At 38.7% G+C, this 72,089-nt stretch overlaps 4 protein-coding genes across 4 annotated transcripts; 3 read left to right on the top strand and 1 right to left on the bottom strand.

Moving 5' to 3' along the window:
* Positions 1 to 11,249: 11,249 nt before the first annotated feature.
* LOC104243452 (psbP domain-containing protein 6, chloroplastic) lies at positions 11,250 to 14,635 on the top strand. The gene is made up of 3 exons (XM_009798640.2): positions 11,250 to 11,639; positions 13,086 to 13,402; positions 14,310 to 14,635. Exons 1-3 carry the CDS (start codon positions 11,267 to 11,269, stop codon positions 14,478 to 14,480), a joined length of 861 nt encoding a protein of 286 aa, XP_009796942.1. The 5' UTR covers positions 11,250 to 11,266; the 3' UTR covers positions 14,481 to 14,635.
* Positions 14,636 to 14,677: 42 nt separating this feature from the next.
* LOC104243453 (F-box protein CPR1-like) lies at positions 14,678 to 15,850 on the bottom strand. The gene has a single exon (XM_009798641.2). The coding sequence runs from the start codon at positions 15,848 to 15,850 to the stop codon at positions 14,678 to 14,680; it is 1,173 nt and encodes a 390-aa protein (XP_009796943.1).
* A 5,033-nt stretch (positions 15,851 to 20,883) lies between these two features.
* LOC104243454 (protein-tyrosine-phosphatase PTP1-like) lies at positions 20,884 to 25,973 on the top strand. The gene is made up of 8 exons (XM_009798642.2): positions 20,884 to 21,228; positions 22,366 to 22,462; positions 22,553 to 22,635; positions 22,766 to 22,900; positions 24,324 to 24,458; positions 24,569 to 24,717; positions 24,806 to 24,947; positions 25,653 to 25,973. The coding sequence occupies exons 1-8, from the start codon at positions 21,040 to 21,042 to the stop codon at positions 25,734 to 25,736; spliced, it is 1,014 nt and encodes a 337-aa protein (XP_009796944.1). The 5' UTR covers positions 20,884 to 21,039; the 3' UTR covers positions 25,737 to 25,973.
* Positions 25,974 to 35,591: 9,618 nt separating this feature from the next.
* LOC138871696 (uncharacterized) lies at positions 35,592 to 43,737 on the top strand. The gene is made up of 9 exons (XM_070149592.1): positions 35,592 to 35,884; positions 35,947 to 36,142; positions 37,857 to 38,527; positions 38,591 to 39,802; positions 40,177 to 40,480; positions 40,579 to 40,768; positions 40,813 to 41,009; positions 41,058 to 41,199; positions 42,788 to 43,737. The coding sequence occupies exons 1-9, from the start codon at positions 35,592 to 35,594 to the stop codon at positions 43,735 to 43,737; spliced, it is 4,155 nt and encodes a 1,384-aa protein (XP_070005693.1).
* Positions 43,738 to 72,089: the final 28,352 nt, after the last annotated feature.

Genomic DNA, 72,089 nt, shown 5'->3' with positions numbered 1-72,089 from the left:
GTCAGGCATATTCATCTTCTGGAAGAAAGCCTCTGCCTCTTCAGTGGTTACGGGCTTCTTGGGTGGGAAGCGCTTCCGTGTGGCATTGTTCACTTCTTGAATGTCTGAATATTTTCCAGCAGAAATATTTTCTGGAAGTTCCCCCGTGATTTCTTTACCTTTGTATGTAACCAATGTTTGTTGTAATTCCATGGTACTGTAGACGGGTCTGTCATTGGCTTCTGTGGCACGCGTCCGATAACCACTAGCTCATTCAGCCGAGGCGGTTTAATCGTCCCCCGGACCACATAGGCCCCTTTCGACACGTACATCGGTATTCCCCTTTTCATTTTGAATCTCTGTGGCTTCTCTGATCGACCTCGTGGAATATAGAGAACCTCATTCTTCGAAGGCACCATCGTCTCTGTCTTTGTCTCAGCCTTCTTTTCGAGCTCAACCTTGACAGTATTAGTCTTCTTTTCCCCTTTCTATTGCTTCAAGGCTATTTTAGGCTTTCTCTCTGCATCGACAATGGCGATTATAGCTTTCAGGGCAGGATCAAACTCCTTGTCCTCACAGATCATCCCAATCAACGACCCATTATTGTGAGTGGGCAACGGATTGTTGGTCACATTTGGGACCTCCTCATCCCTTAATACTATCTTTCCCTGTTCTATTAAGTTCTCTACCGCCCTTTTTAAAGTCTAACAATCATTGGTATCATGCCCTTCTGCTCCCGAATGATAAGCACACCTGACACCGGCTTTGTAAGCAGGTGATGCTGGATTTTGCCTTGTCTAAGGGACTGGTTGCAGGAAACCCATCGGGACCAGTTTTGGGAATATGGTAGAATACAGTTCACCAATAGGTGTGAAAGTTTGTCTTCTGGGTGGTTCTTGAGGACGGAAGTTATTCTGGGGTAGTTGTGGATTATAGTGGTTTCGGTAAGGAGGCTGATTTCTGGGAGGTAGAGCTTGATTTCTGTTGGCTTATTGTTGTGGCCGGACATAAGGCTGAGTATTCATGACCGAGTATGGCTGAGGAGTATAGGCCAAATCTTGGTGAGGGTAATAATGCTGCGGGGTGCTCTATGAGAAAAGGGATCTGGGAGTATAGTTTCTCTTTGTACCCGACGCTGCCATGAATGTTTCTTCCCTTTTCTTTCCCTTTGCTATTCCTCCAGACCCACCCTGAATGGCTTGCGAGGTAGCTCTGATAGCAGATTGGCTTAGAATTTGACCCGTTTTTAGCCCATTTTCTACCATCTCCCCGATCTTAATCGCTTCTACGAAAGGTTTTCCTATGGCCGACATCATGTTTTGGAAGTAATCTGATTCTTGAGCCTGGAGGAAAGTAGTGACCATTTCTATTTCATCCATGGGAGGTTTTACCCTTGATGCTTGCTCGCGCCATTTAATAGCGTATTCTCTGAAGCTTTTTGAGGGTTTCTTCTTCAAGTTTGGCAAAGAATTCCTATCTGGTGCGATGTCAATATTATATTGAAACTGCCTTACAAAATCTTTGGCAAGATCGTCCCAAATGTGCCATCGAGATATGTCCTGATCCATATACCACTCTGAGGCTATGCCCACCAAGCTTTCTCCGAAGTATGCCATCAACAATTCTTCTTTGCCGCCAGCCCCACGCAATTGGTTGCAATACTTTTTGAGGTGAGCAATGGGATCGCCATGCCCATCATATTTCTCAAACTTCGGTGTTTTGAACCCTACGGGCAGGTGCACGTGAGGGAACATGCATAGATCAGTATAGGAGAGACACTCTTCTGTCCGCTTAAACCTTACATATTTTTTAAGCTCTGCTCGAGGCTCCTCATTCTTCTCGCCATTTCATCTTGTTCAGGAGCTTTGGGATTTCGGTCTTTCCTAGGTGTAAGCTCGTATTGAGGTTGCTGAGGGTGAGCGCTGGTGGTAAACCGAGTTGGTTCCAGCGAGAAGGATGGTGCTTGAAATGTGAAGGAAGATGAATCAAAGTTAGGCCGGGGTATAGCGGGTTGTGCCGCAATTGGACAAGGCAGTGCAGTGAATATGTTTGTAGCCACATCTATCATTGACACCCGGGGATAAGAATCGGAGGGTGATCTAGCGGAGTGGGCTGAAATGGTAGGATACCCGAATGGGGTAGTTGGATAACTTATGGGGGCGTTGGAAGTCCCACTTGTCCTAGAGAACAGCTCGGGGAATCCAGGGATTACACTCGGCGGCTCTTTTCCATTGTTCCAGTCATCCAACATTTCCAACATGCGAAGCCGCAAGATTCAGTTTTCTTCAGCAGTTGCTGATTCGGAAGTTGGGATGGCCGAGATTGAACTCTCTTCGGAAATAGGAATCGTCGGCAAAGGAATTTATGAAGACATCTCTACACTTCCCTTCGATCTCGTGAAGTAAGTGTGAATACTTCCTCTCGACTTAGTGACGGGCAGCTGAACACTTCTTTTCGACCTCGTAAAGTATGAATGTGAGGCCAGACCTCCACAAAACCAAACCACCTTTCTAAAAACCTGGACTTAGCAGCAAGCAAACGGTTAGTTTGAAACAAATAACAGACAGGTAATCTCACATTGGGGTGTGATGCACCTATACAGTTAAGTGAATTTCTACATGTTTGCGTCGATGGCATACGTCATTCCGGCTTCTCTTTATGCTCACCTTTATTTATATTTTTTTATTATTATTATTTTGGTTTTACAACCTTTCTTCTTATTTAAGGTTCCAGTCGAATCTTACGAAGATTGCCTACGTATCACGGCCCCGCGTGAATCAGAACAAGCGTAGTTCGGGACAAACAAATGCAAACATAAAGAAACACATTTTTTTTTTATTTTTTTATTACTAAACATTCTATTATAAACTAAACATTTTTTGAAAAAGGGAGAATAACAGACTTGAAATAAATACAAACTCAAAAACTACTGATACACCCTGATGCAAAAAGACAAACAAAAGATGCCAAGACGGAAAATACCGACTCGACCTATAAATACATTAAAGTTTTAAAAATTGGCGCCCGCGGGGCATCATTCGGCCTCGCCGTGGGCTTAGGTGCGAGGTCCCTTTCAAGTTGTTCCAGCTCATACATGGTTCGCTTGACATAAATCATCACTGCCGAGATGAAGGTAGTGTTGGTCATATCTTCGCACCGTAGACACCTCCTAATGATGGAATGGGCGATGGTCTTAATCTTATCCCTGGTTTGCCCCTTTTCTATGAGTAGGCGCTCTATTTGATCATTACGGGCTTTCAAAACCCGAGAATCCTGGAGATGTTGATTCTGCCACTGCTGAATTTCTACTTCCATCTGGGCCAGTAAATCATAGCAATGTCTATTTTCAGCTTCAAAGGTTCGGGCTTGCTTAGCCGCTTTGTACTCAAGAGTGACCACCTTTCTCTTCAAATTGGCAATGGTTTGCTCGTGATCCCTTTTCAACTGCTGCAGGTACCGATTGCGCTCCTCTGTTCTTTTTGCCAAGTGTGCCTTGAGTCCTGCTATGGTATTCTCAAAATTTTCCAACTCACTCCGGCACTCACTAATTTCCATTTTTAAAACTTTTATCAGTCGCTCATCCGACCGGCTCCTTTGTTGGTTATCGGCGGCTATCCTTATTTGCTGGATTTGGGCCCTAAGCGCCTCGTTTTCCTGGGCCAACCTGTTCTTTTCTCCCAGAACAGTTGCAACTTGCACATTGTTCTCAAATTTTAGACCTTCAATTTGTTGTTTCAACTTGGTGATTTCAGCCCGATAGCCTTTTTCTTTTACTACCCAATCCCATTTCTCCTGTGATGACTCGACAAAATTCAGGATATGGGGTCTTTTAGCCGACCTTTTATGCTCAAGTTCTCTTTTGTACCACACAAGGTACCCTGGTTCTACTTCACCTTTGGCCCGATCCTCTACGCAAGTATCTGCTTTTAAACATTGGCATTCATTCCAGATCTGGCGGACTTTGCTTCAGAAAATTGTCCGTCAGGGCTAATCTCAATTGCTTGAGCACTAAGATCTTCCTCGTGTGGCACTATCTGGCATCTCCCGAGTTGTCTCAAAACTCGATAGGGCGCGTAAGGCTGAATGCTCTTAAGTCCCATCAATAGAAAGTGGGTCCTAGCGGCCGGCATATATATGACATCATCAACAAACAACCATCCCAGTGTCCACTGTATTTGGCTAGTTGTGAGGGTTCGAAAGAATGACATCCATGCCATAACTCCCTCGGGTAGACTGACCTCCTTGATTCTCGGGTAAAACTCTTCTATGCAAGTCTTCTTCGAGGAACCATAACTCAAAAGCTCGGAACAGTGGCAGAGATGTTCAGTCATCCATATTTGTAGCAGCAAATTACACCCCTCGAAAAAATTCCCTCTGGCTTTGCAGGCTGTGAGAGCTCGAAAGATATCAGATACTACCATAGGCGCGAAAGTGCTTTCATTTTGAGTGAGCAAAGTACTGACGACCCCGGATATTTTCAGATCAATGTTTCCGTCTTTCCTTGGAAACACCAAAAGGCCCAAAAATGTAATCATGAAAGCCACTCATCTATGCTCATCCCACTTCTGACGGTTACCTTTGCTGCATAACTTGTTACCCGGATTGTTGAATCCTCCTACATGACCATATCTGTCGTATATGAAGCACGGATTATAGAAACCTGCAGCCAAATCTGGGTTATGGACCGTCTTGGGTATCTTTAATGAATCTAGAAACCGATGCACAGTGACAGCTCTTGGGGCAACCAGGTATTTTTGCCTTAATTGAACTTCAGCATTTCCGATGTACCCGGCTATTTCCTCCAAAGTCGGGGTGAATTCAAAATTGGAGAAGTGGAAGACATTGTGTGCCGGGTCCCAGTAGGTGACCAAAGCTCTTATGATATCTCCCCGAGGCTAGATTTCCAATAAACCCGTGAGACCTTTTAGATATTTCTTGACCTCATCTTGCCCTTCACCACCTAGATCATCCCACCATAGCCGCAACTTGACAGGGACTTTAGTCATTATCGAAAAGTGTTCATTTTGCATTGTGCTCATCCTGCACATTTATTAAGGTGATTTAAGCAAAAATTATTTGACTCAAAAATGATTTGACTATATTTTAGAAAGAAAGATCCGATTTCCCGAACACGGCCTTTCAGCACTTCGGGGATGAAGATTTTAAGACTATGAGGGTCAACCGATCAAAACTCTAAAGGATGATCGAAAGTGGCCGTTTATGCAAAGTCAATCTTCCGCCGTCCCTTTCGGGAATATTCGGCTACATTTGACAAAAGCGGCATCACCCGACTCATTTATGATGAAATTAAAATTCTGACATTTTGGCTATTTCTGAAAAAGGGGAGGTTGGACCCGATGAGGGTTGCCTACTCACACCTTGTGAGAATCAAACCGGCGTAGTTCGGGCCGATAAAACAAACTTTTTTTTTTGAAAACAAGACTCTGTTTTTTCAAATTCTCAAAAATTCGGCAGAGTTCCGACACTGCTAGTTTTTCAAAGCGGGTGATTTAACTTTTTTTTAACCCTCGTACTTCTGTCTCTCTTTTCATAAAATATTCAAAAGCCGGTCAGCATGCAAGTCCGAAGCAAATAAATGCACAAGTAGAAGCAAGTAAGATGCATCAGGATGGTCTTTTGTCATTTTGGTACACCTGTCCTAGACAGACCCAACCCCTATGTTGAGCCTCCAAAGTCAAATGCACGTGATGCAAACAAACGTTCCTATTAGGAATCCGACATGAATCTGAGTTATTCTAGGTTCATAACCTGGGTATTTGTTCTAGACTGTGCACCCGAGCGGACAACTCGAGTCGAGGAGGGGGCTACGTACCGGGGACCCGCGGGATCGTCCGACTTTGTAACTGGTCTGGCCTCTTTCTTATTTCAGGTATTGACACTGACAGAATAGGGAGTCTCGACCAGCGAGCTCCTCCCCGGAGGTAAGAAGAGAAGGGTTTCAGCACAGTTTATATACAGTTCAGATAGTATCAAAGCGGAAAAAGCAGCATTTAGCACCTTAGGCCCAAACATATAAAAATCAGATAATAAACAAAGCCAAATATAACAATTCATTTAAGCTCGAATTCTAAACCCTGAACCAGAGATTCTGGCTTCGTTTCCCCAGCAGAGTCGTCAAAGCTGTCACACCTCCTTTTTGCACGCCTACCCCGAAGGATAAATGCGTGAGGGAGTTTTTCCAATTTAAGTGACAATATTCAAAATGAGATTATTTATTTAATTCAGAGTCTCCACTTGGGAAAGGTTTGGCTTTTGGTGTCCCAAGTCACCGGTTTATCTTGAATCCCAATTCGAGGAAAATATTCGACTTTCCAAATAAAGTCTGCGAACCAGAAATTCTAAGTAAGGAATTCTGTTGACCCGAGGGAAGGTGTTAGGCACCCCCGAATCCCGTGATTCTAGCACGGTCGCTTAAATTGTTGTAATGGCTAAATATCTGATTTTTATACATGTTATGACCTGTGTGCTTTTATTAAGTTTAAACCGCTTTTATTATTATTTTTTAATAGAATTGCAGCGTCGTGAAAACGTATCTCGAACCTCGTCACAATCAATGTACCCGTGGTCATAGACACGTTTCGACTCTGTTGAGATTTGGATTTGGGTTGCACAAATGCACACCCATACTTAGGGAAGTGATTTTATTAAAGACGCGCCCTAAGCGATTGGCGTATCGTTATTTTGGGCAAGGCCGTGAAACTTTGCTAAATGGCCCGTCCCGGAGTCTAACCAACTTTACAAACACGTATAGAGGGCCCCGCAGCTTGTGCATTTTTTTGGCGAGGCTCGTCTCATTTGTTATTTTGTTTCAAAAGAATTGCAATGTCATGGAAACGCATTTCGAACCACGTCACAATCGATGTACCCGTGATTGGTCGACGTATTTCGACTTCGTTGGGATTTGGATTTGGGTTACATAAATGCACACCAATATTTAAGAAGGTAAGATTAATTAAGGGGCGTCCTAAAGAGACTAACATATTGTTATTTTAGGAAAAGGCCGTGAAAATTCGCTAAACGGCCAACTCCGAAGTCCAACCAATTATTGTATACGTTTATTGAGGGCCCCGCGATTTGTAATTTATTTGGCGAGGCTCATCTCATCTTTATTTAAGGCCAAATCCTAAAAGACTATGATTTTCTGTTTATTCTTGTCTCAAAATAAAGAAAAGGCCTGAACTAACTAGCATGCTCAGGTATCATCATTTCAATTAATATGTCAAGGGCAAATAAGCCCTCAAATCATTGGGCCTTAACTGGATTTCCATCCAAAAGGGACTGCGCCAGCTTATAGTCGACATATTTATTCACAAAAATAAGCTTGTATGTGCATAACCAGGCTAAACTTTGGTATTTACATGAGCATGTACACATGGAGATTTGGTGTTTCTGATTGTATAAAATTAGCCCATCCTTTTACGTTTCTTTGCAGCGAAGATTGGGACAAACAAAAGTAATCTACGTGTGATTTTTACCTTTTAAAAAAACCTACAATTTATGTAAATGGGTTCAGTATCAGACTATGAAGCCTGGAATCAATACAGTTTCTCGTTAATTCACAGAATTAAAGTTAAGGTCTCATTCAATGTTTATGCTTGATCAGACGTTAGTTCAACTAAAGTTTACACAATCAGAGCCAACCATACTGAATCTGTTATCATTACATATTACACTACATCAATAATGTCCCAAAGGTCCCAAAACAGTCTAACAAAAGTCCAAATTAGACAGTCAGGGTTTGTTTGCACATGAATTGGAATCGAATTATATTAGACTCTAGTATCTATTTAGCTATTACTACATAACAATCCAAACAAACACATTTCAGGAATCAAATATGCGAGCATCTCTCATTTCATCTTCACTTCAAAGTTACATCAAAAACCTTAATTTGAGTGTGTACCTGGATGTTGAAACACAAGAAGAAGAAGAAGAAGATCAGCAACAACAATATGGCAACAGTAACACAACAAATAACAACAACAACAACAACAGTATCAACCAAGCAGAATAAATCCCAGTGAACGAAACAGAAATAAATCAATGAAACAGTACCAATATCCAACCAAAACAGACTCGGGAGACTCAGTTGAGACCCGGAAATACCAATGTTAATCATAGGCAGAAATAGGAGAAGCCGAAACAATAGTGGAACAATAGTTTCTGATTTTCGAACAATCAAAGAAAGAAGCTTGAAGCTTCAATGGAACAATATCAGTTAGTGCTGATTTCAAATAGTGAAAGAAAACAGAATTTTCCCAGCTTCAATGGAACAACAGAAGTTTTTCTTTTGCCCTTTTTTTTGCTTATTGTCTATCTAGGATTGAAGTCAAGAAATGAGCTGCCTGGTTCCAAAAATAGACCTCTCTTTTGTTCTAACCCCCCTTTCTTGCCCGAAATCCAGTCTGTTTAAAGACTAGAGCTGGCCATTTTTTATTCAAACATTTCACTTTTAGCCTATTTTATTCCCTCCTCATGTGCATTTCTACCTTTTTATCATTGAACCCATGCTGTTCCTAATTTCCCACCAGTAAAATCACTAAGCCAACTCAAATAGTACCCTTTTTCACTAGTTAATTCAAAAAATCTGTCAGTCTTTTAACTGGCCATTTCTATTTTAAAATTAAACCCCATGCTCTTTCTGATTTCCAGCCACTAAAGGCACTTAACAACATTATCACTCCCACTATTGATCCCTATTTTATTCATTAGCTTAGTGGTATATTAGCATTAAACTGACAGACCATTAAAACTTGAACAATTTGCAGGTTTCTAACATCCCAACTAATTGACGACATTTATCCAATCGACTATATGAATTACAACATACAAGTCAATAGCTAATGATCAGAATCGAACAGTATACATAGGTGATTCAAGTTGTACTGACAAAACAAAGAATTACCCTGGAAACTAATTAATCGATCAAACTCATTCCAATCGATTATATAGTTTAAACAAATACACTTATCAATGAACAGACGAAAATTTCGACCAAATAAAAGGTCTGATTTGGAGAAGAAAAAGAACAAAGCAAAGAAATTGGAAATAAAATCATTCTAAACAACAAACGAACAACAGAACAAACAAACAAAAATAGATCAAACGGAAAGGGAGAAAGAATACCTCAAGTAACTAGGTGAACCAGGTCCGAACTCAGACTCGACCTTTTTGAGGTCGAATGGACCTTAATCAAGTGTTCTCAACGGAGAACACTTCGACTAAGGTTTATTAGACCCTCAAACCTTTGCTAATTTGGACAAATTCCTAGTTTTTGGATTTATAGGATTCTTGGGGCTCAGATTAGGGGTTCGAGCTTTTCTGGTTCGATTCGAACCAAACCAGGCTTGGTTTGGTCACGAGGGAGGTCAGGGGAGTAACTGGTGTGCATTTGGGATCGGTTAGTATAAGTTGAGGTTTGGCTCGAATCTTCAGATGAAGATTCGAGACGATGTAGGTTGATTCGAACCAAACGGTTTGCAGATTCGTGTCCAAGGGGTCGAGGTGCACTAGGGGTGTTAATTTGGTGGTCACCGGCATCGTTGCCGCCGGGTTTATGGTGAGGGGATGGAAGGGCGGCGCTAGGGTTTGTAAGGGGGAGTTCGTCTCTGAGTTCAGAGAGACGAGAATGAGAGAGGGGGGGGTCTGGCTTAGGGGGGCATGGGGTAAGGGATTGGGGTTATATAGTTAGGGGGAAATTTGATCTGGGCCGTTAGATCATTCAATATCAATGGCCTGGATTGATCAACTTAATGGAAACGACGTCGTATGGGTTAAGTGAGACCGGTGGGTCTCTGGGTGAGACGGGTCGAGTTAAGGCGTGGGTATGGAGACGTGATCTTGGCCATTGATCAATCTGAGATCAACGGCCCAGATCAAGTATGATCAAAACGACGCCGTTTGGACGTCTCTGAGATTGGCTGATCTGGACCGGGCAAAAAACAGTGCTTTGGGCCTGATTTTGGGTCCAATTTAAATGGCCCGATTCCGATTTGTCCAATTTTAACTCATTTCTTTTCTTCTTTTAATTCCTTTTCTAAATACTAATCTACCAAAAATCCTAAAATAAGTTGTAAAACTACAATTATATTAAAAAGACATTAATTGACTCACACAAGATCAAACATTAATTAAACAAAATCACACCATTAAACAATAAAATGACAAAATTACCAAAAATAATATTTTTGTGATTTTCATTCATTTAAAAACCAAATACGATTTAATTAATTCCTAATAGTAGAATAAGATCCTAAATTTACACGCAACATATTATTTTGTATTTTTAATTAATAAAAATAAACAATCACAGATAAAAACTACAAATAACTATCCAAAAATGCCACACAAATTCTCAAAATTATACACAAAGACAATTTGTTTTATTTTTCGATTTCTTTTGGAGTAATTGTCGTGGAAGCAAAATCACGTGCTCACAAGTAACAGATTAACAATCCCATATTTATCTCTTTTCTCCTATTTATGTGTGGAAATACCAGTATATGTTTACAACAAAAGGATATGTCACTGGTTGATACTATTAACGATTACTCAAAGTTTCTTGATGACTTTGTTGTTGGTGGAAAATGTTCTATAAATATACACTAATATTTGAACAACTTAGATTCGTATTTTCTTATATAAATTGAATAGCCCAAAAAACAATTTGAAAAAATCTAACCGAAAAGGAAAAAACCCAATCAAGCCAAATTTATTTTGGTTCGAGTTGGACGTCATATTTTCAAAACCGAAGAAAATAATGCAAAAACAAACTGAAAGTCAAATGCGCTTCCATCACACGTCTCTATAGTAGCCACCATTTATAGTAACAGTTCAATGTAACTGACAAGTTTTCTTTAGAATCGAATTTTTATGTTATATTTTATCTTTCTATACCAACATTTTGACCGATAACAACATTATTCATCATTATAATAGTATATTCCTTGTAAAATTACCTCTACAAAAAAGTCATATATTTATTATTACGTATATAATAACCGAAAAATAATCGATAACTTAAAAAACTCTTGTTAACTTGGAACCGGAGAAATAAAAAATGTCTTGTATTAGCTTTATAAAAACTTTAATTAGTTGAATACGAATATCATTTGATATTTTAAAATTAAATAATTTTATTATTTTTTATAACATAAAAATTTTGAAAAAATGAGTTTCTTGAGTATTTCTGTTCTTGTTTTTGACAACAATATAAAATGGCCGAAAAGCACAAAGATACACGCGGCCGAGTCAGACCTCATCCCAAATGGATAAAAGCGGGAACCCCAACCACCTAATAACCACTCCCCCAGGCGTTTCTCCACACACTCACACACACACACAAATGGCGCTTTCTTCAGTGAAGCCATTCTCCTCCATCTTCTCAAATTCAAATCCACCATTATTCACATCTGCTAAAACCCAGCAAAGTTTGAAGAAAAACAACATAGACCTATACCTATCAAGAAGAGATTTGATGAATGTTGGACTTTGTGTAATGCCACTGGTCTTATCCCCTCCTCCTCCGCCTTCCATTGCTCGAGAAGTTGCAGTTGGTTCTTACCTGCCTCCTTCTCCTACTGATACTTCTTTTGTTCTCTTCAAAGCCACTCCAAAAGACACTCCTGCTCTTCGTGCCGGTATTATGTAGACTCTTCAAATTTTATTTTATTTTTTTGGTAATTTCGTATTGTCTTAATTTGTCCTCAACTATGTGTTTGGACTAACGGTACCACTTTCTTTCTGAATTTTGGGCAAGAATTGTCACTCCAGGGTCAGGAAAAGGTTCATAGTTTTGATTAATCTTTTTACTACTCCCTCTGTCCCAGTTTATGTGATGTAAGTCTGTTCGAGAAGGAATGATACATTTCTATATTTACAAACAATTTAACCATTTTACTCATGATTTATAGCAACGCAAACATTTATGTGGTTTGAGATGCAAGCTCATAAATATATGTTAGTATCACTTTATCCTAAGAAACTTGTATTTGTAAAACTATTGGCTTTTTATATCCATATTTATCTAAGGCAAATTTGCTCAATACAGAAGCAAAGTATTTGGCTATTTCTATTGTGGATGAACTACCTCTATCCTCTAAAATGCTCAATTTCAGCATGTTCAAGTTCAGCACTTCAGCATATACAGGACTTGTATTTCAGCTGTTGTTTTTAATAGTTTTGCACCTGAAGATATAAGCAAAGCATTTTGAAGTAATTTGTGACATATCGCCTGCTATTTTGCTCGAAGCTTCTGCAAGCAATATCCTGATAACAAGCTCATTAATCTTTAAGAATATTGATTGTATTAGAACTAGAAGCTTAGGCAGAGTTAAGTGGATCCGGAAGACAAGTTTCTAATTCTTTGATAGACTTTAGGTGCCTAGTTACCCGTATTCTGGAACTTGCCTAAGTTAAAGCCCAAGCCTAAAATGATTTAATACTCGTATCTAAAATACAAGTCACAAGATCCATTGAGAAAATAGAGTGTAGTCAGAAAGAAAAATTAATCTCTACTTGGTTTAGGATTCAGATCTAAAACAGGCAAGCAACATATGTTTGCGAGAACTTGTGTAAAACCTAAACTATGACAATGGATTGACACTGTGGAGCTATGATATAATGCATTATCTAGTATAATGCATGATCTAGTATAATACATTATTTGGTCAAAAGGATCCCAGTCCATGTAACCTTGCATTTTGTTGCTGCTCAAATTATTGTCTTAAAGTATTCTGCCATATGATGTTTTTGTAGTTTTTTGGACAAATAAATGGTGTTGGCAGTAACGTTGTATCTCTTTTGTGGTGCGGACCGCGCCCTTGCTGAGAAATGAGCAATTTCAGATATGATAGTGCAATCAGAGTGTTTTCTATATTAGCATTTCATTTCGTATCTGCGTGTGGCCTATGCCAATTTCTTTATTATTACATCATTTCTAGTACTTTTTTCTTTCTTCTGTTTAGTTTATCTCATTTCTTCTTGATATGCTTATGAAGCTTATTATTTACCTAAAATTGTCCTTTTCTTTTTCTACATTTATTTCTTGTAGATGCTTATGATGCTTTATATTTAGTTGGTTGCAGGAAATGTGCAGCCTTACACGTTTATTCTTCCTCCAACCTGGAAACAAACTCGTGTAGCTAACATATTATCTGGAAATTATTGCCAACCCAAATGTGCAGAGCCGTGGGTGGAGGTGAAGTTTGAAGATGAAAAACAGGGTAAAGTTCAAGTGGTGGCTTCTCCTTTGATCCGTCTCACAAACAAACCTAATGCAACTATTGAAGACATTGGGACCCCTGAGAAAGTCATTGCTTCTCTTGGTCCTTTTGTCACAGGAAACACATTGGATCCAGATGAACTCCTTGAGACTTCTATAGAGAAACGTGGTGATCTAACGGTGACAGTCCTTTTCTTTTCTCAACCATTTATCATATTGAAAAAGTAATCTTTTCCCCCTTATCTTCCTCCCTTATTTCCAGCACATAAGAGGACTGACATGGCACGCGACCTTGTCTCTGATAGTTTAGTCAAAGCTATTACCGAAAAATGGAAGGAAATGAGTCCTTACTAAGGTGCTTAGAATTTAGATGGTACTTCAAAATCTCAGCGGTTAAAATGGCATGAAGAAAATTATCCACAGATTGTATCTGCTGCCCCGACAATAAGCAACAGCCTGATTTAGCAAATGTTTTCTTTATAGCTTGTATTGTTATTACTTGCTATCAATGCTTCTTTCATCTTTTCTTTGAGGGTATGTCGGAAACAACCTCTTTGCCCTCTGCCCTTCCAGGGTAGAGGTAAGGCTGCATACATCCTCCCCTCCCCAAACCCCACTTGTGGAAATCCACTGGGGGATTGTTGTTGGTTGTTTTTGTAGAGCATATATGTATTTCCTAAAAAGAAAATCAAAATCTAGGCCCAAGATAATGATTTCTCTGTGTGTTCTTAACCATGTGATTTTATGGGGAACATGATTGTTAGATCTGCCAAAAAAGTATGGTACTCGAGACTCCTATTTGTTTTGGGCAAAATATAAAATTGGCCGGTCAGCCAAAACTAATTGCATTCTCTAACCAAAAAGTATATAAATGTATATTATATGTATATAATACACATATATACAAAAAATATATATATTGCCGGCTATTATTTTTGGGAGTGGCTAAAAATATACATTTTTCATTCTATTTTCTAAGTATTCCATAGATTAATGTATTTCTATGCATTTGGTCTTCCTGTTATCTGCAACAGTTGCTGTTTAAACCTCCTGATGAAGAGAATACTTGTGTCTTTTGTGCTTGCAGTATTACAAGTACGTTCTTGAAACTCCATATGCCCTTACTGGATCGCACAACCTAGCAAAGGCAACGGCTAAGGGAAATACTGTCGTCCTCTTTGTGGTCAGTGCCAATGACAAACAGTGGTCTTCATCACAGAAAACTCTAGAGGCTATTCTTGATTCCTTTGAAGTGTAGTTCATTCTCCTCTTGTCTTAATCTAGATGAACTGTCTTCAATTTCACTGTGTTTCCATACATACAGTGCCATGGGGTGAATGGCTTGAAAATGATTTTTGTAATGCAATAAACAAGAATTGTTTCTATTGAACCCAGATTATATCCTTCTTTTTACTGTATCCTCCCCCCCCCCCCAATTGTTCTACCAAAGTTGCTTTACAAAGTGTGGACAACTTCCGTGCCAAAATTCTTGAGTGAAAGTAAGTTTGAGATGTGAGTAGAGGCCCAGAAATTACAGAAGTTACCTCTAAAATACTCTATTTTGGTCAAAGTTTTCTTCTCAGGATGATATGTAAACAAGACATCTTCCCACCACTGAAACAAGATCTCTCCATCTTGGAAAACTTTCAAGACTTGTATCATTTGGTAGCAAATCCAATTCCATTCTGGGGTTATGTTTATGACAATTTCTTTGCTCCAAGAACTTGTCACTCCATATTCCTTCATCACCCATACATCAAGATGACTTTCTGCGTTATTGTCACATATGCAAAGATGATTTCCCAATACTCCAAGATTTAGAAGATTAGGGCAGTTTTCTTTGCTAAATCCAGGAGCAGTGGAAAAGGTGTGAGATGACTCATCCTGCATATCAATGAAACATATTGACTCATTTCCATCAACATCTCCAACCAACCAATGAAGCTTTCCATTCAAATATACCCCAAAATAACGACATCCAAAACATAGCTTGACATTGCCTATACTTCTCCAAGATCCTGTCCCAAGAGTGTACACTTGAACTTCCGACGTGTAATATGATCTTTTTTCAGGATCACGAGTTTCTACTTGATAAATTCTTACCACTTTGTATTCCATTCTCACTGGATCTAACCCAAAGCCATAAGTGACTAAATTTGGGTACTTTCTGAGACCTTTAACCTCAGGAAGAGTGATATACTCTCGAGTAGTTGGATTGAAAATATAAACATCGTCAAGACCACTGTCACAGTGCATATGAAATAGGCAAACAAAACCATGGATTGAGCCAACTAAAGAGAAACCAGCATCTGGAAAGTTGGGTTTCATGTCGAGGTCAAGATTTGGTTCATAAATGAGATTATGATAATGAGGTGTATCATCAAAATTTATAAACTTGAAAACACTTGTTGAGGGAAGTTCACTCCAGGAACTCTGAGAAAAGTAGATAAAGAGATTATCAGGGGATTTTGAGAGATGAAGTTTGGAAAATTCAGGGAGTGAAATTAGGTTTAACCAAGACTTGCAAACACTCCTGCAAATGAAAACTGTTTTTGGTGATAGGTTTGAGAGAATATTTTCCAAGATTGAGAGTGGTAGATTCAGAATGGTTGTTGTTTGATCACTCATTTTCCTCTCTTCTCTTGTGCAGATATTGCTATTGTTGAATATGTTGTTTATTGGATTTGCATGGTTTTTTGGTGTATATACAGGGCATTGGTCATGCGTGTTGGACAAGTTCTACGCTTGAATAGTATTCTTTGACCCTATCATGTAGAATAATAGTCCAACCTGCAGTTTCCACGCAATCTACAAGTTCTTCTCACATGAAAAGTAAGTACTACTTATCCAAACCTAATTTAGGCACCAAATTAAATGGAGAAATATGTACTTTTAGTCGCTTCCAAAAATAATAGCGGATAAAATATATATTTTTGTATATTTGTGTATTGTATGTATATATATTTTATACACTTTGTGGCTAGCGAATGTCATTATTCGGTCGATCCACCGACCGGCCAGCCAATTTTATATTTTGTCCAATTAAATACATAACATCAGTTAACCATGGTAAGTGATAGTATATATTTTTACCTCGTTTATTAATCCATCATGCTAAATAACATAATTGGTGCATGGACGGATTCAGGTAATTTTTTTCCCAAACCCCGTTTATGGGATTGCACTGAGTTTGTTATTGTTGTTGTCTCACACGTAGTGAGGGAGCCGAAAATTTTTGCAAGAGGATTCAAAAAAATACAAGCTTACACTTAAACTATCAAAGAAGGTTCAACAATTTATAAAAAATTATTTTCTCTCTATTTATACAATGTAATTTTTCGACGAAGGAGATTCAATTAATTAACTCCTTAAACGCACTTAGCTCTGCCACAGCTCGCACATGCAGCATTCTAGCTGTCTAGAAAAGAACTTGTTGTCTGGTGCGTATATAATTTAATTAAGGTGTCCTAAGAAATCAAACTAGTCCATACTTATTACTTATTACTTTGGCATAAAATTATAATTGTTACATTAGCAGAACCAAATTGCACATATATTATTTCATGCTACAACTCAAAAGGGAACCAGAAAAAGGAGATCAGGAAAGCTTTTTGATCTACTGTTTAAGACATGCATGCGATAATAATATCTATCTTAACTCGTACTATAGTATATATGAAGAACCATTGGATCCGAAAAGAATTGTTAGAATCTCACAACAAAGGACTGAAACTATGTTGGCTAGGCCCACCCTAAAATTGCGGAAAATGGGTATAAGGACTAAGGAGTCATTAACACATGGTACACAAACATAATTTTAGTTTGAGTTAGAATTAGAAGATTAATTCTTTAGCTTAAGGGTTAACAAACACAACTGATTTTGTAAAACTTGAAGTTCTTTTATGGGATAATGCATAAAATCACACCTTACCTTTGCGTGAGTCCTATTACCCCCCTCCAAAAAAAAAAAAATTTCCGTAATTCTTTGCACCTTTATTACTGACGTGGAGCACTGCGTAAGGACTACTCCTTCAAGAAAACTTTAAAAAAGCACTTGAATTTCAACTTTAAAACTTCAACGACGTTCGAATATACTCAACACCTCTAATAATTTTTCAAATTCATACAAAAATAATTGTCCTTTTCATTTTCTAAATACAAAATAATATTTCCATTACATTTTGAATTAAAAAGAGAAGAAAAAAGAAGAAAATGAAATTAATTTTAAAAAATAAAATAAAATAAACAAATTATATGTGGCAGCACATGTATTTCACCGCTTGCCAAATGTTTGTGTCGTAGCAACTTCGGATATAGTTTAGGGAGGATTTTATGCATTATCCTATTCTTTTATCGCTTCAAAATGCAAGTCTTTCAAGCAGATTTAATTCGAATTTCTTTATCTTTGAGCGGAACTCATCTTATGGCACAAACAACAACTGGTAAAGTATAAAAGGAAGCAGTCGGATGACGAAAAATTAGTGGGCATTTGGAAAAAGTAAAAAAAAAAAATTCAAGTGAAAATGATATTTGAAAGTTAGAATAGTGTTTGGACGTAAATATAATTTGGGTTGTTTTTGAATTTTTGTGAGTGATTTAAAGTGAAAAATAGCCTTTTGAAGTTTTTCAAATTTTCGAAATTGTGAAAGTTAAAGATTTAATGGCCAAACGGTGATTTCGAAAAAAAAGTGTTGTCTTTTTTTTTCGAAAAAAATGAAAAATTTTGTATGGCCAAATGACCCGTTAATAGACCATGTTGGAACAAATATAGCATAACCCATCTATCTTCTATCTATATAGAATAGGAGAAGCAAAAGCACTACATTAAGACAAGTGTCTTAACCACAAAAAGCCAAATGGTATTATTAAGACAAAATAAACTAGTATTCTAACAATTTTTTTTTGAATTTTAAATTTTAAATTAATTGGTTACACTACTTGAATTAATAAATAAAGATAGCTTATACTTATCAATAAAAAACGAAAACACAAAAAAACATTCTACTCAATCAAATTGGAGTTTTAAAATTATTTTACAATCTTGTATCTATTTAGAATAGGAGAAGCAAAAGCACTATATTAAGACAAGTGTCTTAACCACAAAAAGCCAAGTGGTATTGTTAAGACAAAATAAACTAGTATTCTAACTATTATTTTTTGAATTTTAAATTTTAAATTAATTGGTTACACTACTTGAATTAATAAATAAAGATAGCTTATATTTATCAATAAAAAACGAAAACACAAAAAAATATTCTACTCAATCAAATTGGAGTTTTAAAATTATTTTACAATTTTCTATCTATATAGAATAGGAGAAGCAAAAGCACTACATTAAGACAAGTGTCTTAACCACAAAAAGCCAAGTGGTATTGTTAATACAAAATAAACTAGTATTCTAACTAATATTTTTTTGAATTTTAAATTTTGAATTAATTGGTTACCCTACTTGAATTAATAAATAAAGATAGCTTATACTTATCAATAAAAAACAAAAATACAAAAAAATATTCTACTCAATCAAATTGGAGTTTTAAAATTATTTTACAATCTTCTTCTATATAGAACATGAGAAGCAAAAGCACTACATTAAGACAAGTGTCTTAACCACAAAAAACCAAGTGGTATTGTTAAGACAAAATAAACTAGTATTCTAACTAATTTTTTTTTTGAATTTTAAATTTTGAATTAATTGGTTACACTGCTTTAATTAATAAATAAAGATAGCTTATACTTATCAATAAAAAACGAAAACACAAAAAAATGTTCTACTTAATCAAATTGGAGTTCTAAAATTATTTTACAATCTTCTATCTATACAGAATAGGAGAAGAAAAAGCACTACATTAAGACAAATGTCTTAACCACAAAAAGCCAAATGGCATTGTTAAGACAAAATAAACTACTTCTCTAAATTTGAATTTTAAATTTTGAATAATTGGTTACGCTACTTGAATTAATAAATATAGATATCTTATAATTCTCAATAAAGAACTAAAATACAAAAAAAATATTTTACTTATTCAAATTGGAGTTTTAAAATTATTTTGCAATAAAAAAACAAAAATAACAAAAAATCAAAAACTACCAATTCAAATTGGAAAGTAATTTTTTTCTACTATAGTAGTAGTAGTAGTGTGTGTATATATATATATATACATTTATTTATTTTACTATATATATATATATTATTATACTAAACTGGTAATTTATTAATAATTCATACGTCAATTTAACAATAAATGGATAATACAATTAGATAACCAAAAAACAAATATATATAAATAGTTAGAATTATTATGAGAAAAGTCATACATATACACATAATTAAAATCATAATAATAAAATATTCATAAATGAAGAATACTAAAAAATATTTATTGATAATTCATACGTCAATTTAACAATATTAAGTAATGGATAATACAATTAGATAACCAAAAAACAAATATATATAAATAGTTAGAATTATTATGAGAAAAGTCATACATATACACATAATTAAAATCATAATAAAAAAATATTCATAAATGAAGAATACTAAAAAAAATCAAATGATATTGTAAAAATACTTATACTAATTAAATTGCTCATATAGGAAAATTTAATTAGTAAATAGAACACATAACTTCATAATGAAAAGTATAAAAATATAAAGAAACTATTAGGATATTATACATAAGATAATATTATATATAAAGCACATTTTATTAATTACTAAAAATATTAGTACGCTTTTATAAAAATAATAAAAGGCTTATCTCTTTATACTTTTGATGAATTCAAAATTATAATTTAGTAAACAAATTATATTATTTAAATTTTCAGTAAATATAAAATGAGAAAACTAATCAAATATTATAGTAGAAATGAGTGTACGAAAAGAGGTGAATAAAGATAATTAATAATATTTATATTTTGAATTAATTAATAAACAAAAAAAAATATAAATAACACTCAAAAAAATTATTGATAAATTTAGAATTTAAACAGTACAACATAAGTATAAAAATATATATTTTCAGAATAAGAAAATATATACGTATGTTCTACTAGAAGAGAAGTAGTATCAAAATATTAAGCCAATTAACAAGTTAATAAAGCAATCATATTAGTAAATGTATATTACTAAGTACTTGCTAATTTAATAAAGAATAAACAAGGAATAAACAAATTATTTGATCACTATAATACTTTATATCCTTTGATTTTGAATAGATTTTATTATATTTATGTATGCTATATTAAATAATAAAATAGTAATTAATATTTATTAAAATAATATGATATATTAGATCATAATTTTATAAGATTAATATTCCGTCAAATAGCCCGTAAATCATACCTTTGTAATAACCTACAAACCACACAGCCTTTGTCCTTCGGGCGAGCATTCTGTGCGCACTGGGTAATCAACTGTGCCACACAACCTTTGTAATAACCTACAAACCACACAACCTCTGTTCTTCGAGTAAGCATTCTGTGCGCAATGAGTAAACCTCACACTGTCTAATAGCCCGTAAATCATACCCTACATCCCACTAGGCAAGCCTGTGTTAAATATAAAGTTTAATTTTAATGTTGGATATCCAAAATTTAACTAACATGGGAACGCAAATAGTAATTCAAAATATTAACCAAAAATCTGAAAATGGGATTTCAATTTGAGACTTTTGAGTACATATTTGATTCTGTCGAAAGCAGAACTCTGCTCAACTCCCAAATAGAAGAAGACAAAGCAAAATAAATAAATAAAAGGCGAATCCGGAGCCAAAGGTAGCGTACTTTTCATTCAGAATCGAAGCCGGAGATCGGTGATGGATACCGCCGGTAAACCCCTGTCGCCGTCGGCCTCTAAGCCTTTTGATTTCTGCGACGATTCGGTTCCGAAGAGAGTGGTTCTATCGCCTGATCAGCAGCGTTATTGCTTGGAAGCACTCAAAGTCTTTAAGGACAAGCGGTTTTCTGCTCCCGAAAAAATCCGCCAAGAGTTCATGATTTTGCAGGTCCTTTTTTTTTTCTCTGTTTCTAAATTATGCTACATTTTTCTCAATTTTATTGTTATTTTATAGTAGGTGATATTATCATGAATGCTCTAGACATAAAGTCGTTGTGACATGTGAACCGAGCTCAAATCAATTGATACTGAGCCGACCACAGCTAGTCTGTGATCGAGAACTAGACGAAAAGTAGTTTACTGATCGATTGATTGAAGTTTTGGGAGATTATTTGAGGTTTAGTTGGATATTTCCGGTCATATTTTTGGAAAAGGGATGTATTTTTCTTATGGTGAGAATAAACATTCCTTTTATTGGAAGCAATTACTGGAATTTAATGACAAGAATCGTATTTTTTTTACTTTGGCTTGGTTCCTAAGTGATGGCTTCTGGGTTCTACTTGATTATTTAGCTCTAGAAGATGTTGTCTGTGGACTGCAACATATTACATATACACCTCATTGATAGGACTTTACCTTCCTTACTGTTCTTATTGCATTAACAATGGCCTTTATAGTGATAGGTGCATACCGTGCTCTATCCCCCTCCTCCTTTGCATCTTCAGTCTAGAAATGAGTTGGAGCTACTCTATCTAACATGGTAAAGAATTCTAGAGGGATTGAAAGAATAGTAAATTGTGGAAGAAGAAAAACAACTCCTACGAGAAGAGATGGAATTATATGGGAGTTAGGTGGTCTTAAATGTCTATTTGAAGAAAACAAAAAGACCTTCCAATAGTTTTAGGTAAATATTGAGAATCTCCTTTGGTGATTGGGTTCATTTATGTAGTGTTTCCAGCTCTCATTTATATCTAATTATCCACAAAAAAATCCAAGAATCCATTTTATGATGTTTCTAGTAGTGGCTCCAGTTAAAAGGATGTAGACAGATAAATGAACTAATATCATTATTAATGAAATAAGTGAGGATTCATATCATCGACGTCAACTTATTTGGGACTGAGGCGTAGGTATTGTTGTTGTTTTAAAATTATTAAAAGTTAAGATTTGTTGAGCTAATTTATGTCAAAGGACATCTCTCTTATATCTTGAGAAAATTATTGTTTTTGCTTCTTTGTTACTATTAGCTTGTGATCATGTCACTCTGCAAGTAGCATTAATTTCATGAACATCTCTGATGACTCAGGCAACTAGGATGAGAGCTTCAGAAATGAAGACTAGATGCTCAGTGGCTTTGGATAGCGTAAACATTAGTAAAAATCGATACACTGATGTTTTGCCATGTATGCAGTTCAGTTTGTTAATCTTTCTCATGACTTTGGAGTTGTGCATTTTAACTTGTGAATAATTATATCAAGCTTCATTCTTCTCAGTTGACAATAACAGGGTTGTTTTGGACCCATGTAAAGACTATAGGCCATCAGCTAGTGGATATATAAATGCAAGCTTCATTAAGGTAGACTTCTACATCCTTCATTTGGAATTAGTTAACTATGCCTTCTTTTTCTCCACGCTCTCTTGGAAAATGTCAAGCTCTCTTCCACCAGTCTGCTTCATGATTATTATAATGCTCCTTTTTGTTGTAGATATCTGAAAACTTGTCTCAGTTTATTGCAACACAAGGGCCGCTACCGCTCACTTTTGAAGACTTCTGGGAAATGATAATCCAGCATCGCTGTCCTGTGATTGTGATGCTTACCCAATTGGTTGATAATTACAAGGTACTAAACTGTACAAGTTACCGGTAATCATTGTAATATTAACAAGACAAGATGTCCTTGTTGTGTGACAGAAGGAAAATTTGAGATTATGTGACAATGGTTCTGATCTAAAATTTGCTTCATAGTAGGTAAAATACCAACTTCTCTGCCGTTTTCATCTTTTGATCTGCATCATCCGTTGTAATTAGATCTAGCATTTTTTATACTGTCAGAAAGGTGGAAGTATCTTTGATACAGTTTTTGCATATTTGCTTGAGATATTTTGTCGTCTTTCTGTGTACTCTTCTATCTTTTGAGTGGTGAGATAGGGTGAGGGGAAAGAAACAGTAGAGAAAAACTCTTAGCCTTTCTTCTTGTTTGGCTACCTATGTTTCACTCCGCTTTGTGTATAATAACGTATACAGAAAGGAACAAACTGGTTGATAATACAGATTAGTTTCTCTACCTGCATTCTTTCACATCATCCTTTTGGGCCCCAACTTAAGCCAGAGGTGGTGGGTTTAAGGTCTATTGGACTTTGAAAATAGTCATCACTGTCAATCTTTCTCAGGAGCATATTTTCTCGTCTTAACTATTTGAGAGTTTGGGCATCTTTCGATGGAGTTGGTTTTAAGTAGGCTTTGAGTATGATATTAAGGATATTATGTGGTCACTAGCTTGTGACTTAGTGAGGAATATCGAGCTTGGAGATGAATAACTTTTGCTATAGAATCAGGTTCTGTTGTGAAAGGTTCCAAATGCAGTTCCTATTCGTTCACTGGAAAAAGCTCGAGATATCCCTCCTAATAAGCTTGGGAGATTGTTTGTTTGTTTGTTTATTTATTTATTCTTCTTCTTTCTCCAGTTTCAAAATTGTTATACTTGGATTTTGTTGGTTGTGCTCATTTTTGTTTAGGAAGAGCCAATCTCAATTTAAGAGGCTTGTCGCCTGAATCCAAGAAGTTTTTTGGACTTTCAGAGGAATGTCAGTGGAATTATGGTTTTCCTGGGGTTTGTGCAGGTGGCATAGAATTCCATGAGTGTGTTCTCAGGTTATTTGAACTGCAGAAGGATTAGCAAAGTCTAACATGCAAAGGCTTGGCTGCCTTTCTAGAATTGGAATTTAGACTTAATAAGTTCTTCTTTCCCTTCCCTCTTCCTAACCTGAGTAGCTGAGAAACAATTTCCTGTGCCAAATGAAAAGGAAAGATAGAAACCTTCTTGTTTCATGATCTGTATTCTGGATTATATTTATCACACAAATAGAGACACTACTTGTCCTTTTGATTCAATCGCTTTATAAAACCTGTTAACCTCTGAATAAATTTAAGCCTTTTATTCTAGTAGGTTTTTACTTTATTTATAAGGTGATTAAGCTGGTCTTTATTGGATTGCATCTTTTTCCTGATCTCATCCTTTCCTCTGTATGAAAAATGCAATGCAGACGGTGAAGTGTGGGGATTATTTTCAGGCAGATGGTGGTCCTAGAAGATTTGGCAATATATGTATTGTCACGAAGTGGATAAAGACGAGTCAGACTTCATTGATTTTGCGATGTCTGGAGGTGAATCATATTGAGGTTAGTAAATTATTCTCTGTCCGTGTTGTACTCAAGGAAAACAAATTCTTGCACATATTATGAGAGAGATGACAAGAAATGCGTGATCTTTTCTCCTTGCTATGTGCCAGTCAAAAGAACCACCTTTGTGTGTTTTACACATTCAATATCCCGACTGGCCCGACCATGGAGTTCCAAAGGACACTCTTGCTGTTCGTGAAATACTGAAACAAACATCTAGTGTCCCACCCAGTCTTGGACCAATTGTAGTCCACTGCAGGTATCTGTCATCACCCTCCCTGTAATGTGCCTATAAAGATTCTGTAATTGATCCTTTCTAAAGCCTGACATCTCATTCTCTTGCTCAGTGCAGGTATTGGTAGGACTGGTACGTACTGTGCTATCCATAACACCATCCAAAGAATAATGGTTGGAGATATGTCTGCTCTAGATCTTGTTAATACGATAACTGTTTTTAGGTCTCAGCGAATTGGGATGGTGCAGACCATGGTACAACATCTTATCCTAATAATTGAAATTCTTTAATGGCTGTATGTACCTTTTTTTTATTGATAATACAGCCAATATTACATAAGCGGATGACTGCAGATGCAATAATTTCTATGTAGTTAGTTAAAGTAGCAGGTGCTATGTTTGTTTCCCTGAGAAATTTAGCCAATTTTTTGTTTTATCACTTAGTGCAACCACATTAATTAAACAGTATTGATGAAACATTTTGTAAAAGATAAGCTATTTTTGTTACCAGTGCAGTTTACCCCCATAGAGCAGGTCCCCAAAATATTTTTATCTTTGGTGTATTTTTCTCTGTTAGCGCCTGAAAATACAACAAAAAAAACTAGATGTGTAATGTCTGACAATCAATTTTAGAAAGTATTTAGAACGCACACAACTTGAGTAGTTTCCAGTGTCCTTTTGTTCTTGTTTGTTCATCTTCTATCCATGATATATGCATCTGTATGTTTAAAGTCTTTCATTGGCCTTTTCAACCGCTCAGATTATTGGAAAGGAAATGTCTTACAATTTGCTCTACTCAAGCTGGACATCTTGCATTTTTTCAGCTATTATTCTCTTTTACGCTTTTGGTATTCCTTACCCTCAGTATATATGCTACTGTGTTTCAGTATTCTTAATTAATCTTTGCTCTTTGGATTTTAAGTACTTATACGCTGAATGTCTTACTACTGTATATTTCAGGAGCAATACCTCTTTTGCTATGATGCCATTATTGATGAACTTGAAGACCTCATTTCAGATACTAATGCAGAAGAGAGTTCATAACTGTAACTTTCAGTTAGCAGGAAGTTCAATTGGTTATTGAAGCAAATACTCGCACCTATTTGATTTTCTTCAGCTGGATTTAACCCGTTAACTTCTCCTAAAGTAGTTTCCTGGCCATTCAAGGTGTTGTATTCGAACAAAGTCCATGTAGCTGTTTCTTCCTTTCTGCTACAAATGAGAAATGCAACAATAATTTGTGCTTAAGAAGCAAATCAGTTGGATCCGTTGTTTCCACTAGCTGACGAAGAAGAGAATTGATTTGGCATCATCCATTTTTTGAAAAGATTTTTAGTAATTTTACTACTAAAGTAATTATATTCTAGATTATTTTTAAAAGAAAGGTTATTAAAAAGTAATGTTAGTGATTGTACGCCTGGCTTTCTTTGGAAAAGGTTGACTTTGCATGCCTACCGAATATATGAAATGGCCAATCCTTGTATGGTATTCTTCCTTGGATAATTAGTTTGTAAACCAAAACAGCCCATTAATGTCTTAAATAAAAAGAAATATAATTTTTTGCAGTAATATTATCATTTCGCATTCATACACTGTTACAAAGTAATGTTACCTGGGTAGTGAAATTGTCAAGAGGACACATGTACTTAACAATACACATTATACAAAGCTTAAAAGCCAATTCGTTATCTTCTCTAATTTAATGTAGTTCAATTAACTAGTAAGTTAAGGATTTAATTTCCCAGTAATGTAAGCACAAGCGTAAAAATCTAACAAGAAGAGAGAAAAGCCAGAGCTTCTCTCTAATTTTATTTACATTTCTTCTCCAAATCTCAAAGCCAAGAACCTCTAAGCTTTTCTCGAACAACACTCGAATTATAGGCCATGCGGTTGTAATTAGTTTCATGTAATAATTAATATCATCATAATAAGTTTACAATCACTAGAACTGCAGGCTTGAGTATTAGGACATTTCGCTTAATTAAGCATAATTGACGAGTTCGGAAAAATCATTGAACTACGTAACTACCACTGGCTCAACATTAGGAAAAAAAAAAATTCAGTTATGTTTCAGGTGAACCCTTTCATTTGGACTCAAAAAAGAGCCTCTAAAATTTAAAAATTCCATAAAATAAGCATTTCTCTAGTTCTTAAATCTTTTAATTTTTTTCTTTTAAAATCAAAAACTTGGGTCTTGATAGGAATTTTGAATTGAGATCAAATTTAATTTTATAATTTCTTTTTTATGAAAACATAATAATTTGTGCTATTCTATGATTGTTAAATACTCTCTTTACTATTTTAAACTATGATGAATATGTCGCAAGCATTGCCTAGAAAAATATGAGATTTGTGATTTTAATTTTTGGGATCTTATAGTTTATCTAATTCTGCATATACTCATGTGGTATCACTACAAGAGAACAAACCATTAGCTAGAAACCAAAATCCTAGCTAACTTACCGAGACTCCTAGCTAACATCGCTTTAGCTAGGAAAATGACCTTAGCTAAATTTTGTAGCTAATATGCTCTTAGCAAAATTTTATTAGCTAGAAAAATATGTTATCCGTTGCTAATATAGCTAGGGATATTTGCTTGGCACTAATCCCTCGCAATCATTAGCTAGAACATGTGATAGCTAAATTCCAAGCAAACTTTGTTCGGTCAATGTTGACTTTGTTGACACGTAGCTAGGGACTTATTCCATGCTAATATTTGCTACGATATTGATTTCATTAAAACATAGCTAGGGATATCCTTAGTTAAACTTAAAAAGGTTCTAGCCTTTTTCAATGTTTGCCTAGAATGTTTCCCTAGCTAATTACTAGTAGAATTTTTGTCAAGGACATTCTATAGCTAATTTGGTAGCTAATTTGATAAATATCCTAATGTCATGGCCTGCCCCATCATCATGCCATGTAGGTGGCATTTGACATATATTTTTGCCATATGGAAAGCTTACATATGAAATTGACTAGCACATGAGGGAAAGTTCTAGAGAATATGGAGATTTCTCATGGAAGAACTTAGAACCTATGGATTTGCTAGGAGTCCTTTGAAGATTCTAGTTATGTAGAGAATTCTAGAGAGGGGTCTTACTTGTAAATATCAAAGACTTGTATAACAATTAATATTTACATACTAGCCCTAGGAGACTAGTATATAAAAAAGGATATTCATTTGTAACTCACCAAGCAAAATAATCAAGTTCCCTATGATAAAAAGCTTCCTTTGGCAAGTTTCTCTTACCTTTCTTATCTAACATTCCCTTAGCGATCTTGAGTGTAGTAATTTAGGCTGAATTAGCATAGCAAGATCGTGAGCAAGTTGTGCAAGATCGGGAGTAAGTTGTCAAGTGCCGCACGTGTGCTTAGTAAAAGACTAAGGACAAGACAACGTGGTATCAGAGCAAATATTATGACTAAAGGAATGTTAGAAAGAATACAAGAAATTGCTGGAAGGAAGCTTTGTAGGGAACCATGGTCGGGATTATCAAGGGCGCGGTACTTGAAAAAGGGACAAATATGAAGGGTCATAAACAAAAAGAGTATGGTGGTGCACGAGACGCACACGGGGTGGACGACTTACTTCGGAGGATGGACAAGTACTTTGAGGTAGTCAAGGAGGATGGTGAAGTTGTTAAGGTATGCAACGCCTCAATGTACTTAACCGAGGTTGTCGTGCTGGGGTAGCGTCGGAAGTGTGTCAACATGGAAAAAAGGGCTATGCAAGATTGAGATATGGGAGCAGCTCAAAAAGGAGTTGAAGAAGAAATTCTGCCCGATGAATACGGTGTACGAGGCTAGGCGGAAGCTAAGGGAGATCCAATAGATAGCCACAATTCGGGAGTATGTGTGCGAGTTCACTAGCTTAATGTTACAAATCCCGTCGTTGTCCGAGGAAGAATCCCTCTTCTACTTCATGGATGGGTTGCAAAATTGAGAAAATCAGGAGTTAAGAAGACATCAAGTAACTAACATGAACGAGGCCATAGTGGTAGCCGAGTTGTTCGTTGACTTCAAGATGGAGCCTGACAAGTCTAAAGAAGGCAACACCGAGAGGTGTGGGGGAGATCATCACAAGAACAATGGGAAACGCATAGCCGAGGTATACAAGAGCAATGGCAAAGGGCCATCCCATAATAGATAGGGGTCCAAGAGCAACGATAATGGGCCGAAAAGTGGTAGCGAGTACGTGCCTAAGGGAGGGTGCTACTTCTGTAAAGGATCACATCAGACAAGTAAATGCCTAGAGTTGGGAAAGCTTGCAACAATGATCGAGAACTTTACTTAGGCACACGAGGGTGATACAGGAGGGACCGCCTACATTGGGGGGATGCGCTTGGAATCTAAGTCATAAGTAGGGGATTCCAAAGCATATCTTAGCAACATGCAAATAGAGCATGGTGGCATCGAGAAAAGTTGGGCGGACATAGTTGAAGATGATGGCGAGTTATAAAGTGATGGCACACTATCGAACTTAGACGATACACCAATCAGAGGGGTCAAGTTTGCTATCAAGGCTGGTGTGAGCATTTGATTTTTGCCCTATATGAATTACTCCTATAAAATCCAAGAAAATAGATTTTTTTAATTATTTGCCATTTTGTAGGATTTTCGTAGGATTTTATTAATTGTTTGCATTTTTGTGCACGTTTAATTCTTATTAAAATTATGAAAATACCAAAATACCATGCATTGCATTTAGATTTTGTTTTTATACTTTTTAGGATTAATTAGCTAATTAATTATTGTATTAAAAATAAAAATCACAAAATAGCTCATTTTACATTTTTTACCTTTTAATGTTTAGATTAGTGATCTTTCTCCTTTGATGTAGGATTAGTTAATTTTTATAATTATTGTAATTAGGTAATTAGTTTAATTTTGCAATTTAGATTAATTTAGGGTTTTAAATTTAGTATTTTTTGTTAAAAAAAAGAGAAGAAGAAAAAAGAAAAGAAAAAGCAAATAAGGATTTAATTGAAAATGGGGTTTTTAAATTCAGAATTTGGGCCATTTAAAGCCAAAAACCTGTCCCTAACCCAGGCCCAACTCAACCTTACCTGGTCCACCCCTTTTACACCCAAAACGACGTCGCATCATCATTGTTTGATCCAAGCCGTTGATCACTTTGAATCTAACGGCTGAGAACTAACCAGCCTTTTACAATATTAGTGTCCGAAAACCCTTTCCCCCATTTCGGAACCCCTTCAGTTCATCTCCTTCAACCAAGCCTAAAGAAACCCTAGCCGCCTTCACTCTCTCACCGTCTCCGCCGCCAACCGCCACCAGAAATCGCCTCACAGTGGTTTCGGTGTTCCAAATGGCCCCAAATCAACACCCCAGAACCCCCATCATCTCATCCTTCCAAATATCTAACCCATTTCTTTCAAATCATCACCAAACATCTTGAATTTCAAATCCGAGTTTCAATCCCAAAAACCCTAAACTCTCCAAATCAACCCAAAACTTCACCATGCAAGCCCCTCCTCCTCCTCTTCCTAAATATCCCCTTGGTTCCCCTCGAATCACCCCCAATCCTGTCGAATCTTGAATCTAAGATTCAGCAAAAAAACCCTAGTTTTTCTTCTTCTTTTCTTGGTCAGTTTTTGGAATTGTGAACCCAAACGTCCATTAATTGATTGTTTTTGTTAAGAACAACCAATTAATGGCTGTATAAATTCACGAATGTTTCATTCAGAGTAGTTCATCAACTGGTCTGGTCCAAAGCAGCTTTAGGTAATTCTTTTTCCATTTTTTGTTTTCTTTCTTTCTTTTCTTCTTTCTATACTACCTCTTTTCTTCCACTTGTTTCTTCCTTTTTACTATATATGATTTAGATAGTGACAGTGTTCCATTTAATTGGTATTGTCAACTTGTTTATAAAGCATGCTGAATCTTACAATTCATCTGAAAGTTAATTTTGCATAGGTTTAGGCCTAATTAGGGTTTTGATGAATCGATTATTCTGCCTTTGCTTTGTTTAGATGTTCCTCTCCCGTGTTCTGTAATTAGATTTCACGTTATTTGAGTTAACTAATCTGTTTTGATTCATATACATGATTAGCTAAGCTTCTAGGATTTCTTTGTGGTTTTCTGATAAATGTTAGTTTGATTACTATAGTTAATTAGATAAAGCAACCTTTTATTAGTAATTAGGTTAATTTTAGTTCAAATTGCATCATCTCTTTTATTTTATTTCTATTGACATGTTTTGCATTTTTTGATTTGTTGATAGACTTCTGATTGTGTTTGCTATGATTTGTAAATAAATAGAAACTTATAGGGACCTAATTGAACTAAAAGAATTTAGGACAAAACTGAAATAGTCAGTAATTAGAAGGGTAAAAATTGGACTTTTACATAGGCTAATATCATAATGTTCTAGATTTTGCACAACTGTCCCTATCCTTAACATAAAACTGTTCGTATTGGATAAGGAAAAGGACAGATAACTGTAAAAGATGCTGTACTATTCTGATTTTCAGAAAAATTAGGTCAGAATATTCCTTTTTTGATGCTTTTTGTGTACTCTATAAAAGGGAAACATTCCCTCACTCACACACACATTCAACATTATTTTACTGCACAAAAATTCTCTCTTCTTTTATGAAAAAAGATCAGATTTCAGAAACTCTAGAAAACATTCAAAACTTCTTATTTCTGGTTTTTACAAGCTGAAAAACATGGTTTGAAATAGAGGATTTTCTTGGGTTCTTTAGTTGCAATTTCTGGTTTCAGAGTTGATTTTTGTTTAAAATTCTGGTTTATTTGGGGCTGCTGCTGCTGTGTGGTTTCTGTCTTTGCAAGCTTCAGCCATCTTCTTTTCTTTCTCCTGTTGTTTGCTGGCTTTATTGTTGCTGTCTATGTATTTAACCTCAACTACTTTATGTAATGCTATGAATGGTTTGTCAAAATGATATAAAGTTAGATGTATAAATTGTATTTGTAGAAGTGAATATTTTTTAAGCTAGTAAGTTAGCTTATAATGATATGAATGTGATTAAGTTTTGACTATGTGAGTTTTAAAGTTTGAGCATGAATAAACTAACTGATACTCGAATGCCTTGTTTCTTTTATGAAATTTTAGTCATTAAGGCTGATTATGAAATTTTAAAATCATTTTTCTTTCCTTTATCTGAGTAGACAACTTTCACCTTATTTAAAGCCATTTATTTTCTCTTTTGTCTGTTTGGCTGTAAGCTACTGCCTGCAGAATTGGCTACTAGTTGGCCAAATCAGCAGGTTCAAAAGCTAGAAAATGGAATTATGCTGTTTTGACAAAAAGAGGCCGAGCTCTAATGGACAAATCATGTCCAAAAGAGGCAGGAATTCTTCATGATGTCAGTCAGGCAGATTTGTAATAGTTATCTCTTAATATGGTTAGTTTATGTAATAAGACTTAATGTAAGGCATTTGATTTTGAAAAGCTGTTTGGTTTACTTAAAGATTGTAATGTAGTAGGATCTAATGTCATGTACTAAGACACGTTAGGAACTTAATTGTATGTTTTGATGTATTTTACAAAAAGTAGTAATGATGTAAAGGAGCTAGGTTTGAGCCCACTCTACAGAACCAAAAGGCTTCCCATTCGATGGAAAAAGGGGTTGGATTTCTAGCCCAAGTGAAAGACTGACCTCAGATGATTTAGGCCTAGTCTATCAGCCCAAACTTTAAGTCAGTCTAGAAGCCTTTTTATCATGGACCATTTTATGTTCAATTGACTAATTTCAGTATAGAAGTATGTTTAATCTTTACATTCTGTTCCTGTTTAAATATATAATCTGAAAATTATTTTATCATAAGTGTGTATGTATGGTTAATTGTAGAGGTAAATAGGCCCAAGCATTAGACAATTACAACTAGGCCAGCCTATGGCCCAATGTGGGCAAAGACTCGTTCGAATTCCAACGGGGAAAGAGCCCTGGAATTCTTTTCAGCTGGGCCAAACATTGAGTCCAAATACAGTTTTTCAAAGCTGAATGTTCCTGACTTAATCAAGTGATGCACGCCCAGCACTTGCCCCTTCAAAATTTTGGGGACCTTTTGCCTTTGTCCTCATTGTTGGGCCTAACGTAGAGCCCAACTTCCGTTGTTCTCCTTTACAAGATCTCTAAATAATATGAGGCCTAGTGATGACACATAATTCCTTTAAATAAATAAGTGCCTAATATATTAACCGAAGCATGCTTAAAACTAGTAGGGTTAGATTGAGCTTTAATTGTTCTAAGCCCCAACGTCTTTAGGCCTAATTAAGTATTAATTCTTAAAAAAATGGATCGAGGTGTGCTATACACAAACAAAAATTTATAAGCTATGGCCCTCACATTAGTATTAACTTAGATGTTAAATAATCATAATACTTGTAGTTTGCCTTAGGCTCGACTTAGACTATTATTGTAATTATGCATACGTTCGCATAACATAATTGCAAATTTAATTCTAAAAAGAGACTCGAAGGATGCGTTCGTGCAACTTCAACTAAACTTTCTTAATAAAGAAACAAAGCATTATTAATTGTGGACATGTTCGCGTGACATGATTTTTGACGCGCCAAAGGAAAAGAGTATACGTACGCGTAACTCAATTCTTTAATTACGAATAATCAAGCAATTAAAATCGGTAAAAGATAAATGCACATAGGTCCTAAAAATAAGTAGTTAAATAATTTAAGCCAAGTATAAATCGCTAAGAGACCGTGCTAGAACCACGGAACCCAAGAATTCCTAACACTTTCTCCCGGGTTAACAGAATTCCTTACTTAGAATTTTTGGTTCGCAGACTTTTAAATAAAATCGAAAACTTCCTCGATTTGGGATTTAAAAATAAACCGGTGACTTGGGACACCAAATAAACTATTCCAAGTGGCGACTATGGTAAATTAAATTAAATAATCTCATTTCGAATAATGTCACTTTAATTGGAAAAACTCCCATATACCCCTCGGGTGTAAAAAAAGGAGGTATGACAGCTCTGGCGACTCTGTTGGGGACAAGAACCCCAAACTTCTGGTTCAAGGTTCAAGAATTCGAGCTTATTAATGTGATTTCTTATTTGACTTTATTATCGATATTACTGTATTTTGTGGACTTAATGTGCTAATTGCCATTTATTTATCGCTTTGATATTATTTGAACTGTATTTAAATGTCTTCTTACGCCTCCCTTCTGAGTCTTCTAAAAAACGGTGCACACGTTCGCATGAACCACTTTTTCTGTTAGAAGTTATACCAAATAGAACGGGGTTGGGCACGCAACAAGGCCGTGCAGACTTTCGTGCACCTGGTACGTTGCCCCCTCCTCCACTCGAGTTTGTCCACTTGGGTAAGCCAGGTCTAGAACACAATTCCAAGGTTTAAACTTAAAATAACATAACCTCATGCCGGATCCCTAGTAGAAACGTTTGTTTGCATCACGTGCATTTGACCTTGGAGACTCAACACAGGGGTTGGGTCCGTCTAGGACAGGTGAACCCAAAATAACAGACCATCGTGATGCATCCTACGTGCTATATGAATATTTATTTATTTCGGCTTGCATGTTGACCGGCTAGGAAAAGAAAATCAAGAGAACAATAAAGAGTGAGGTAGGATAGAGAATTTACCCGATTCTAAAAAATCCCGGTATTTGAAAATGTCTCAAAACTCTGCCAAAATTTTTGAAAAAAAGGAAAAAAAGGAAAATGTATTTCAAAAAAGAGTGAGTCAAATATCATGTTTTTCCAATTATGTCAAAACTGACCGAACTACGCAGTTCTGATTTTCACCGGATGTGGGATACGTAGGCAGTCCACATAAGGTTTAGCCTCATTTTTTACAAAAAATAATCAAGTAAAGTTTAGGGCTTTGGTAAAAAAAATAAACCGACCCAGCTTCCACTACTAAAAAAGTCAGGGTTTAGCGACGGACAAATTCTGTAGTTAAAACAGAAAAATTCGTCGCTAATCTAATTTAGCGACATATTATCAAAATATTCTGCTAGCTACGAGCGTTTTAGCGACAGATTAGCGACGACGTTCGTAGCTAATTCCAGTTTTTTTGTAGTGTTCGGTTGTGATTTAAGTCGTTCTTGCCGGAATAGCCTTAGATTATCTTTCAATTGTCGTAATGCTATTTTCGTGAAGAACGGGCAAGTCTGTCAGTAAGGTGTCTTTTTCCATAAAATACCTTTCCCCCGACCTCAAAATTTGTTTAGAATCATGAAGGGGCCACATTTACAAAAACGACCATTTTTGCTAAAGTAGCATAAATGGGGTCATTGTCCGTTGATTTTCTTTTAGAAATTGAAAACTTGTTTTGCAAAAAAGTCCACAAGAGTAAACCCTAACCTTAACCCAGCACAGGTACAAATGAATACTGTCCAGAACCCGTCACAAATGAATGCTGCCCAGAATCCATCACAATTGGTCATAGAACAGGCTCAGTTGCAGCTTCGCATGTAGTGGAATGATTTAGATAAAGATGGCCAGTATTGGGTAAAAAAGCAGTTGGGTTCCCTTATATACATCATGAACATCGAACCCCGGGAGGATTTAATCAATGCTTTGGTAACCTTTTGGGATCCTGTCCACAACATGTTCCGTTTCTCGGACTTCGAGCTCACCCCTACTCTGGAGGAAATGGGCGGATACATTGAATTTGGCCAGGACTTGAAGAAACAATAACTTATATTCCCGAGGGCTACCTTTGTGCACAAGTTCTTTGATCTTCTGAATATAAGTAAGCAAATGAAGAAGGCCCATGTAAACAACGGATGTTGTTCTTTCTACTTCCTTTACTTTAGGTTCGGGCACTCAGCTGGGTTTGAAACGCATGAAAAGGGATTAAACAACAAACAAGATAAAAGTACACGGCAGATTCATCGTCAGTTCGCTTTCATTGAGGCATTTTTGGGAATCATGGTCTTTCCGAATGCAAAAGGGACAATAGATACTAGCATGGCCAGAATTGCACAAATCCTCACTACCAAGAAAGATCACACACTTGTTCCGTTAGTGCTGGCAGACATTTATCGGGCATTGACCTTGTGTAAATCCGGGGTTCAATTCTTTGAGGGTTGCAACATTCTTCTCCAAATGTGGTTGATCGAAGATCTCTGCCGTCACCCCAAGTTCATGAGTTATGGTTCAGACGGGAACAACTTCATCAAGAATTATGAGGAAAGGGTGGAAGAATACAAATCTCCTGAAAGGTTTGAGGCCTGGGTATCCCATTTAATAACTCTAAAAGCAATTCAAATTGAATGGACCATAGGATGCTTCCGCTAATGGAAGTCATATACATGACAGCTTTAAAAGGCTACTTGATGATGATGGGCCTGAGGAGTATCCAACCATATGCACCAGAAAGAGGTACCCAAGTCATTGAGCTGCACCTAGAAGCAACACTACCTGAGGCTTTAGTCCAACGAGATTGGAATGGTTGCCAATATCTGAAAAGTGACACCCAGGTACCAGATCTTGCGAGAGGAGAAGTGGATCCAAATTATGCTGCGTAGTTTGAGAGAAGGTTTTGTGCGAATGATGAGCCAGAGCCCGAGCCTGAGCCTGAAAAGCCCGCCAAAAGACCTCATGTTCAAGCTTTTGATGATAAAATCCGGGAAAGGTTGGCCTGGGGGAGAAGGAGAAAAAATATCAAGCCACCATTCACGCTTTGCAAGAAGAATTGAGGAACGTCGTATTCAATATGATCTATAGGCACAAGAAGCTGAAGGTGAAAGAAGAAGGTTGGCCTAAGAAAATGAAGCTCTACGGGCCCAAGTTCCAAAGATGAGAATAGCAGCTGAGAACCCGGGCAGAAGTAGAAAAGACGAAATGCTCATCTATAGCCTTACGCAAAAAGTATGTGACTATGAGGATGATTTGCAAAAGACTTAGGTTGAGCTAGAAAATGCTCGAACAAAGTTGGCTAGAAATGCGGAAGAACAGACAACCTTCGTTCGACAGCTGAAGGAAAGATATGACAGAGGGGTCATGGGTTGGAAAAAAGAGCTTAACACCCTTGAGGGTGAAATGACTAAACAAGCCAATAGCTTCAAAGATGAGAGAGAACATTGTTACGCTTTGATGGCACAGCTAGAGGGGGACCTACATCATTTATAAGAGCAGAATCATACGGCCACCCAGGTTTAGAGGCCAGATCTCAGCAGATTGGGCGGTTGTTGCAAGAAAAGGGTGTCATCAGGGAAAGGGTTAGAAGAATCGACGACTACATTGTGATGAAGTGCAACGAGTGCGATGACATGACCAAGTCCATGTTCTTCGTCACAGTAATGATCGTTGTTTGCCAGATAATGGATAATCTTTATCGCCTCTAGGACGACATGGCACGTAGGCCTGTGACAAGACCGGCTGGTGTCCCTAGGGCAGGATTGGAGGCACTTATGTACTCCTAATTGTTTTCCTTTCTCTTTTCAAGTCTGTATTTTCATTCCTAGAGTCTGTTTCGAGTCTGTTTTAGTTTTTCAATTCTCAAGTATGTAGGATCGAGTCTTTGTAATAAAGAAAAAATAGAAGTTGTGTTTTAATGAAAATTTGAAAAACCTAAAAGGTATTTATTTATTTCACATTTATCTTTGAACTACGTGATGATCTAATTCACGTGGTGTCGTGATATGTAGGAAATCCCCATCAGATCCGATCATGGTTTTTAAATAACTCAAATAAAAGAGAAAGTGACAAAAAGAGAAAACCAAAAGGAAAAGTAAAAGAGAAAAGAGAGGAAATAAGAAAAGAGAGAAAACAAGAAAAGAAAACAAAAACGAGAGAGAAAACAGTGAGAGAGTGCAAAAGAAAGCAAGAGAAAGATCGGGGAAAGGCCGGGAGGAGACACACAATCGTTACAAAACATGTAGAAACACATTTAACTGTATAGGTGCATCACACCCCCAATGTGCGATTCCCTATGTGTTAATTGCTTCGAACTAACCTGTTTGTTGTGTCAACTGTTGAGTATAGGTTCTGTTCTAAGGTGGTTGGTTTTGTGGTAACCTGGCTTCGCACCCATACTTTACAAGTTCCAAGGAAAGTGTCGAAGTGTCATCAGAAAGTTATCTACCAACAATTCCCATCCTAGAGGATAGCCCGCTATCGGTTATACCAACCTCAGAGTCAGCGACTGCTAAAGAAAATAGGGCACTGTGCCTCCGCATGTTGGAAATGTAGGATGCTTGGTCCAACGGTAGAGAGCCGCCGAGTGCCATACCTGGTTTCCCCGAGCTACTTTCCAGAGCAAGTGGAACTTCCAACATCCCAATAAGTTACCCGAACACCCCACTTGGATACCCCACCATGTCGGCCCACTTCGCCGGAATGCCTTCTGAGGTTTGCCCCCAGGCATTGATTTTGGGAGTGGCTTCTAATATATTCACTGCACCACCAGCTTCGGCTACGGCACAACCAGTGTTGCCCAGGCCAAATTTTGATCCATCTTCCTTTACTTTCCAAGTACCATCTTTTTCACCAGACACTACCCATTTCACCACCAATTTTTACCCGCAACAACCCCGGCATGAGTTTACCGCGGGGCAAGAAAGAGCTACAAAGAATTCCGAGCAAGAGGAAATCACTCGGAAAATGAGAAGCATGGAACAAAGCCTTAAGAATATACAAAGTTTAAGTGGCCAAAAGAGCGTATCCTACGCTGATTTATTTATGTTCCCGCATGTTCATTTGCCCATCGGTTTAAAGACCCCTAAGTTTGAAAAGTATGATGGGCACGGGGACCCCATAACCTACCTCAAGAGGTATTGCAATCAGTTGAGAGGGGCAGGCGGAAAAGAAGAGCTCCTCATGGCTTATTTCAGAGAGAGTCTGGTTGGCATTGCATCCGAATGGTACATGGATCAAGACAAATCTTGCTGGAACATATAGGATGATTTGGCTTGAGATTTCGTCAGGCAATTCCAGTACAACATAGACATATACCTAGACAGAAATTCCCTATCTAATCTCAAAAAGAAGTCTTCAGAAAGTTTCCGAGAATATGCTGTTAAGTGGCGCGAACAAGTGGCCAGGGTGAAGCCCCCGATGGATGAGACTAAGATGGTCAGTATTTTTCTACAAGCCAAAGGGGCTGACTATTTCCAGAATATGATGTCTGCAATGGGAAAGCCGTTTGCTGAGGTTATCAAAATTGGAGAGATGGTTGAAAATCGTCTGAAGACAGGCTGCATATTGAGCCAGTCTGCTATAAGAGCTACGTCCCAAGCAATCAAGAGAGGGTTAGGAGGTGTAGAAAACAGAAAGAATAAAGAAGAAGTAGTGATGGTGGCTTCAAGTCTGAGGAACCCCCGTCAACCCCGAGGTTACTTCCTGCCAAACACCCCGCAACATTATTATCCTCACCAGGATGTGGCTTATGCCATGGCTCCTCAGCCTTATGCGGTGATGAATGCCCAGCCATACGCTCGGCCACAACAATATTTTAACCAAAACCGAGCTCCACTTCCTAGAAATAACCCTCCTTACCAAGCTCCATATAATCCCATTCCCCCACAAAATAATTTTCCATACAATGCCCGTGCCCGGGAGCCACCCAGAAGAACCAACTTCACGCCTATTGGTGAATCATACTCTAGCCTTTTCCCTAAACTGGTCCAAATGGGTTTGTTGCAACCCGTACCCCAAACTAGGAAAACCCTAGAGTCGCCTTCCTACCGACACGGTGCTCGATGTGCTTATCATTCAGGAGTGGAAGGGTATGACACTGAAAACTGTTGGACTCTCAAAAAGGAAATCGAAAACCTAATAGAGCAAAAGAGGGTAGTGCTGAAAGATGAAGAGATCCCCAATGTGACCAATAACCCATTGCCGGCTCACAACAACAGGCTAGTTATTGGGATGATTTGTGAAGATAAAGAGTTTGACCCGGCTCTGAAAGCCATCATTGCCATCGCCGATGTGGAAAAGAAGCCAAGGGCAGCTGCAAAGCAAGACAAGGGGGAGAAGAAAAGTAACTCCACCCCTCAAAGTGTAGAAAAAATGGTGGAAACCAAAACAGGGGCAATACCCCCTAAAGACGCCATTCTTTATATTCCCCGGGCTCACAGGAAAGAACAATTGGTGTTGAGTCCTCCTAAAAGGTTCGAGCTGAACAAGGGACCCAAAATGTATGTACCCAAAGGGACTTACATAGTGCGGGGACTAGTAATTCCACCCAGGCTGAACGAGCCCATGATCATAGCTGCGCACCACAAAGGCCCATGAAAGACCCTACTACAGTCTCCTGAAGCTACAACAGAGCAATTATGACATACAGGGGGAAATAAATCATAGGGGAAGTAAATGAAACCAACCCATCTGGGAAGTACCTCAATCTGGAAGAAGTGAAAAAAGCCAAGCAGAAGCGTTTTCCGCTTAAAAAGCCAGTCAGTGCCGAAGAAGTAGAGGAGTTCTTCTAAAAAATGAAAACTACGGACTACGAGGTAATTGGCCAACTCCGGAAGTTTCCCTCTCAGGTCTTGCTCTTGTCTCTACTGATAAGCTCGATTGAGCATCAGAAAGTGTTGATAAAGACCCTCAATGAAGCATACGTTCCGATTGAAACCATTATTGAGCAATTGGAAAGGATGGCGGAACGATTCTTCGAAGTCAACCAGATTTCATTTAGCAGAAATGACTTGCCCGCGGAAGGGGCTGCCCACAACAAAGCTCTTCATCGAAGAGTTAAGTGTGAAGGGTACTATGTGAAAAGAGTCATGGTGGATAGCGGATCTTGGGTCGACATATGCCATCTCTCAACCTTGCAAATAATGGAAATTGGGACTGAGAGAATCGGGCCTAACAATGTTTGTGTGCGTGCTTTTGATGGCATCAAGAGAGACACAATAGGGAGATTGATTTGATCTTGACCATCGGTCCTGTGGATTTCGAAGTGACATTTCAGGTCTTGGACATAGATACCTCCTATAATTTTCTCTTAGGAAGGCCTTGGATCCATGCTGCAGGGGCTGTACCTTATACTCTCTACCAAATGGTGAAATTTAAACACGAAGATAAGGAAATCGTGGTCCATGGAGAGGATGAGCAATCAATTTACAGGGACCTGCTAGTCCCATGTCTTGAGGCTAGGGAAGGTAGCGACACATAGTCTATCAAACTTTTGAGGTTGTGGTCGTAGATGAATGTGAGGAAGGGAGCACGTGTCCTCAATCGTTTCTATCAAATGTGCCAATCATGGTCGCTACTGAAATGATCAAGCAGGGGTATAAGCCCGGGAAGGGGATTGGGGTATCTTTGCAAGGTATCACAGAACCTATCCCTTTGGCTGCCAACAAGAAGTTCTTTGGTGTGGGTTTTCACGCTACAGAAGCTGATGTGACATAGGCAAATGAATGAAAGAGTAATGGTTGGTTGTTGCCTCAGCCGGTCCCGCATCTCTCCAAAACATTCGTCAAGCCAAAGTACATAGAAGAAGAAGAAGATGAGGCCTTCACGGCCAAGGAAATTGAGGACATATGTGGAGCCATGAGGCAAATGTTATATGAAGCTAATATGGTCCACACAGGTGAAGGCTCGAGCACTACTGAGGTGAAATTTATGGGGCCCGATGCCAAGCTGTAAAATTGGAAGGCTACTCCGTTCCCAGTCAGACGGGAATCCCGGTAGTCCAGTCTTGCCAACCTTTCTGCATTCCGAGTTATTCTAGGGTGTAACTCGAATGTTTCTTTTAGTTTATTCTCTTTAAAATTCCAATGTAAAATCTTCTATCTTCAAATTCTATGAAATGAAATTAATATTTCATCGTCTCTGAATCTCTTTCTTTATTCTTTCTGATTTTGTTATTTTTCTTATTTCTTCTTTTGGTTCTAATAATGTGGACTTAAATAGCATGACATGCTTGCAGACTTCATGCCCAGATCATAGCACGCTATCTAACCGTAAAATAATGAATCAAGAACCGGAATATGATGAAGATGAGGTTTTTAGGGAAATAACTCGAGAACTGGAACAATTCGAGAATAAACCTAAGCCAAACTTAAATGAAACCGAGCCAGTTAATTTGGGTAGTTCAGAAGAGTTCTAAGAAACGATGATAAGCATTCACACGGATAAAAGAACTAGGGATGCATTGATCCAACTTTTGTTCGAATTCAAAGATGTGTTTTCTTGGTCCTATGATGATAATCCAAGACTAAATGTTGACTTAGTGGTACACAAATTGCCAACTTACCCCGATCATCCCCCTGTCCAACAAAAACAAAGGAAGTTCAAAACTGACATCAATGACAAGATCAAAGAAGAGGTCACCAAACAGTTAAAAACGGGGGTGATCCGAGTGGTCCGATACACCACATGGTTGGCTAATGTGGTTCTAGTTCCAAAGAAAGATGGAAAAACTCGAGTGTGTGTTGACTATCGGGATCTGAACAAAGCAAGTCCCAAAGACAACTTCCCTTTGCCAAATATCCATATCCTTGTTGACAACTGTGCCAAACATGAGATACAGTCTTTCGTGGATTGTTACGCTGGATATCATCAAGTCTTGATGGATGAAGAAGACGTAGAAAAGACAGTCTTCACCACACCCTGGGACACTTATTGTTACTGGTTCATGCCTTTTGGTTTGAAGAACGCCGGGGCAACTTACATGAGAGCTATGACTGCCATCTTTCATGACATGATGCACCAAGAAATTGAGGTGTATGTGGATGATGTAATCATTAAATCAAGAATGTAGGATGACCATATTCGGGATTTGAGAAAGTTCTTTGAGCATCTGCGTAAGTATGACTTGAAGTTAAATCTAGCCAAATGTGCATTTGGAGTTCCGTCTGGGAAACTCTTGGGATTCATAGTCAGTCGGAGGGGCATCGAGCTAGATCGAACAAAGATAAAGTGTATTCGGGATTTGCCTCCTCCGAGAACCAAGAAATAGGTTATGAGTCTGTTGGGAAGGTTGAATTACATCAGCCAATTCATTGCTTAGTTGACTTACACATGTGAGCCCATATTTAAGCTATTGAAGAAAGATGCAGCAATTAAATAGACAGATGAGTGTCAAGAAGCCTTAGACAAAATCAAAGAATATCTGTCGAATCCTCTAGTCTTGGTCCCACCCGAATCTGAGAGGCCTTTGTTTTTGTATTTGACAGTGCTGGGGAATTCCTTTGGGTGCGTTCTCGAGCAACATGATGTGACCGGGAAGAAAGAACATGCAATATACTATTTGAGCAAGAAGTTCACTAGTTACGAAGCCAAATACACTTTGTTGGAAAGGACTTGCTGTGCCCTAATTTGGGTCGCTCAGAAGCTTAGGCATTACCTGTTGGCCTACACCACCTATCTCATCACCAGGTTGGATCCTTTGAAGTACATATTCCAAAAGCCGATGCCCACAGAGAGGTTAGAAAAATGGCAAATCCTTCTCACCGAGTTTGACATAGTCTATGTCACCCGCACGACAATAAAAGCTCAAACTTTAGCGGATCACTTAGCAGAAAATCCTGTTGATGATGAATATCAGCCTTTGAGCACTTATTTTACGGACGAGGAAGTAAATTCAGCTGAGGTAATTTTAGAAGACACCAACGCTTGGAAAATGTTCTTCGATGGAGCTGTGAACGGAAAAGGTGTCGAGATTGGGGCAATCCTGATCTCACCCACTAGTCAGCACTATCCAGCCACAATCCGACTTCGGTTTTTCTGGACCAACAACACTGCCGAGTATGAAGCATGCATTATAGGTATAATCATGACAATCGACCAAGATGTGGAAGAATTGTTAATCATGGGAGATTCAGACTTGATTATCCGACAAGCTCAAGGTGAATGGGAAACTCGGGATGTCAAGCTTATTCCATACAGGCAACATGTGGAAGATCTTAGCAAGCGGTTAAAGTCAGTCGAGTTCAGGTACATTCCTCATTTTTACAATGAGTTAGCTGATGCACTCGCTTTACTTTGGCCTCGATGTTGCCATATCCATGCAATGTCCACATTGACCCGTTGGAAATCCAAATCCGAGAAAGGCATGGTTATTGCAATACGGTTAAGGTGGAACCAAATGTTCAGCCATGGTATCATGATATCAAGAGATTTTTGAAAACACAGGAATATCCCGAGAAAGCCAATAGAAACCAAAAGAGAACCATAAGAAGGCTCGCCAGTGGTTTCTTCTTGAGCGGAGAGGTCTTGTACAAAAGGACTCTAGATCTGAACCTTCTAAGATGTGTGGATTCCCAAGAGGCTAGAAGAATCATGAATGAAGTGCACGCAAGAGGGTGTGGTCCCCATATGAATGGATATGTACTTGCAAAGAAAATCCTTCGAGCATGCTATTACTGGATGACTATGGAAAATGATTGCTTCAGTTTGTCCGGAAATGTCATCAGTGTCAGGTGCACGGTGACCTGATTCATGCACCACCTTCAAAACTGCATCCTATGTCAGCACCGTGGCTGTTCGCTGCTTGGGGGTATGGATATCATTGGGCCAATCGAGCCAAAAGCTTCAAATGGTCATAGATTCATATTGGTTGCCATTGACTACTTCACAAAATGGGTTGAAGCAGTCACTCTCAAAGCCGTCACCAAGAAAGCAGTGGTAGACTTCATGCACTCCAACATCATCTACCGTTTTGGTATTCCTATAACTATTATTACGGACAATGCTGCAAACTTGAATAGTCACTTGATGAGGGAGATATGTGAACAATTTAAGATCATGCATCTGAATTCTACCCCTTATCGGCCCAAAGCTAATGGTGCCGTCGAAGTAGTAAGAACATCAAGAAGATTCTTAGGAAGATGATCCAAAGTTCTAGACAATGGCATGAAAAGTTGCCATTTGCATTGTTGGGATATCGCACAACTGTGCGCACATCAGTTGGAGCAATAACCTATCTATTGTTTTATGGCACTGAAGCCGTAATACCCACAGAAGTTGAAATTCCTTCTTTTCGAATCATCGTTGAAGACGAGATTGATGATAGTGAGTGGGTCAAGACCCGTCTAGAATAGCTAACCCTGATTGATGAAAAGTGGATGGCCGCAGTTTGCCACGGGCAGTGGTATCAACAAAGAATGGCCCGTGCCTACAACAAGAAAGTGCGGTCTAGGAATTTTGAAGTGGCGCAACTCGTTTTGAGACGTATTCTCCCAAATCACAAGGAAGCAAAAGGAAAGTTCGCTCCAAACTGGAAGGTCCCATACATTATAAGAAAATTGTTGCAAAAGGGGCATTGTACCTGGGAGACATTGAAGGAAATGACCCTAAAACAGGTGTCAATGCAGATGCGGTCAAAAGGTATTATGTTTAACCCTTCTATAGCACCGATATTATCCGATTGGGATGACGAAGGCTTTCATTCTCACTACCACAAACACTTTAACCCTTTGCTAACCCTTTGAGCTGGTTATCTTTCTTTGATTACTCTCTTTGGAACCCGAAAATATTTGTAAAAAAAATCAAAAAATAATGTTTCCCTGAACTACGTTCGGCTTGATTCTGAAAGGATACGTAGGCAGCCTCTCTCTGGGGTTCAGTCTCACCAAAACAAAAATTCACATTTTCCCAAAAGTTGAAACAGGGGCAGAATTTATAATGGTTCGGCGATCGTCGCCTAAAAGGTTCCTAAGTAGCAGTTCAATCCAAACTCTTATTACCTAAAATCCTGTTCAAAGCCCTTCGGATCGATCGGTGAAGATGTTCACAATGGGAATTTGTTGGATTCGATACAATCAAATGAGAGAAATAAAATGAGAGAGTCTTATTGGTGAAAACCCACACGGACACCATAAGGCGATGTTGAGTAGAGAAGTTGAAAATGAGAGAGTCTTGTTAGTGAAAACTCTCAAAGAGCACTATAAGGCGACGATAAGAAGAGAAATGAGAGTGGACAATTGGCGAAAACCCGCAAAGGGCGCCATTGATCGAAAAGAAGGAATCCCCTACAATTATCGGCATTGATAGAGTCCTGACAAGGTTTCTCGATTTTAAGATACGAGTTATGATGGGTTTATGAGAGATTGGATGGTTGCACAGTTCGGGTATCCCGTCCAAGAAACATGCCATGTCTATTGAAGTCTGTATGCACTCCAGATAAGTCCTTCTTTCTTCCCCCAAAAGAGACACTTCTCGTTAAATTCATTATCCTGTCCTTTGTTTACTTCTCTTTGAATCCCTTTCGGTTTAATCCTTCTCCTAAACTAATACAAAAAAATATGGCAAGATTGATTTACGGGGCTTTCATTTGACACGAGCTAATGTGCAAAAAATCACCTAGCCTTAGCAGGTGCATCAAGTCGATCTCGACTGGCCATGATGGCCGATGCTTCAGAGTGAAAAATATTGAAAAGGAAAGAAATCCAATGTCAAGTGACCATAAAGGCAAAACAAGATGAAAAGGCCAAAGCCCCACACGGGTGAACCATTATGTGAAATTTTGGAAAGTTAAGATCCCTCGGTTAGAAGAAAGATCAATCTACAAAAGGCCAACGAGCATTAGAGGTTTTCATCAAAAGAGTTGGGCCGAGATCGAAAAAATCAAGGCCACGAAACCAACCTCCATTTTAAACTAACAATTGTTCTTTGTTTGAAAACATGAAACAGGTGCAATCCAAAGCAACCTTGCAAGAAGCAGGTGTCACCAAAAGAAACTGCGCAAGGGCTAGAAACAGTTTTGCAGCAATAATCAATCCAAAAAGGGAAGACTCTTCCAAATTATTTCCTGCATTCTTACTCATATTTTTTAATAAAATAAAAAAAGAAGAGAGAAGAAAATTCAAAAAAAAAAAAAAATGGTAGCCTAGGGTCCCCAATCTCTAGTTACGTTTTTTCTAATATAGGGTCTCCACTCCCTAGTTGAATTTACTTTAGACATAAGGTCTCTACTCCCTAGTCTGTTTTTCCATCATAGGTTCTCCACTCCCTAGTTGATTTTATTTTGGACAATGGTATCCACTCCCTAGTCGCTTTTCCAACATAGGGTCTCTACTCCCTAGTTGATTTTGGTGATTTTATTTTAGGCATAGGGTCTCCACTCCATAGTCTGCTTTTCCAACATAGGGTCTTCACTCCTTAGTTGATTTTATTTTAGGCATAGGGTCTCCACTCCTTAGTCTACTTTTCCAACATAGAGTCTCCACTCCCTAGTTGATTTAATTTTGGACATAGGTTCTCCACTCCCTAGTCGCTTTTCCAACATAGGGTCTCCACTCCCTAGTTGATTTTACTTTAGGCATAGGGTCTCCACTCCCTAGTCTGGTTTTCCAACATAGGGTCTCCACTCCCTAGTTGATTTTATTTTAGACATAAGGGTCACCACTCACTAGTCGCTTTTCCAACATAGGGTCTCCACTCCCTAGTTGAAGTTATTTTAGACATAGGGTCTCCACTCCCTAGTCACTTTTCCAACATAGGGTCTCCACTCCCTAGTTGAATTTATTTTAGACAAAGGGTCTTCACTCCCAAGTTGATTTTATTTTAGGCATAGGGTCTCCACTCCCTAGTATACTTTTCCAACATAGGGTCTTCACTCCCTAGTTTATTTTATTTTAGGCATAGGGTCTCCACTCCCTAGTCTACTTTTTTAAACATAGGGTCTCCACTCCCTAGTGTCTTTTCCAACATAGGGTCTCCACTCCCTGATTAATTTCATTGTAGATACAGGGCTCCACTCCCTAATCTCTTTTTCCCAAGGATACACAATCCTTATTTTATTGCTTTCAATAAAGAAATAGTTTAGATTTTCGTTACAAATAACTCACAAAATTTTCCTATTGAATACTGGGGCAGAAAATTTTGTTCGTTTGTTTGCTTTGGTGCCTGAATAGGTTTTCACCATGAGGCACAAGGTTCGAGATGACAAGAAGAAGTCTCAACCCAAATAAAAGAAAAGAAGAAACAAGAAAAAAAGTTGAACTCTAAGTGTAGAAGCGGAGGAAAGATGCAGACTGCACAAGATAAGGTTGAAGTCAAAAGTTTTGCATTGTCCCGCCTTGATCTAAAAAGCTGAAGAAGAATGAACCAGCGGTTGGAACTAACAAGCCATCAAGATTCAGATCAGAGTCTGCAGGAAGAACCATCCAAGACTCAAGATCAAGCTTTAGAAGGTTTATAGATAGGAATCTTGTAACTCATAGTTGATAGGCTTAGCTATTTTAGCTTTTCATCTTTCATTTTGGTGTAATCAGGAGCTCAACAAGCAGAAACAACCGCAACAACAGTAAAATCACAATTTTTCGGTAGTCCCAGCTACCAAAACTTCTAGAACTATACTGACCTAATTCCTTTATAGCCATGGATATGTAGGAAGCCTCTGAAGTAAGGTTCGGTCAGACTTTTTCAAAAGATGCTTCTCATGGAGTTTCAAACGGGAAAAAATCCCTCGTAATTGCTCATTTTATCTTTGCCCGCAAACCCTTCGTGTTTCCGAGCAAAGAGGGGCAGGTATGAGCATGTGATTTTTGCTCTATATGAATTACTCCTATAAAATCCAAGAAAATAGTTTTTTTAATTATTTGCCATTTTGTTGGATTTTCGTAGGATTTTATTAATTGTTTGCATTTTTGTGTACGTTTAATTCTTATTAAAATCATGAAAAATATAAAAATACCATGCATTGCATTTAGATTTTGTTTTTATACTTTTTAGGATTAATTAGCTAATTAATTATTGTATTAAAAATGAAAATCACAAAAATAGCTCATTTTACATTTTTTACTTTTTAATGTTTAGATTAGTGATCTTTCTCCTTTAATGTATGATTAGTTAATTTTTATAATTATTGTAATTAGTTTAATTTTGCCATTTAGATTAATTTAGGATTTTAAATTTAGTATTTTTAATTAAAAAAAGAGAAGAAGAAAAAAGAAAAGAAAAAGGAAATAAGGATTTAATTGAAAATGTGGTTTTTAAATTCAGAAATTGGGCCATTTAAAGCCAAAAACTTGTCCAAAACCTGTCCCTAACCCAGGCCCAACTCAGCCTTACCCGGTCCGCCCCTTTTACACCCAAAACGATGCCGCATCGTCCTTATTTTGATCCCAGCCGTTGATCACTTTGAATTTAACAGTTGGGAACTAACCAGCCTTTTACTATATTAGTGTCCGAAAACCCTCTCCCCCATTTCGGAACCCCTTCAGTTCATCTCCTTCAACCAAGCCTAAAGAAACCCTAGCCGCCTTCACTCCCTCACTGTCTCCGCCGCCAACCGCCACCGAAAATCACTCACGGCGGTTCCGGTATTCCAAATGGCCCCATATCATCACCCTAGAACCCCCATCATCTCTTCCTTCCAAATATCTAACCCATTTCTTTCAAATCATCACCAAATATCTCGAATTTCAAATTCGAGTTTCAATCCCAAAAACCCTAACCTCTCCAAATCAACCCAAAAATTCACCATGCAAGCCCCTCCTCCTCCTCTTCCTAAATATCCCCTTGGTTCCCCTCGAATCACTTCCAATCCTGTCAAATCTTGAATCTAAGATTCAGCAAAAAAACCCTAGTTTTTCCTTTCTTCTTTTTCTCGGTCAGCTTTTGGAATGTGGAACCCAAACGTCCATTAATTGATTGTTCTTGTTTAGAACAACTAATTAGTGGCTGTATAAGTTCACGAATGTTTCATTCAGAGTAGTTCATCAACTGGTCCGGTCCAAAGCAGCTTTAGGTAAAAAAAATTCCATTTTTTTTGTTTTTTTCTTTCTTTTCTTCTTTCTATACTACCTCTTTTATTCCACTTGTTTCTTCCTTTTAGTATATATGATTTAGATAGTGACAATGTTCCTTTTAATTAGTATTGTCAACTTGTTTATAAAGCATGCTAAATCTTGCAATTCATCTAAAAGTTAATTTTGCATAGGTTTATGCCTAATTAGGGTGTTGATGAATCGATTATTATGCCTTTTCTTTGTTTAAATGTTCCTCTCCCATGTTGTGTAATTAGATTTCACGTGTTATTTGAGTTAACTAATTTGTTTTGATTCATATACATGATTAGTTCAGCTTCTAGGATTTCTTTGTGGGTTTTTGTTAAATGTTAGTTTGATTAATGTAGTTAATTAGATAAAGAAACCTTTTATTAGTAATTAGGTTAATTTTAGTTCAAATTGCATCATCTCTTTTGTTTTATATCTGTTGACATCTTTTGCATTTTTTGATTTGTTGATAGACTTCTGATTGTGTTTGCCATGGATTATAAATTAATAGAAAGTTATAGGGACCTAATTGAACTAAAAGAACTTAGGACAAAGCTGAAATAGTCAGGAATTAGAAGGGTAAAAATGGACTTTTACATAGGCTAATATCAGAATGTTCTAGATTTTGCACAGTTGTCCCTATCCTTAGCATACAAATGCTGGTATTGGATAAAGAAGGGGACAAACAGCTGTAAAAGATGATGTACTATTCTGATTTTCAGAAAAATTAGGTCAGAATATTCCTTTGTTGATGCCTTTTGTGCATTCTACAAAAGGGAAACATTCACTCACTCACACACACACACATTCAGCATCATTTTACTGCACAAAAATTTTCTCTTCTTTTTTGAAAAAATATCAGATTTAGGAAACTCTAGAAAACATTCAAAACTTCTTATTTCTGTTTTTTACAAGCTGAAAAACATGGTTTGAAGTAGAGGATTTTTCTTGGGTTCTTTAGTTGGAATTTCTGGTTTCAAAGTTGGTTTTGGTTTAAAATTCTGGTTTATTTAGGGTTGTTGTTGCTGTGTGGTTTCTGTGTTTGCTAGCTTCAGCCATCTTCTTTTCTTTCTCCTATTGTTTGCTGGCTTTATTGCTACTGTCTAGGTATTTAACCTGAACTCCTCTATGTAATGCCGTGAATGGTTTGTCAAAATGATATAAAGTCAGATGTATAAATGGTATCTGTAGAAGTGAATGTTTTTTATGCTAGTAAGTTAGCTTATAATGATATGAATGTGATTAAGTTTTGACTATATGAGTTTTAAAGTTTGAGCATGAATAAACTAACTGATACTTGAATGCCTTGTTTCGTTTATGAAATTTTAGTCATTAAGGCTGATTATGAAATTTTAAAGTCATTTTTCTTTCCTTTATCTGAGTAGACAACTTTCCCCTTATTTAAAGCCATTTATTTTCTCTTTTGTTTGTTTGGATGTAAGCTACTGCCTGCAAATTTGGCTACTAGTTGGCCAAATCAGCTGGTTCAAAAGCTGGAAAATGGAATTATGCTGTTTTGACAAAAAGAGGCCGAGCTCTAATGGACAAATCATGTCCAAAAGAGGCAGGAATTCTTCATGATGTCAGTCAGGCAGATTTGTAATAGTTATCTCTTAATATGGTTAGTTTATGTAATAAGACTTAATGTAAGGCATTTGATTTGGAAAAGCTGTTTGTTTTAATTAAAGATTGTAATGTATTATGATCTAATGTCATGTACTAAGACACATTAGGAGCTTAATTGTATATTTTGATCTATTTTACAAAAAGTAATAGTGGTGTAAAAGAGCTAGGTTTGAGCCCACTCAGCAGAACCAAAAGGCTGCCCATTCGATGGAAAAAGGGGTTGGATTTCTAGCCCAAGTGAAAGACTGACCTTAGGTGATTTGGGCCTAGTCTATAGGCCCAAACTTTAAGTCAGTCCAGAAGCCTTTTTATCATGGATCATTTTATGTTCAATTGATTAATTCAGTACAGAAGTATGTTTAATCTTTACATTCTGTTCCTGTTTAAATGTATAATCTGAAAATTATTTTGTCATAAGTGTGTATGTATGGTTAATTGTAGAGGTAGATAGGCCCATGCATTAGACAATTACAACTGGGCCCGCCTATGGCCCAATGTGGGCAAAGACTCGTTTGATTTACAACAAGGGCAAGAGCCCTGGAATTCTTTTCAGTTGGGCCAAACTTTGAGCCCCAATACAGCTTTTCAAAGCTGAATGTTCCTGACTTAATCAAGTGATGTACGCCCAACACTTTCCCCTTCAAAATTTTGGGGACCTCTTTCCTTTGTCCTCATTGCTGGGCCTAACGTAGAGCCCATCTTCCGTTGTTCTCCTTTACAAGATCTCTAAATAATATGGGGCCTAGTGATGGCGCAGAATTCCTTTAAATAAATAAGTGCCTAATATATTAACCGAAGCATGCTTAAAACTAGTAGGGTTAGATTGAGCTTTAATTGTGCTAAGCCCGAACGTCTTTAGGCCTAATTGAGTATTAACTCTTAAAAAATGGATCGAGGTGTGCCATACACAAACAAAAATCCATAAGCTATGGCCCTCACATTAGTATTAACTTAGATGTTAAATAATCATAATACTTGTAGTTTGCCTTAGGCTCGACTTAGACTATTATTGTAATTATGTATACGTTCGCGTAACATAATTGCAAATTTAATTCTAAAAAGAGACTCGAGGGATGCGTTCGCGCAACTTCAACCAAACTTTCTTAATAAATAAACAAAGCGTTATTAATTGTGGATACGTTTGCGTGACATGATTTTTAACGCGCCAAAGGAAAAGAGTACGTACGCGTAACTCAATTCTTTAATTACGAATAATCAAGCAATTAAAAGTGGTAAAAGATAAATTCACATAGGTCCTAAAAATGAGTAGTTAAATAATTTAAGCCAAGTATAAATCGCTAAACGACCGTTCTAGAACCACGGAGCCCGGGTTAACGGAATTCCTTACTTAGAATTTCTGGTTCGCAGACTTTTAAATAAAGTCGAAAACTTCCTCGATTGGGATTTAAAATAAACCGATGACTTGGGAAACCAAATAAACTATTTCAAGTGGCGACTCTGATAAATTAAATTAAATAATCCCATTTTAAATAATGTTACTTTAATTAGAAAAACTCCCATATACCCCTCGGGTGTAAAAAAAGGAGGTGTGACAACTGAGACCATGGAGGGCAGCCAAATAAGGAGTGGAAGCATGGACCCGACGCTTGAGAAGCTACTAGACTTGGTTGAGTTATGGGGAGATTCATGCGAAGAGCAAGGAGAGGAATCCGGTGGGTGGAGGATCAAGGCCATCATTGCTATTTATCCAAAGTACAAACAGAGCAAGAAGAAAGGTGACCAGTACCTTGTGACAAGGGAAGGCGAATCGCTCCATAGGGCATCATGGCTAATGGACAAAGATCTCCGGCGACGCCAAAGCGAGATGCGCGCATACGTGACGATGCTTTGTGCCGAGGGCGGCATAAAATTGGGTGGGGAGAGTGTCGTGGCCTACCACATCATCATGTCATGTAGGTGCCACTTGACATATATTTTTGCCATATGAAAAGTTTACTATGAAACAGACTAGCACACGTAGGAAGGTTCTAGATAAATATGGAGATTTCTCATGGAAGACCTTAGAACCCTATGGATTTGCTAGGAATGTCCTTGGAAGGTTCTAGTTATATCGAGAATTCTAGAGAGGGGTCTTACTTGTAAATATTAAGGACTTGTATAACAATTAATATTTACATATTAGCCCTGAGAGACTAGTATATAAAGGGGGATATTCATTTGTAACTCACCAAGCAAAACAATCAAGTTCTTTAGGATGAAAAGCTTCCTTTGGCAAATTTCTCTTGCCTTTCTTATCTAACATTCCCTTAGTAATCTTGAGTGTAGTAATTTAGACTAACTTGGCATAGCAAGATCGTGAGCAAGTTGTACAAGATCGTGAGTAAGTTGTCAAGTGTCGCACGTGTACTTAGTTAAAGACTAAGGACGTGACACTAGCCTATATTTGGTTTGGCTTGGGATATTGTTTTCAAGCTAAATCAAACTAGGAATAATTCATATCTTATATATGGTGAAATACAAATATAATTTTCTACATGAGATGAAATAAATAATTAAATCCATTAATTTGCACGTGTATATATATATATATATATATATATATATATATATATATATATGTCTATTGGTAAATAAAACATGTCTTAAATTAAATAACTAATAACATAAACTCTACTATTCTAAGATATGTTTGGGGGACAACCAGAGCCATTTGGTGGTGGTTGAGAAGTGCCACGACCCGAATTATCTACCATCGGACCGTGATGGCGCCTAACATTGTACTCGCTAGGCAAGCCAACGTTACAGAATATTTTAGCTTTTACCTTTATCTTTTAATAATTAAAACTTAACAAAAGTAAATCAGCATAAATAAATGCGGAAGATCACAATTTAAAAGATTATCTTTATGCTAATAACGAAATCGTAATAAATTCCACCAAGAAACTGGTGTCAGAACTCACGAACTGTCTAAGAATACTACAAGTAATGGTTTGAAAGAAAATATACATATGTTTCGGAGGAAAAGTAAAAGCAGAATGTAGTAAAGATAGAAGGGGATGACAGGGTCTGCGGACGCCTGCAGGACTACCTTGGGTCTCCTGTGAACTGAAGGCAGCACCCTCAAACTCTGATAAGCCACTAGCTCCGGAATCTGCATAGGAAGTGCAGAGTGCAGTATCAGTACAACCAACTCCATGTATTGGTAAGTGCCGAGCTTAACCTCGATGAAGTAGTGACGAGGCAACGGTGGGACATCACAACATATACAACCTGCAACAGTTACGAAAAGAAAATACGAAATGAAATATAAAAGAAACTTGCATTTAAATGAATACAGACGCCAGCCATTCTACCAGTACTCCGCTATAACCAATCCTTAGGGAGTTTCAACATCTCAGTAATAAACTTCAACAAAAATGAATGCTAAAACAATAAATGATGTGGCGTGCGTCCCGATCCCACCATATAAATAATAACAATATCAATGTTCACCCTTATTACTCCTTGATGCGGCGTGCAACCAGATCCCATTTGTCCACCCTTATTACTCCTTAACGCATATCACCTTTATTCCTCCTTTTGCGGCGCGCAACTCGATACCACCTGTCCACCCTTATTACTCCTTGTTGCGGCGTGCAACCCGATCTTACCAGACAATCACGTTCACCCTTTTTTTTGGCAATCCACTAGGCAAGCGCCTAGGGCTAGTTTTTTTTTATTAATAAAAGAAAAAAAAACACAACAATTAGGAAAAGTACAAATAAGGGGACAATAGCATTGGTATTGTTAACCCATATGCCTTGGCTATATAATCACTCCTCTGCGCCTCACATTGCCTTATGATGGCAGCCTCATGTAGAGGATTCATGGTGTAGATACCGGCAAAGTCTCACGAGGGCATATAATCTCATAGCCGTGTGGATACATTTCCAAAGGCATAGGACCAAGGTAATGCAAACCGGGTTAAACCTTACCTTACTAATCCTATTGAGGCAAAAACATAGTCTCACCTACTAGCATGCATGTAAAAAATTAGAACTGGAAAGTACCAAATATTCAATGATCATCACAGAGTTTATAACATATTCTGTGATGATATTACAAATGAGTATACTAACATAATGGTAGAATAAAATGAAGATGGAATTAAATTGTTGTTCGTTCTTGCCCAAACTTGTAATTTCTTCAATTTGTAATTCTTTTTCATCACCATCACAATTCTTCAAAATGTCTTCAAAATTCATGACTTCTTTTTTGAACGACCCTTATTCCTCATATTGCAGCGTGCAACCCGATCCCAATATATAAATCAACACCAATCACAAAAATAAAGACAAGTATTTCACAAGTTAATTCATATCCTCCACAACACTTATACCTCAATCCACATAATGGAATATCACTACGATTATGAAACTTCACCAATGTAAACTACTCAGCAAGACTAACCAAGGTGTACCATAAGGCACCAATAAGCCAATATAAGCTAACAGAGTAATAAAACAAAACCATGAAACAATTAAATACTTCAATAAAGAGAACAACAGTTAATATGAAGAAATTAGACATGGAAACATTCATGATCAAGTGGCAATTAAGACATGAAAACAATTAGGAGCAAGTAGCAATTAAGACAAGAAACTATGTATTAGGAAACGGGGAAGGGAACAAGCTAAAATGATAATTTGGTGGCGCATAGGTACTCGTCACCACACCTATACGCCACACACATGGAATTTACATGGCAATTAAGTCGGGGATCCATAATCCCTCAAGTCAAAGTTAGACCAAATACTTACCTCAAACCAACGAGTATTTCAAAGCTCAACCATCGCTTTACCTCTCGATTCCACCACCAATTCACTCGTATCTAGTCATAATCAACTTAATAACATCAATAAATGCTCAATAACTCAACTCCAATGCATAATTATAGGTTTTCTAACATTTCCCCCAAAAGGTCAAAAACCCAACCTCGAGCCCGCTTAGTCCAAACTCGAAATTCAGACCAAAACCCAATTACCCATTCACCCCCGAGCCCGGATATACAATTGGTTTTGGAATCCAACCTCAATTTGAGGTCTAAATCCCCAAATTTCAAAATTCCTAAATTCTACCCAAAAACACCCAATTCCTTATGAAAATCCCTAGATTTTGTGATGAAATCTTGTAAAAAGATTAGATAGATTGAAAGAAATGAGTTAGAAATCACTTACCTATGTTGAAAAATCGCATATGGAAGTTTAGGGTTTGAGAGATTTGAAAAATAGGTGAAAATCTCGTCTAAGTTATGTTTTACACAGTCGCAAATATCGCATTTGTGATCACAGGTTCGCAAATGCGAAGTCGTAAATGCGACCAATGCATCGCAAATGCGAAGCTTGGCCTGACCTACTACCTTCGCAAATGCGAATAATTGTTCGCAAATGCGGTCACTATTAGAGTCGCAATTGCGACGATGAAACTTCGCAAATGCGATGCTTGCATTTGCAATCTGCAGATCTGCAACACACCAGCAAATCCTTAAGTCTCAAAACACTCCATAGCCTATCCAAAACTCACCCGAGCCCTTGGGGCTCCAAACCAAACATGTACAAGAGTCTTAAAATATCATATGAACTTGCTCGCGCAATCAAATCACCAAAATAACATCTTAAACAACGAATTTAGCATCAAAACTCATAAAATTTTCAAGATAGTTCAAAATTTCTAACTTTTCAACCAAAGGTCTGAATTACATCAAATCACCTCCGTTTTTCACCAAATTCCACAGATAATGTCTAAATATTATAACGGACCTGTACCGGGCTCCGAAACTAAAATTCGGGCCCGATACCAACTATATCAAACATTATTCAATTTCCAAAAACCACAATATTTTCAGTTAAAAAATTTTCTTTGAAAATTTATTTCTCGGGCTAGGGACCTTGGAATTCGATTCCGAGCGTACGCCCAAGTCCTATATTTTAGTACGGACCCTACGGACCGTCGGAGCACGGGTCCGGGTCCATTTACCCAAAATATTGACCGAAGTCAACTAAAATCATCTTTTTAATCCAAAGATTATTTTTTTCTTAAATTTTTCACACAAAAGCTTTCCGGTATCACGCCCAGACTGCGTATGCAAATCGAGGAGATATAAAAGGAGGTTTTAAGGCCTCGGAACACTTATTTGACTTCTAAAACAAGAGATGGCCTTTTGTGTCATCACATTCTCCACCTTTAAAACAACCGTTCGTCCTCGAACGGACATAGAAAAGTACCTGAGTCGGTGAAAAGATGGGGATATCGACTCCGCATATCAGACTCAAACTTCCAGGTAGCTGCCTCAACAGACTGACCTCTCCACTACACATGACCTGACGGATAACTCTTCGACCTCAACTGTTGAGCCTGCCGGTCTAGAATGGCTACTGGCTCCTCCTCGTATGTCAAGTCCTTGTAAAACTGGATAGTGCCGAAGTCTAACACGTGGGATGGATCGCCGTGATACTTCCAAATCATGGACACATGAAACACTAGATGCACTGCTGATAAACCTAGCGGTAACGCAAGCTCGTAAGCCACCTTACCCACTCTTCGAAGAATCACAAAAGGCCCGATGAACTTAGGGCTTAGCTTTTCATTCTTCCCAAATCTCATCACGCCCTTTATGGGCGACACCCGATGCAATACTCTCTCTCCAACCATGAATGCCACATCACGAACCTTACGGTCGACATAACTTTTTTGCCTGAACTGAGCTATACGAAGTCTATCCTGAATGATCTTAAACTTATCCAAGGCATCCTGTACTAAGTCTGTACCCAATAACCGAGCCTCCCCCGACTCAAACCATCTAACTGGTGATCAATACCATCTACCATATAATGCCTCATAGGGAGCCATCTAGATGCTCGACTGATAACTGTTGTTGAAGGCAAACTCCGCTAACGGTGAGAATTGATCCCAAGAACCTCCAAAGTCAATAACACATGCTCAGAGCATATCCTCCAAAATTTGAATAGCACGCTCGGACTATCCATCCGTATGAGGATGAAATACTATGCTCAACTCGACTTACGTACACAACTCATGCTGTACTGGCCTCTAAAAATGTGAGGTAAACTGCGTACCTCGGTCAGAAATGATAGACACGGGCACACCATGAAGACGAACGATCTCACAGATATAGATATCTACCAACCGCTCCGAAGAATAGGAAACTGCCACACAAATGAAATGCACTGACTTAGTCCGTAGGAGTCCAATAACGAAGTCCATAGTGATACGCTCCCACTTCCACTCAGGAATCTCAATCTGCTGAATCAAACCACCAGGTCTCTGATGCTCGTACTTTACTTACTGACAATTCAAACACCGAGTTACATATGCAACAATATCCTTCTTCATCCTCCTCCACCAATAATGTTGCTGCAAGTCCTGATACATCTTAGTGGTGCCCAGATGAATAGAATACCGGGAGCTATGAGCCTCCTCTAGAATCAACTCACGAAGTCCATCCACATTAGGCACACAAATGCGACCCTGCATCCTCAAACCCCATCATCTCCAATTGTAACCTGCTTGGCACCACCGTGTCGCACTCTATCCCTAAGGACAAGCAAATGAGGGTTATCATACTGCAGATCCCTGATATGCTCAAATAATGAAGACCGAGCGACTATACAAGCTAAAACACGACTGTGCTCAAAAACATCCAAAATCACGAACTGATTGGCCAAAGCCTGAACATCCAAAGCAAGTGGTCTCTCACCAACCGGAATATACGCAAGGCTGCCATACTGACTGACTTCCTACTCAAAGCATCGGCCACAACATTGGCCTTCCCGGGATGATACAAGATGGTGATATCATAGTCTTTCAATAGCTCCAACCACCTCATCTGCCTCAAATTTAGCTCCTTTTGCTTGAACAAATATTGCAAACTCTTATGATCCATGAACACCTCACACGACATGCCATATAAATAATGCCTCCAAATTTTCAGCGCGTGAACAATGGCTGCTAGCTCCTAGTCATGAACTAGATAATTCTTTTCGTGGATCTTCAACTGTCGTGAATCATATGTAATAACCTTACCATTCTATATGAACACCGCACCAAGTCCAATATGAGATGAGTCACAATATACTGTATATGACCCTGAACCTGTGGGCAATACCAATACCGGCACCGTAGTCAAAGCTGTCTTAAGCTTCTGAAAGCTTATCTCACACTCGCCCGACCACCTAAATTAGTCACCCTTCTGGGTCAACCTGGTTATCGGGGCTACTATAGATGAAAACCCCTCCACAAACCGACGGTAATAACCCGCCAAACCCAATAAAGTCCGGATCTCTGAGCTGATGTGGGTCTAGGCCATTCCTTGACTGCCTCGATCTTCTTAGGATCCACCTGAATACCCTCTACTGATACAACATGACCCAAGAATGCAACTGAACTCAACCAAAACTCGCATTTCAAAAACTTAGCATATAACTGGCTCTCTCTCAGAGTCTAGAGAATGGCTCGAAGATGCTGCTCATGCTCCTCTCGGCTGTGGGAGTAGATCAAGATATCATCAATAAAAACAATCACAAAAGAATCCAGGTATGGCTTGAACACTCAGTTCATTAAATCCATAAATGCTACTGGGGCATTTGTCAACCCAAATGACATCATTAGGAACTCATAATGCCCATATCGAGTCCGAAAAGCTATCTTAGGGACATCATATGCCCTAATCCTCAACTGATGGTAAATGGATCTCAAATCAATCTTTGAAAACACTTTGGCACCCTAAAGCTGATCAAATAAATCATCAATCCTAGGCAACATATACTTGTTCTTGATGGTGACTTTGTTCAACTGCCGATAATCTATACACATCCTCATTGATCCATCCTTCTTCTGAACAAACAACACTGGCACACCCCAAGGCGAGACACTGGGCCTAATAAAGCCCTTGTCGAGCAAATCTTACAATTGCTCCTTCAATTCCTTCAACTCTGGCGGGGCCATACGATATGGTGGAATAGAAATGGGATGAGTGCCCAAAGCCAAATCAATGCAAAATTCAATATCCCTATCGGGTGGCATCCCTGGCAGGTCTATAGGAAATACCTCTGGAAACTCTCGAATAATTGGCACAGAATCCATAGAAGGAACATTAGCACTCGAATCACGAACATAAGTCAAATAAGCCAAACACCCTTTCTCGACCATACTCCTAGCCTTAATATAAGAGATAACCCTACTAGTAGAATGACCATGAGTACCCCTCCACTCTAATCAAGGCAACCCCGACAAAGCTAAGGTCATGATCTTGGCATGACAATCTAATATAGCATGATAAGGTGATAGCCAATCCATCCCCAAAATGACATCAAAATCTACCATATCGAGAAGTAGGATATCTACACTAGTCTCAAGACCCCCAATAACAACAACACACGAACGATAGACCCAATCTACAACAATAGAATCCCCTACCAATGTGGATATATATACGGGAGCACTCAAAGAATCGTGAGGCACAACCAAATATGAAGCAAAATAAGAAGACACATAGGAGTATGTAGACCCTGGATCAAACAGAACTGAAGCATCTCTACTATAAACCAAAACAGTACTTGTGATAATAGCATCGGAGGACTCAGCCTCAGGCCTGGCTGGGAAAGCATAACATCAGGGCTGGGCCCCACCACTTTAAGCAATATCCCTGGGATAGCCTCCTACTGGCTGGCCTCCACCTCTACCGGCCTGGCCTCTACCTCTAACGGCTTGACCTCCACCTCTAGTAGGATGACCCCTACCTCAGGCTCCCTGACCCTTACCTCTAGCTAGCTGAGCGGACGGTGCCGGAATCATGGCATGAGAACCCTGCTGTTGTGGTTGAACACCTACTAATCTCGGACAGGTCCTCCGTATATGCCCATACTCACCACACTCAAAACATCCATCTGAATACTGTGACTGAGGGAACTGAGACTGACCCTGACGGGCCAGCTGACCGCAATAATAACTCTAAACTAGAGGTGTTCTGATAGGAGCTGGCGGTGCACTATAAGCTGGCTGCCCTAAAGGAGGTACATAAGGACCACGACCCCCTGAAGCTCCATAGGATGTCTGAAGTGCTGAATGGAACGGCCTGGGAGGATGACTCCTACCAAAAGTACCTCGACCTCCAGATGAGGTCCCACTGAATCCACTGGAATGACGCGACCTCTTGTTAGACCCCTGACCACTCCCCTGTGATAGAACCATCTCAACTCGCCTTGCCACATTGGCTGCATCTTGGAAAGATATCTCACTCCCTATCTCCTTAGCCATCTGCAATCTGATAGGCTGAGAAAGTCCCTTAATAAACCTCCTTACCCTTTCTCTCTTGGTGGGAAGAATAAGAAGAGCATGATGGGCCAAGTCAATAAATCTAGTCTCGTACTGACTGACAGTCATAGAACCCCGTTGGAGGCGCTCAAACTGCCTCCGGTAGTCCTCTCTTTGAGTGATAGGAAGGAACTTCTCCAGAAATAGATGAGAGAACTGGTCCCAAGTCAAAGCAGGTGACCCATTTAGTCTGGCCAAACAATAAGCCCTCCACAAATTCTTGGCAGAACCTGACAGATAAAAAGCAGCAAAGTCGAACCTATTGGTCTCCACTATCCCCATGTTCCGTAGAACCTCATGACAACTGTCCAAATAGTCTTGGGGATACTCTGAAGATGTACCACCATATATAGTAGTGAAAAGCTTGGTGAACCTATCCAATCTCCACAAAGCATCATAAGACATAGCTGCTCCATCACCGATCAGAGCTATAATACCCGGCGGAACTAGTCCAACTGGCTGAGCTGCTAGAGTCTGAAACTAAGGAGCCATATGCTCCAGAGTGTGAGTAGCGGGAGTCTGTACTCCTCCCCCAGCCCGAGAGACGGCTGGTGCTACAGGAATCATGTCGGCCTGAGTAATACTCTCCATAAGGCCCACTAGACGGACCAAAGCATCCTAAAGTACCGGGGTAGCTATGAACCCCTCTGGAACCTGAGCTGGCCCTGCTGGAACGGTCTGGGGCGGAACCTCATCCTCAAAATCTACCTGAGGCTCCGCCGTTGGTGCTGCTGCTCGATCTCTTGGCTGAGCCCTGTCCCTGCCTCGGCCTCAAGCACAGCCTCGACCTTGTTCTCTGCCCCTCGTAGGAGTTGCCACTGGGGGCTCGGGCTGTTGATCAGTTGGTGAAGTGGTACGTGTTCTCGCCATCTACGTAAGGATAGAGTAGAGAGTTTAATTAGTATTGAGAGATCAAACTGCACGACAGAGATGAATAGAAGTGAAATTGTTCCTAACTCTATAGCCTTTGGGGGATAAGCCCAGATGTCTCCTTACCGATCCCTCGGACTCTACCGAGCTTGTCCGTGAATTGTGAGACCTAGGCAACCTAGTGCACTGATACCAACTTACCACAACCCGAATTTCCCACCATTGGACCATGATGGCGCCTAACATTGTACTCGCTAGGCAAGCCGACGTTACAGAATATTTTAACTTTTTCTTTTATCTTTAATAATTAAAACTTAATAAAAGTAAATCAGCGAAAATAAATGCGGAAGATCACAATTTAAAAGATTATCTTTATGCTAATAATGAAATCGTAATAAATTCCACCCAGAAACTGGTGTCTCCACTCATGAACTATCTACGAATACAACAAGTAATGGTTTAAAAGAAAAATATACATCTATATTGGAGGAAAATAAAAATAGAATGTAGTAAAGATACATCTATATTGAAGGGGATGCCAGGGCATGCGGACGCCTGCAGGACTACCTTGGATCTTCTGTGAATTGAAGGCAGCACCCTCGAACTCTAATCAGCCACTACCTCCGAAATCTGCAAAAGAAGTGCAGAGTGCAGTATCAGTACAACCGACCCCATGTATTGGTAAGTGCCGAGCCTAACCTCAACGAAGTAGTGACGAGGCTACGACGGGGCATCACAACATATACAACCTGCAACATTTTATACTAAAACAGAAAGGAAATACAAAATGAAATATAACATAAACTTGCATTTAAATGAATACGAACATCAACCCTTCTACCAGTACTCAACTATAACCAATCCTTAAGGAGTTTCAACATCTCAGTAATAAACTTCAACAGAAATGAATGCTAAAACAGTAACTGATGCGGCGTTCATCCCGATTCCACCATATAAACAATAACAGTATCAATGTTCACCCTTATTACTCCTTGTTGCGGCGTGCAACCCGATCCCACCTGTCCAACCTTATTACTCCTCAACACATAGCACCCTTATTCCTCCTGTTTCGGCACGCAACCCGATCCCACCTATTCACCCTTATTACTCCTTTGTTGCAGCGTGCAACCCGATCCAACTAGACAATCACATTCATCCTTATTTCTCTTGTTGCGGCGTGCAACCCAATCCCAGTATATAAATCAACACCAATCACAAAAATAAAGACAAGTGTTTCACAAGTTAATTCAAATCCCCCACAACACTTATACCTCAATCCACACAATGGAATATCACTACAATTATAAAACTTCAACTGTGTAAACTTTTCAGCGAAACCAACCAAGGTGTACCATAAGGTACCAATAAACCAATAGAAGCGAACAAAGTAATAAAACAAAACCATGAAACAATTAAATACTTCAATAAAGAGAACAACAACTAATATGAAGCAATTAGACATGGAAACATTTATGAGCAAGTAGAAATTAAGACATGAAAACAATTAGGAGCATGTAGCAATTAAGACAAGAAATAGTGTATTAGGAAACGGGGAAGGGAACAAGCTAAAATGATAATTTGGTGGATCATAGGTACTCGTCACCACACCTATACGCCACACACATAGAATTTTACATAGCAATTAAGTCGGGGATCCCTAATCCCTCAAGTCAAAGTTAGACCAAATACTTACCTCAAGACAACATGTATTTCAAAGCTTAATCATCGCTTTACCTCTCGATTCCACCACCAATTCACTCATATCTAGTCATAATCAACTTAATAACATCAATAAATTCTCAATAACTCAACTCCAATGCATAATTATAGGTTTCATAACATTTCCCCCAAAAAGTCAAAAACGCTACCCCGGGCCCGCTTAGTCCAAACTTGAAATTCGGACCAAAACCCGATTACCCATTCACCCCCGAACCCTGATATACAATTGGTTTTAGAATACGACCTCAATTTGAGGTCTACATCCCCAAATATCAAAATTCCTAAATTCTACCCAAAAACACCCAATTCCCTATGAAAATCCCTAGATTTTGTGATGAAATCTTGTAAAAAGATGAGATAGATAGAAAGAAATTAGTTAGAAATCACTTACCTATAATTTGGAGAAGTTTGGGTCTTTGGAAAATCGCCTATGGAAGTTTAGGGTTCGAGAGATTTGAAATATGGGTGAAAATCCCGTCTAAGTTATGTTTTACACAGTCGTAGATATCGCATTTGCGATCACAGGTTTGCAAATGCGAACTCACAAATGTGACCATTTTATCGCAAATGCGAAGCTTGGCCTGACCTGATGCCTTCGCAAATGCAAACAAAATGCGGCCACTGTTAGAGTCGCAATTGCGACGATGAACTTCGCAAATGAGAAGGTCCCCCTCCCTACCCTCTAATCGCAAATGCGATGCTCGCATTTGCTAGCCAAACTTCGCATTTGCGAAGTCTGCAGATCTGCAACACACCAGCAAATTCCTTAAGTCTCAAAACACTTAGTAGCCTATCCAAAACTCATCCGAGCCCTCGGGGCTCCAAACCAAACATGCACATGAGTCTTAAAACATCATATGAACTTGCTTGCGTGATCAAATCACTAAAATAACATCTTAAACAACGAATTTTGCACCAAAACTCATGAAATTTTCAAGATAGTTCAAATTTTCTATCTTTTCAACCAAAGGTCCGAATTACATCAAATCACCTCCATTTTTCACAAAATTCCACAGATAATGTCTAAATATTATAACGGACATGTACCGGGCTCCGGAGCCAAAATACGGTCTCGATACCAACTATCTCAAACATTATTCAATTTCCAAAAACAACCAGATTTTCAGTTAAACAATTTTCTTCAAAAATTCATTTCTCGGGCTAGGGACCTCGGAATTTGATTCCGGGCATACGCCCAAGTCCCATATTTTACTACGGACCCTCCGGGACTGTCGGAACATGGGCCCGGGTTTGTTTACCTAAAATATTTACCGAAGTCAACTAAAATCATCTTTTTAAGCCAAAGATCATTTTTTTCTTAAATGTTTCACACAAAAGCTTTCCGGTATCGCGCTCAGACTGCACACGCAAATTGAGGAGAGATAAAAGGAGGTTTTAAGGCCTCAAAATACAAATTTGACTTCTAAAACAAGATATGACCTTTTGGGTCATCACAAGAAGTTAAACCAAGCATCTCACGCACGATAGTAGAAGCAGTAACTTTTACTTCTTTTTGCATATCCTCCCGAATATCTGCTTGCATTCGTGCCAGCATATTCTCCATCCATTGCTCCAGTGCACTATCAAGAAGTTGCTAAAATTTGGGTGTTTCAAAAACTTGTTGGGTAGGAACATTTGGAGGATTTGGAGCACTAGAGGATGAAAAATTAGTGTCCAATAAGTCTGCCAGAAGACAATGTTTGGGACAAAGACTATATATTCTTCCTTTTTATGCGCCTCCAACTGTTTCAATCTAAGTTTTGAGTAGTGACTCATCTGGTATAGTTTTTGACAAATAACAACAGTTCCTTTGCTGGTTTTTTCTCCTTCCACATCTCCATTTGTTTCCATGTTTATTTCCATCTCTGCTTCATCTACTTCAAAACCTTCTTCACTCCTTGATGTTGAAGTCTTACCTACCTTTTCCTTAATAATTTCTGTAAATATATTCAGAAAAAATTATAGTAATTAATTATTACACAAAATAAAAAGTTACCAAGTATTTAAATTTTTTTGTGAAGACAGTCAGATTGTTCTGTAATGAAAGAAATGGACAATGGAGAGGTAAAGCGGTAGTTGAGGCTTGAATTGTGTTCGTGACATCGAGGTAAGTGTTTGGTCTAACCTTAGCTTGAGGGATTAGGTAAATTGTTCAAATTGTTGGCTTGCCTAGCTTTCATTAGTAGGTGCCATCACGACTATCGAGGGTGGGCAATCCGGGTCGTGAAAAGTTGGTATCAGAGCTCTAGGTTACATAGGTCTCACAATTTATGGACAAGTTTAGTAGAGTCTGAGGGACGGTACGGAGACATCTGTATTTATCCCCCAGAGGCTATAGAGTTAGGGAAAAACTTCACGTCTTTTATTTTCTGTCATGCGGTTTGGTTTCTCAATGCTAATTGGATTTGTACTGTATTCTTTCGTAGATGGAGAGAACATGCGCTTCCTCATCCACCGATCAACAGCCCGAGTCCCCCAGAAGTAGCTCCCACAAAGGACAGAGGGTGAAGCCGAGGCTGTGCTATAGGCCGAGGTAGGGGTAGAGCTCACCCAGAGCAACAACACCAACGACGGAGCCTCAGGTTGACTTTGATGATGAGTTTCCAGCCTAGGCAGTTCTGGTCGGCCCAGCTTAGGTCCTAGAGGGGTTCATTGCTACCCCAGTACTCCAGGATGCTTTGGTTCGTCTAGTGGGCCTTATGGAGAGTGTCACTCGAGCAGGCTTGCTTCCTGTAGCACCAGCCATCTCTCAGGCTAGAGGAGGAGCCCAGACTCCTGCTACTCGCACTCCAGAGCAGATAGCTCCCCAGTTTAAGACTCCCGCAGCTCAGCCAGTTGGAGTAGTTCAGCCGAGTATGGTAGCTCAGACCGGTGATGGAACAACTATGTCTGCCGATGCCTTGTGGAGATTGGATAGGTTTACCAAGCTCTTCACTACTACTTTCAGTAGTGCATCTTCTAAGGATCCCCATGATTATTTAGACAGTTGTCATGAGGTTCTCAGGAACATGGGGATAGTGGAGACCAATGGGGTCGACTTTGCTACCTTTCGCTTATCTGGATCCACCAAGACTTGGTGGAGAGATTCTTGTGTGGCTAGACCCGCCGAGTCACCAGCTTTAACTTGGGATTAGTTTTCTCAGCTGTTTTTGGGGAAGTTTCTTCCGGTCACTCAAAGGGAGATCTATCGGAGGTAGTTTGAGCATCTCCAGTAGGGTTCTATGATTGTCACTTAGTACGAGACCAGGTTTATTGCTTTTGCCCGTTATGCTCTACTTATACTTCCCACCGAGAGAGAGAGAGAGAGTGAGGAGGTTCATTGAGGGGCTCATCCAGCTTTTCGACTTCAGATGGCCAAGGAGACAGGGAGTGAGATTTCTTTCTAGGAGGCGGCCGATATGGCCAGGAGAGTTGAGATCGTTCTATCGTAGGGAGGTATCTCACGGTGCTTCAGGTGGTCATGGTTCTCATATGCAGTATTCTGATAAGCAGTCCTACAGTGCACCACCAGCTCCTATCAGTGCACCGGCGCTCTAGAGTTTTCAGGGTGGTTATTCAGGTCGCTAGGGTCAGTCTCAGTTTCCTCAGCCGCAACACTTAGGTGGATGCTTTGATTGCGCTGAGTATAGTCATATTCGGAGGGCTTGTTCGAGATTTGTGGGTACTCAGTTATAGCAACAGGGTTCCCGTGCCATGGTTCAGGCACCAGGGGTTCCACCGCCCGCTCCGCCAGCTAGGGGTGGGGGTAGAGGTGCTAAATATGGAGGTAGAGATATTAGAGGTGGAGACCAGCCAGCAGGAGGCCGTCTCAGGGATGTAGCTCAGAGTGGTGGTGCCCAGCCCCGATGTTATGCTCTTCCATCCAGGCTCGAGGCTGAGGCCTCCGATGCAGTTATCACAGGTACTATTTTGGTTTGTAGAAGAGATGCTTCAGTTTTATTTGATCTGGGATCTATATATTCCTATGTGTCATCCTATTTTGCACTGTATCTGGTCATGCCTAGTGATTCTCTAAGTGCTCCTGTATATGTGTCTACACTGGTGGGTGATTCTATTGTGGTAGATCGTGTTTGTCGTTCTTGTACAATTGTGATTGAGAGTCTTTAAACTGGAGTAGATTTGTTACTTTTGGACATGGTTGATTTTGATGTCATATTGGGGATGGACTGGTTATCACCTTACCACGCTATCTTGGACTGTCATGCCAAGACTGTGACCTTAGCCTTGCAGGGTTTACCTCGTTTAGAGTGGAGAGGGACTCCTGATCATTCTACCCGTAGTGTTATCTCATATATGAAGGCTCAACGTATGGTCGAAAAGGGGTGTTTGGCCTATTTGGCATATGTTCGTGATTCTAGTATAGAGTGTCACGACCCGGATTTTCCACCCTCAGGAGTCATGATGGCGCCTACTAGTGAAAGCTAGAAAAGTCAACCAACTAAACTACTTACCTTGTTTCCATTCTTAATACAATAACAGTTAAGATCCAACACTTAGATAACAACAGAATTGAATAAGTGGAAGGCTGCATTGTAAATGTTTAATAATACTACTAATACCAATCCATAACAAATCTACCCAAGACTGGTGTCACAACTTCATAGACTATCTAGGAGTACTACAAATAAAGTTCTGAAAGAAATAAAGACAACACTGTTCCTGGAAATACATGAAAGAAACAAGAATAGTAGATAAAAGGAGACACCAAGGCCTGCAGATGCCTACAGGACTACCTCGGGTTGCCTGATGAACAAGAAACAACAATCTCACTACGGTCCAAAGTCTACAGCACTGGGATCTACACAAAAGAGTGCAAAGTGTAGTATCAGCACAACCGATCCCATGTGCTGGTAAGTGCCTAGCCTAACCTCGGCAAAGTAGTGACGAGGCTAGGACCAGACTAACAAATAAACCTGTGCAGTTAAATCATATACATCGAAAATAGAAGCAGATAATTACGACTAATGTTGGGCGGAGGAAACATGTTGCGGGGAGTAACAGGTAACAACAGAACAACAGTAGATAATGTAAGGAATGCCATAAATCAATTACCAGCAAATATAAGGAAATAAGAAGAACAAGTACACATGTAATACCGTTGCAGGCGTGCAACCCGATCCCATCTCATATAGTACTGTTGCAGGAGTGCAACTCGCTCCCATTTCATATTGTACCATTACAGGCATGCAACCCGCTCCCATTTCATATATTACCATTGCAGGCATGCAACCCGCTCCTATTTCATATATTTACCGTTGCAGGCGTGCAACCCGCTCCAATTTCATATATTTCCAGTTGCAGGCGTGTAACCCACTCCCATTTCATATGTTACTGTTGCAGGCGTGCAACCCGCTCCCTTTTCATTTATCAATACTATTTATAATGGAATCCCGACAAGGGAGCAATAATATAACAACAACATCCCGACAAGGGAATAATACTATAACAACAACATCTCGGCAAAGGAACAATAATATAACAACAATATCCCAGCAAGGGAACAACAATATGACAACAACATCCCGGCAAGGGAACAATAATGATAATCCTCATATGAAGCACAATAAACCTTAACGGAGTCACAACAATTACAATACAAGACTCACGGGCATGCTTGACACCGACGTATAGATACTCGTTACCATGACTATACGTCGTACTCCACAATTAGCACATAGCAAATAAGACACAACTTCTAATTCCTCAAGCTAAGGTTAGACCTAACACTTACCTCGATGCCACGAACACAATTCAAGCCTCAACTATCACTTTACCTCTTGATTACACCACCAACTCGCTCGTATCAAGCCATAAGTTACTTAATAATATTAATAAGTGCTAAATGTATCATTTCTAATGCATGGAAATAAGTTTTCTAAAGTTTTTCCCAAAAAGTCAAAAATCACCCCCGGGCTCACATGGTCAAAACCCTAGGTTCAAACCAAAACCGGATTACCCATTCCCCCACGAACCCAAATATATAATTTGTTTTGAAATCGGAACTCAAATCAAGGTCCAAATCCCCAAAATTTGAAAAACCTAGGTTCTACCCAAAATACCTAATTTCCCCCATGAAAACCATTGATTCTAGGATAAAATCTTGTAAAAAGAAGTTAAGAAGTAAAGAAAATGAGTTATAAATCACTTACTAATATTTTGGAGAAGAAAGGTTGTTTGAAAAATCGCCTCTTATGTTTTTGTGGTTTTGAAAAATGAAAAATAACTGAAAATCTTGTTTAAATATACCCTTCAAAGACCCCCTGTGCAGACCGCACAAAAAGGAGTGCGGCCGCGGAGCTCACAATGTTGACTGCAGTGACATGCTTTAGTATATTAGCCATAAATTTCTCTACATATATCAAATTGTGATTTCTTTACCTTTCTGTAAACTAGACACGAAGTGCTACAACTTTCGTTTTTGAATCATCTCAAAATTCCTTGTAGATCAAAAGATCTAGGCTTCCGAAGTCAGACCAGTGAAATCCTTCCTCACTACGGACCGCACAAAAAGGAGTGCGGCCGCAAAGGCCCTTCCACGGTCAACACAAAATCAATGCGGTCAGCACTAGCGGATTCAAAGATCTGCAACATCTCTGGACCTGCAACATCTATGTTTTAACCCTAAAACATCTCAGAACCTACCCGAAACTCACCCGAGCCCTCGGGAATTCAAACCAAACATGCATACTAACTCAAAAACATCATATGGAACTACTCGTGCGATCACATCATCAAAATAACATGTAAAATCATGAATTAAACCTCAAAACTCAACATTTTCATCAAGAACTCTAAAAGTTCATAACTCTTCAACCAGAAGTCCAACTCACATCAAATAAACTCCATTTTCCACAAAATTTCACAGTTATCTTTTAAATACTATAACAAGTTTGTACCAGGCTCCGGAATCAAAATATGAGCCCGATATCAATGGTTTCAAACATTAATTCTTTTCTTCGTTCTTTAGATAATTCAGTAAAATAATTCTTTTTCAAAAATTGATTTCTAAGGCTTGGGACCTTGGAATTCATTTCTGGGCATACGCCCAAGTCCCATATTTTACTGCGGACCTCTCAGGATCGTCGGAACACGGATCCAGGTCCGTTTGCTCAAAATGTTGACCAAAGTCAACCAAAAATCAAATTTTAACTCTAGAAATTTCTATTTCTCATATTTTCACATAGAAGGCTTTCCGGATATGGTTCCGAACCATGCACACAAATCAAGATGAGGTAAAAAAGAGGTTTTTAGTTCTCCGAACACTGAATTTACTTGCAACACAAGTGATGGCCTTTTGGGTCATCACATTCTCCACCTCTAAAACAACTGTTCATCCTCGAACGGACATAAGAATGAAGTACCTGAGTCGGGAAAAAGATGGGGATAACGGCTCTGCATATCAAACTAGGACTCCCAAGCCGATGCCTCAGCAGGCTGACCTCTCCACTGAACACGAACAGAAGGAAAACTCTTCGACCTCAACTGACAACCTGTCGGTCTATAATAGCTACCTGCTCCTCCTCATATGACAAGTCCGTGTCCAACTGGACAGTGCTGAAGTCCAACACGTGGGATGGATCGCCGTGATACCTCTGAAGCATGGACACATGGAACACTGGATGCACGGCTGATAAGCTCGACGGTAATGCAAGTCTATAAGCTACCTCCCCCACTCGATCAAGAATCTCAAATGCGCCAAAGGACCTAGGGATAAGCTTTCCCTTCTTCCCAAATCTCATCACGCTCATAAGCGACACTCGAAGCAATACCTGCTCACCGACCATGAAAGCCAAATCACGAACCTTATGGTCGGCATAACTCTTTTGCCTGGACTAAGCTGTACGAAGCCTATCCTGAATAATCCTAACCTTGTCCAAGGCATCCTGTACTAGATCTGTACCCAACAAACCGAGCCTCTCCTAGCTCAAACCATCCTATTAATGACCGACACCACCTACCATACAAAGCCTCATAAGGAGCCATCTGGATACTCGACTGGTAGCTGTTGTTGTAGGAAAACTCTATTAAAGGCAAAAACTGATCCCACAAGCTGCCAAAGTCAATGACACAAGCTCGGAGCATATCCTCTAAAATCTGAATAGTACGCTCGGATTGTCCATCCATTTGAGGATGAAATGCTATGCTCAACTTAACATGTGTGCCCAACTCTTGCTGAATTGCCCTCCAGAAATGTGAGGTAAACTGGGTA

The sequence above is a fragment of the Nicotiana sylvestris genome, chromosome 6 (genome assembly GCF_000393655.2).
Source record: "Nicotiana sylvestris chromosome 6, ASM39365v2, whole genome shotgun sequence".
Taxonomy (NCBI): domain Eukaryota; kingdom Viridiplantae; phylum Streptophyta; class Magnoliopsida; order Solanales; family Solanaceae; genus Nicotiana; species Nicotiana sylvestris.
The sequence above is the reverse complement of the archived record's forward strand: the minus strand, read 5'-3'. Positions and strand labels throughout refer to the sequence as shown.

What these genes read in the sequence shown, in the direction of transcription:
- LOC104243452 (XM_009798640.2), top strand. Translation starts at nt 11,267, where the DNA reads ATGGATAAAAGCGGGAACCCCAACCACCTAATAACCACTCCCCCAGGC. An exon ending in CACTCCTGCTCTTCGTGCCG is followed by an intron (nt 11,640 to 13,085) that starts GTATTATGTAGA and finishes AGTTGGTTGCAG; the next exon opens with GAAATGTGCAGCCTTACACG. An exon ending in AGAAACGTGGTGATCTAACG is followed by an intron (nt 13,403 to 14,309) that starts GTGACAGTCCTT and finishes TTGTGCTTGCAG; the next exon opens with TATTACAAGTACGTTCTTGA.
- LOC104243453 (XM_009798641.2), bottom strand. Translation starts at nt 15,850, where the DNA reads ATGAGTGATCAAACAACAACCATTCTGAATCTACCACTCTCAATCTTG.
- LOC104243454 (XM_009798642.2), top strand. Translation starts at nt 21,040, where the DNA reads ATGGATACCGCCGGTAAACCCCTGTCGCCGTCGGCCTCTAAGCCTTTT. An exon ending in TAAATGCAAGCTTCATTAAG is followed by an intron (nt 22,636 to 22,765) that starts GTAGACTTCTAC and finishes TTTTTGTTGTAG; the next exon opens with ATATCTGAAAACTTGTCTCA. An exon ending in CCAATTGTAGTCCACTGCAG is followed by an intron (nt 24,718 to 24,805) that starts GTATCTGTCATC and finishes TCTCTTGCTCAG; the next exon opens with TGCAGGTATTGGTAGGACTG.
- LOC138871696 (XM_070149592.1), top strand. Translation starts at nt 35,592, where the DNA reads ATGGTCTTTCCGAATGCAAAAGGGACAATAGATACTAGCATGGCCAGA. An exon ending in ATCTGAAAAGTGACACCCAG is followed by an intron (nt 36,143 to 37,856) that starts GTACCAGATCTT and finishes TTGGAAATGTAG; the next exon opens with GATGCTTGGTCCAACGGTAG. An exon ending in AGCTAATATGGTCCACACAG is followed by an intron (nt 41,200 to 42,787) that starts GTGAAGGCTCGA and finishes TGTATTTGACAG; the next exon opens with TGCTGGGGAATTCCTTTGGG.